Here is a 72,089-nt window from a genome sequence, read left to right as displayed (position 1 = left end):
ACCCGGGTTCGAATCCGGTCTCGGGCAACTGTCTGTGTGGAGTTTGCACATTCTCCCCGTGTTTGCATGGGTTTCCTCCGGGTGCTCCGGTTTCCTCCCACAGTCCAAAGATGTGCGGGTTAGGTTGATTGGCTATGATAAATTGGCCCTTAGTGTTAGGGGGATTAAATACATGGGGTTACGGGGATAGGGTGGGATATGTGTTGGTGTAGGGGTTACGGGGATTGGGTGGGATATGTGTCGGTGCAGGCTCGATGGGCCGAAATGGCCTCTATCTGCACTGTGGGGTTTCTGTGATTCTGTGATTCTGTGAACCAGGGATGGGCAATAAATATGCCTTGCCAATGCTACCCACATCTCAACAACAAATTGTACAAGTAGAGGTGAGCGTTCTGGCCTTCGTGCCTCATTTTCCTGGCTCCTCACCAGTCTAGTCTCAATTTGGAGGGGCTTCCAGAAGAAACAAGCTGGCACCCAGTCCCTTTATGATTGGAAATCAGAAAAGGTTAGGCAGCGGCCTTGCAGGTAAGTCCCTTTTCTGCCTTTTAGGGTTATCGGGCCAAGGATTGGCTGGAGGCCTTTTGGCTGCTGTTCTCCAACAGCTGCCAGATGACCCAACCAATGTTGCCATTGCTACTACTGCAGGCCTCTCAGGCCTGCAGCATCTTCCAGCATTGACCCCGATTTGCATTTATTAATGAGGCCAGATTTCTGGGGGCAGATAAAACTTCTACTTGCCCCCTGAAGAAACTCCTGCGGTCTGCTCTTTGGGATAGAGACGCAGAGTTACTGGCTCCTGCTCCACATCCTGCCCTGCCAGTCTTCATCTGCCAGCGTACAGCCACAGGCCCTGAGGAAATTCGAGGCCCATGTGCTCAGAGAAGGAAGTAGACATTTTGGATAAATCTTGAGATATGCTGCAGATACTTGATATTCAAATAGGCTACTGACATTTACATGGTTTAGAACTGGCATAGAAATGGGAGGTTTAAAACTGCCAGGTCATTAGAGACTAGAAAGAAATTACGTAGCAAAAATGTCGAGAAAATAGAAGCAAGGCTTTGATTTGTATGGATCAGTAACTGGCATACCAGTCAAAACAGACAAAGTGCAGGCCAGTACTTCAATACATTGGATAGGTGAGGAACCAAAAAAGGTTTACTTTAATTTATTTATGCATGCTGCGGAAGAGGATAAATAGAACACAAAGGCATTCATGGACAAATGTGAAGAATACTTCACACCTCAGAAGATTATTACAGATGAAAAACATGTGCTTCAAGCTCAAGAAGAAAACATTGATGGATATGCTATAGATTTCTAAAGAATAGGTCAAGTCTTGTGAGCATCAGCCCTTCATAGACAGTCTCATTAAAGACAGAATTGAAATTGGAATAATAGATAAGTAATTCAAAGCTAGATTAGTAAGGGAAAGCAGTTGATATCTGTTGAGCAGCAGAAGCCAGCAAAACACAATTAGAACACAATTAGAACACTTATGTGATACTCGAAGTGCTGTAAGTAATGTGAGTGAAGCAGTGATGCCACTTCATTTAATGAATAAAATCAGATCTAGCTGGTTAACAACAGATCTTGAATTGTGGTAAATTGCATGAGAGGGATAGTGTATAGACAAACATGTATGTAATGTAAAAAATAGAACTATTTTTCCTAAGTGTGCAAGTCAAAGAAAAGCAATCCTCATCAGGCAAGCAATGAATAAAAAAAATTCATAGTGGAGGAGGACTCAGAATGAGAATGAACCATTTTTTGAATGTGACTCACGCAGGAGATGATGTTAAAGGGACAGTTGACCTCAAGATAAATGCCAGTCAGTTTACAAGAAGCTAAGCACAAAATTAAGCAAATCTAATGCAAAGTTGGTAATATGTTCTGGTCAAAACATCAAGCCAATCAGAAAATGTAACTTGGTGTATGAATATGATATTTATCTTTAAAGTCTAGAATTTCAAGCTCTGAAACAGGGAGGCAGCCATTCCTTGAACTTTAGACATGCCAACAATTGGAATTGATCAAAAGAATTGCTGCCGTCACAATAATAAATGGTTAAAAGTGACAGAGAAGCATGCTGATGTACTTAAAGGCTTGGGTCACATTGCAGGAAAACAGAGAATACAACTAAAGGCAGATGCTCAATCAATAATGCATTCTTCAAGGAAAGTGCCAGACACACTTTATGAAAAGGTTCATGATGGGCTAGATAGAATGGAAAAACTTGGTGCAATAAAGAAAGACAAAGAACCAAGCCAGTGGATCAGAAGTATAGTGACATTAGTCAAGCCACAGTGATTGAGTGAGAATATGCCTCAACTCTAAAGATATAAATAAAGTTGTAGAAAGATAACATTATTCAATACAGACCGTAGAGGACATACAGTCTTGACTATCCAATTCCACAACGCTATGTGAAGCTAAATATGAAAAAGTGCACAAAGTATAAATAGTCAGATCCATAGAAAACACACCAGAAGGAGTTGAAGCAGACAAGAAAAAAAGCTGGAAGTAATAAAATATATGAAAAAAAACAAACAACAAAAAAGACCCGCAACAGTATCTTGGCATGATGAACCATTTCAGCAAATTCCTGCCTAATTTGTTCAATGTCACAAACCACTAAGAAAGCTGCTTACGTTGTATTGATGAGCATGGTGGGAATTTTCAAGGGTTACAACATCTGGCGATGAAAGCCAGTGAGGGTTAGCATCAATGTTTTCAGTTCAAGAATGGACACATTACAGGAGCAACAACCCCATAGTGCATGCCTGATGAGCATTTACATCAATTCAGGTGTGTCCAAATAGAGAAAGAACTTGCAGCTTTAGTATTTGGGTGCAAAAACTGCACTAATTGGTGTATGCTAGAAAGTTTGTGGTGGAGAGAGATCCTAAACCAATTGAGATGATTATGAAAAAATACTTCATGAAACCCCAAGACTACGGAGCATGTTATTAATTTGCAAAAGTGCAGTTTGACAGTAGAATTCTTCTTCTTAGGCAGTCCCTCGGAACCGAGGATGACTTGCTTCCACATTAAAAATGAGTTCGCAGGTGACTGATGAGTCCAATGCGGGACCTACAGTCTCTGCCAAAGGTGGGGTAGACAGTGGTTGAAGGGGCGGGTGGGTGGGGTGTTTGTGTTGACATACGCTCCTTCCGCTGTTTGCGCTTGGCCTCTGCTTGCTCCCGGTGAAGAGACTCGAGGTGTTCGGCGCCTTCCTGGATGCTTCTCCTCCATTTTGGTCTTGGGCCAGGGATTCCCAGGTGTCGGTGGGATGTTACACTTTTCATGGAGTCTTTGAGGGTGTCCTTGAAGCATTTCCTCTGCCCACCTGGGGCTCTCTTGCCGTGCCGGAGCTCCGAGTAGAGCGCTTGTTTTGGGAGTCTCGTATCAGGCATGCGGACAATGTGACCCGTCCATCGGAGCTGATTGAGTGTGGTCAAAGCTTCGATGCTGGGGATGTTGGCCTGAGCAAGAACACTGACGTTGGTGCGCCTATCCTGTATGCCTCAGAGACATGGACCATGTACAGCAGGCACCTCAAAGCACCAACGTTGCCTCCGCAAGATCCTGCAAATCCACAGTAGAATACAAGAAAGCTAGAGCTATACGTGGCTGGTACGTTGACTGGAAAGGCTTGATTTTAACTGGCCTGCCCGGTGGGAATGCTGCAGTGGGCCAGTTAAGATGGCAGGAGGGGGGGCTTTGTATCGTGTCCCATCACCTTCCCGGCCCACATCTTAACATCCCTGCATTCAGGCACAGGAAGGCCACCTGCCCCAGAGGAGCAGGGGCTTAATTTAAATAGCAAAGTTGCATCCCAATGACATCAGAAGGAGAAGTTGCAGATGCAGTTTGCTGATGTCCGACATGCAACACGTACAGAAAGTTTGCAAAGAAGCATTGAAAGCACATGATAGTCTGAGCAGGTTCTGCTAGAAAGTTGAGACTAAAATTATTTGATTTTTATTCAACTCAATAATTAATCATAACAGGTTAATTTTCAAGATTTTTTAAAACTCAAAAAGTTAACTAATACTAAGAGTTCAAATGTGATTGCACATTGCCAGCAGCAACTTGCAAAATACAGTATCCCATAGAAACATAGAAGTTTACAGTACAGAAGAGGAACCAATTGACCTAATGGGGGGAATTTAACCCGAAAAAATGGGCGGGTTGGGGTCGGGTGGGAGGTAAAAGTGTTAAAAGTCTGAATCCCGACCCCAACCCACCTCCAACCCCCCTCCCCACTTCTGGTTTTAACAGAGGCAGGATGAGGGGCGGGCAGCCAACCCACTCCCAGGAGGCAGGTCGTCCATTTAAATATTAGAATGAGGCTGGCCTGCCTCAGACTTAACCTCCATTTTAAATTTAACTGTGACTAAAATAAGGCGAGGACTGCTGGATCCAGGAGGTAAGTGCCTTTACACTTGCCTCCTGGATCCAGCGTCCCCGCCTAACCCACCCAATGTGATCGGAGATCCCCCACCCCCACGAGGCCTCCAATCCCTCCCTGCCAGGCCTCTGATAACTCCCCGGGCCTCCGATCACCCCACGAGGCCTCCCAATCATGCTGCTCCTGGCCCCCCGATCTGCTGCTCCTGCCTCCCAGAATATCACCCGGACCCCCGATCAGCCATTCCCAGTCCTCCTCCTCCGGCTCCCCAATGCTCATCAGGCTCCCCCCCCACCCCCGATCACTCCGTGGCCCCCATCCAATCACTCCATGGCTCCAATGCGATCCCTCCTTCCCTCCTCTCTGCCGCAGGCCTACTCGCCCGCAGCCGGCCAGCCTCTCACTCTGACTGGTTGCGGGCGGGAAACAGAGGTTTCCATTGCAAATCAGGCCCTGCCATTAAATTTGGCAGGGCCTGTGGGAATCCCGGCCTCCCGGGTTTCCTGGCCGCTTCCGAGCTCCCCCACTCCCAGCCCGCCTCCAGATTAAAATTCAGGCCATTGTGTCTGTTTGGCTCTTTGGTAGAACAAGCCAAAACTAATCCCACTGCCCTGCGCTTACCACTTAGCCCTGTATTTTCCTCCGCTTTGAATGATTAGTCACTTTTTCCTTAATAGATGCAATAGTCTCTGACAGAAATACACCCTGTGGCGAAGCACCTCATGCTCTAACCTCTGAGTTAGAAGGTTGTGGGTTCAAGTCCCACTCCAGAGACTTGAGCAGAAAAATCTAGGCTGACACCACAGCGCAATACTGAGGGAGAGCTGCACTGTCAGAGGTGCCATCTTTCAGATGAGATGTTCTGCTCTCTCAGAAAGATGTAAAAGATCCCATGGCAGTATTTCAAAGAAGAGCAGGGGAGTTGTTTCTGGTGTCCTGGCCAATATTTATCCCTCAATCAACAACAACAACAACAACAACAACTTGTATTCATCTAGTGCCTTTAATGTAGTAAAACGTCCCAAGGCGCTTCACATTTGACACCGGGCAACATAAGGAGAAATTAGGGCAGGTGACCAAAAGCTTGGTGAAAGAGGTAGGTTTTAAGGAGTGTCTTAAAGGGGGAAAGAGAGGTAGAGAGGCGGAGAGGTTTAGGCAGAGAATTCCAGACCTTAGGGCCTAGGCAACAGAAAGCATGGCCACCAAAGGTTGAGCGATTATAATCAGGGATGCTGAAGAGGGCAGAATTAGAGGAGCGCAGATATCTCTGGGGGGGTTGTGGGGCTGAAGGAGATTACAGAGATAGGGAGGGGGGAGGCCATAGAGGGATTTGAAAAACAAGGGTGAGAATTTTGAAATTGAGGCGCTGCTTAACCGGGAGCCAATGTAGGTCAGCGAGCACAGGGGTGATGGGTGAACGGGACTTGGCGGGAGTTAACATCACCAACACACATCCCACCCCTTGCTCAAAACAAAAATCATCAAAGGAGTTTCAGACCAGCTCAAACACAAGAAAAATAAGCAAAAGATGTACTATGACTGAGGACCTCTTCCTTGCAACCTCCTGCTGCCAGGAGATATAGTGAGAGCGCATGTACCCGAGCAAAATTAACAGAAACCGAGATAATATATTATAAGAGGATGTGGTCAACACTTGAGAAAGAACCAAAGCAATTCCTTCAAAACATCTTAAAGGTTTGAAATGGTGTGAGAAAAGCTGATCGAATAAACCAAAATAGCAGAACAGTGACAACTCACATTAGTAACAGTTAAACAGAAAGACAAACTAAACCTGAGGTCAGTAAGAGTGAACCAGAACAACAGGCTAACTTCTATTCAGTAAGAGTGAACGGGAACAGAGATACCCAACCTGAAAGCCACCTCACAGATTAGGGAGGTGACAACCACTGTGTTTGCAAGAGTAACACCTTCATTGCTTTCCGAGTGGTAAGAAGGACACATAGCTTTCACATAGGAACATAGGAACAGGAGTAGACCATTCAGCCTTTCGAGCTTGTTCCGCCATTTAATTAGATCACGGTTTGTCAAACAGATAGCAGGGTTGCTTTTGTGCAGAGTCACACATGGTATCAATGTGGCATCAGGGATCTTCATATCAACCCCAGACCTTCATAATGAGAAAGGGTTTGCACTCAATTAACATTCAGGTGGCATTTGACCACAGAAATATTATCCAGGAAGCAGCCATGATGCCTTTATTGTGTGGGGTAGATGCGACCTGTACGTCGGGTTCATCACCAGGTACGTATGGGCGAGGCATGGGGTTGACTTGTTCCTGTGACTCTAGGATCTGGTCAGCATGGCGTCTCACGATGCTCTCCCCAACGTCCACTGTGTACATTAGTGGGCCCTGCCGTGTGCATATCATTCCTGGCTGCCATTTTTCTGTTCGGTAGTCGCGGGCCAAGACTGGTTGCCCTACATTGAAGCTCCTTGTTGGCTTCTCATGGATGTGCTGGAATTGCTTACTCTCAACATCTCTTCATACGTTTGGCCTGAGCAAATCCAGACGAGATCTTAACATTCGGTTAAAGAACATCATGGCTGGGGCCTGGTTGGTGACTGCATGTGTCGCATTCCAGTAGGCGAACAGGAAATTGTCCACCTTGTGCTGCAGTGGAATGTTGTCATTGTACATAGCCTTTATTGCCTTCTTAAAGGTTTGTACGAACCCCTCAGCCAATCCATTTGTGGCTGGATGATACGGGGCGGATGTGTAATGCCTTACCCCATTCTTTTTCAAGAATCTCCGGAACTCTTCGGACACAAACTGTGATCCGTTGTCGGAGCAAATCTGTTCTGGCAAGCCATTCCTGGCAAAAATGGTCCGTAGGACTGCAATAGTTTTCTCCGTGGTGGTGGAGGACATTTTGATGACCTCAGGCCATTTCGAGTGCGCATCCACAGCTATTAAAAACATTGAGTCCATGAATGGACCAGCAAAATCAATATGCACCCGTTGCCATGGAGATGAGGGCCACTCCCATGGGTGTAGAGGGGCCTGTGGTGGTGCATTTTGGACTTTCTGGCATCCTGAACAGCTCTTGGTCAGGTCCTCGATTTGTTTATCGATTCCCGGCCACCACACATAAGCCCTGGCTAGGCTTTTCATTTTTACCCCTCCCAGATGACCCTCATGAAGCTCATTGAGCGCTCTATCTCTTAACTTGGGTGGAATTACCACTCGTGATCCACACATCAAGGTCCCCCGGCACACTGACAGCTGTTCTCTCCTTGTCGAGAGTGCTGGCAACAGTGAGTCGCCATGTGCTGGCCATCCCTTCACCGTCAAATCATATACCCGAGACAGTGTCGGGTCATTTCGGGTTTCCTTTTCGATACCAGCGTTAGTTACCGGTAGGTATTCAACTATAGTCGAATGGAATATTTCGACAGGATCCGCTGCTGGTGCTTCCTCCGCAGTAGGCAGTGGCAGGCGTGATAGCCCATCAGCATTTCCATGCTGTTTCGTGCCCTTATATTCAATCTCATAGTGGTGCGCCCCTAGAAAAAGTGACCATCTTTGTAGTCGTTGCGCAGTCATCACCGGAACGCCCTTCTTCGGATTAAAAATGGAGACAAGAGGCTGGTGATCAGTCAGCAAGGTGAATTTCTGCCCGTGCAGATAGTGATTGAACTTTTTCACTCCCCACACTAGGCTGAGGGCCTCCCTGTCAATCTGGGCGTAGTTACGCTCGGCTGAGGTTAGTGATCGTGACGCGAAGGCTATTGGCCTCTCTGAGCCGTCCGAGAATTTGTGCGACAGCACCGCTCCAATGCCGTAGGGTGACGCATCACTTGCCAACCGAATTGGTAATGCTGGGTTGTAATGGGCCAACACCTCTTTCGATGTGATTAGTGTTTTGCTCTTCTGGAAAGCTCGTCTACATTCGTCACTCCACTTCCATGGCACCCCAGTTTGCAGTAGGGTGTTCAGTGGGTGTAGTATTGTAGACAAATTTGGCAAGAACTTATGGTAGTAGTTTACCAGCCCGAGGAACGACCTCAGTTGTGACACATTTTCCGGTGCTGGAGCCTTGACTACTGCCTCAATCTTCTCTGGGGACTTATGTAACCCCTCTTTATCGATAACGTGGCCACAATACGAGATCTCTTTTCTAAAAAACTCACATTTGGGACGGTTAGCTCGGAGCCCATATTCCTGCAATCTAGTGAGCACCTGCTCCAGGCTGTCATTTTCGCCCGTGACCAGGATGTCGTCCAAATAACACTGGGTCCCTGGGATCCCTTGCAGGACTTGTTCCATTGCCCTCTGCCAAATAGCCGGAGCTGATGCTACCCCGAATACTAGCCGGTTGTATTGGTAGAGACCTTTATGGGTGTTGATTGTGAGTTTTTTTTTTAATGCTTCTTCTACCTCCATTTGCAGATACGCCTGGGCCAGATCAATCTTAGTGAAGCGTTTCCCTCCAGATAGCGAGATGAAAATATCTTCAATCCGCGGAAGTGGATATTGTACGGTGTGAAGGACCGGGTTCACTGTTACCTTAAAGTCCCCACAAATGCGAACCTTCCTTCATTCCCCAGGCGTGATGCTCAACGACTTTTTCATCACAGGGACGATGGGTGTAGCCCACTCGCTCCAGTCTACCTTGGACAGTACACCTGAATGTTCCAGACTCTCCAGCTCTGCTTCGACGGCTGGGCGGATCGCATAAGGTACCGGTCTGGCCTTAAAAAAATTTGGGCTTGCGTTTTCTTCAATTTTAATCGTCGCTGCCATGCCTTTTAGTGTTCCGAGTCCTTGCTGGAACACTTCACAGAAATCACAGAAACCTCACAGTGCAGTCTTCACACACACCTCACACTTCTTTCACGTCAGTTAGGATCTTTGACAGTCGCCCAGGTGTGACGTCGTCATCCTTTTTGTCAGCCACAGTCAGTGCCTGTATGGAATGCCAATCCAGTTGTATTTTCCAGATCCATTCACGTCCCAGTAATGGTGGTCCTCCATCTTGCAATACATAAAGGTCTAGTTTTGGTGTTTCCTTACCGTTATATATAACGGTCACCCTTATTTTTCCTTTGGGGTAGACTTTTTGCCCAGTGTACATCTTCAAAATAATTTTTGTGTCTCTCAAGGGTATGTGTGAGAATAGCCGCTCGTAGTCCCGTCGGTTTATGACTGTTAGGGCTGATCCTGTGTCCAATCCCATCTTTACCTGGACTCCTGCTAACTTGAGAGTGACCCAAATGGTTCGGTGATCCTCCGTTGTGATCACATTATGTAGTTTCAGACAACTCAGTTCCCTGCTTTCGGAGTCGTTATCACTCTTTTGTTCGTCTGAACTATTCTCTGTCATCTTATGTACCTTCTTGTACTTTCCTTTGGTAGGTTTCTTATTGCTGGTTTTCTTTCCCGACCTGCAGACTCGTGCTATGTGTCCAACTTTTCCACACTGTCTGCACACTTTGTCTTTGAACCAGCAATCATTCTGGTCATGTGTTGTTCTGCCGCAGCGATAGCACTTCTCTGTTCCATATGACATTTCGTTTGTGCCATATTCTTGCGGTCTCTGTTTTATCTCTGCAGCGCCCCGTGCTGCTGCTTCATATGATACCGCAATGCTGAAAGCCTTTTCCAGCGTAAGGTCCTTTTCAGATAAAAGCCGTTTCTGGGTTCCTTCACTTTGAAGCCCACACACAAACTTGTCCCTTAAGGTATCTGCCAGTCCCGCTCCAAACTGGCAGTGTTTCGATAGTTTGCGCAGTTCTGTTAAATAATCAGCATTGCTTTCATCCTTATGCTGGTTCCGTTTGTGAAACTTGAATCTTTCTGCTATCAGCAGCGGTGTGGGGTTTAAATGTTCCTGTAGTATCGTTACTATGTCTTCAAAACTCTTTTCCATTGGCTTCGGTGGGGTTACTAGATTTCGTAATAAACCATACGTCTTTGCACCCATTAAATTTAACAATACCGACGCTTTCTTGTCATCTGACACCTCATTTGCCTTGCAGTATACCTCTATTCGTTTGACATATGTAGTCCAATCTTCGACTTCATTGTCAAATGCAGTGATACTGCCACTCTTCGGCATTTTGGGTGTGGTTTAAAATGGCGTCTCCCAATGGCTTAAAATGGCATCTCCCGCGCTTTCCTTCCTCCCCCGCTGCTGCCAATGCCGCTCCCGGCAGTTCTCGTGGCAATGGCGGCGCCCTGTAGGTTTCGCGCGCTTCTCCTGTGCTGCTGCCAACGCCACTCTCGGCGGTCCTCGTGGCAATGGCGGCGCCTCGCGGGTTTCTGCGCGTCTCTCTCTCCCGCTCTCCGACGCTGCTCGGCCCCTGAACACCGGCTGCGCCCTGTGCACTCTGCCCTCTCTCTCTCTCCCCCGTCGACGCTGCTCGGCCCTTTGCTGTGCCGCTCGGTTGGGCTCTAGCCCGCCGCTGTCTGGGAAGGGTCTGCGCACTACCTGTTGCCAGCCCGTTTCGCTGGACCACCTCGACTGGAAAGCCAAGCCTGGCTCTCGACAGCCTCCCCTGCAATTCTCGAGTCTCTGCTGGATGACTGGGCGGTTGCCCATGGTCGACGCCCGAGTCTCTGGCCTTGACCTCCAATCCACTGATCTCCAGGAATGAATCCCCGGGAGGTGATGCAGAGTTGCAGGTAGGTTCGAACCTGCCTCGTCGCCAATGTTGCGTCCGTGTATAATAAGACACAGACTGCGGAGAACGGTACAACAGGTGTTTACTCAACGTGGCTCACACTGCAACTGATCTGTACAGATTACTACTCAGTGCTATATACAGGTGTGGTCACTGCCGGTACTGCAGTATACATGAGCTGTAAAACATAGTTCCCCCCTTAAAGGTATATACATTAGAGGCATGATGAAAGAGTGTGTGAGAAGGGCAGTGGTTGTGCATAGTGCTTCTTGTGTTATCGGACACAGCCGTCTGCGGCCTTCAATGTACCTGATGGGCTCAGCGCAGTCCAGAGGAACCATCCTGCACAAAGGATGCTGGGAGCCTTCATACAAATTCTGTGCAAGGTTGGTTAGGGCTATGAAAATTATTTAAATTAGGAGATCTTCCCCCTAATGTGACTGTGCATGACCTCTAGTCAGACAGCACGGAAGGGGAGTCCCCTGTTAAAAAAATTTCCCCTGGCTGGCCTTTTACCTTCTCCCCTTACTGTTTTTTCCCTCTCTCCTTTTCTCGCGCCCTCCTTATAAAAGCTTGGTACCAAAGAGGCTGCCTGCAGCCCTTCAATGTCTGCTGCTGCTAGAAGGTGAGGCTGTTAACCCTCCAGTGCTCCTGGCTTGTCATGAGCAATGTTCCAGGAGCAGTAGAAAAATAGTCAGATGAGTTGACTCCTGTTATTGGGCAAATTCAATTCATTCGAGAGCAGGTGAATTGTATCGCCCTTCTCTTCTCTCCTCATACATACAGGAAACTCTTTTTTTTCCGGCACCAACGGAACCAGCGTGGTGCCAGTTTATCAAAAAGTCCAGATTACAGAGAGGTATAGTAAAAGGTACGAGAGCTCCGTACACAGCAACAAATCCAGGCTTCCCTGTTGCTTAGCAACAGGTGCAGGAACCCCGACCACAAGATCCAAGCATCCCTGTTGCTTAGCAACAGGTGCAGGAACCCCGGCCACAAGATCCAAGCGTCCCTGTTGCTTAGCAACAGGTGTAGGAACCCCGGTCACAGATCCAGGAACGGCCACTAATATGAAGTAAAACTTACCTGAACCTACTCCTGAATTTTGCCGGTTAACAGAGATTTCCGGTTATTTAGGTGCCGGTAAATCGAGAGTTTCCTGTATTTAAGAGTAGTGAATAGGCCTACTTTGTAATTTCAAAAATTGAAAAGGTGGTTTATATTTTTTGTGTTTTCTATTTCTTCTCTTTCACCAACACTTTTAAGTTCAGGACATTTTGAAATATGAGAAAGATTTTTCTTTAGGTGCTAAATTTTATGTGGGTAGTTCATGAAAGAGTTTGCAAACATTTTTCAATTTGTATTTCAGATATCGATTTAAAACCTGCATAATATTATCTCTTCATCCTCTTCGTTAAAGTTTTGGGAGTGCTCTGTCACATGTGATGATCTTTTATCCTGTGGGTCCTGATGTTATTAATCCTTACTATGCCTATTTGGGTGCAATTGATTTTTGGGAGTCACTGGGGTAGAAATTCGTCTGGTCCCATTTTTCAAGAAGATTCTACAGTTTACATTATGCACTGTATAGCTGGTGAGTAATTTATTTCTCCCTAATCTATATCAATTCCATAAATCACATTTTTATTGCATTAATTTAAAGACAATTCACAGAATAAGAGTTTTTAAAATTTTATTTCTTTACTTTTATTATCCATCTTTCTACTTTTAGTTGTTATTTCATTTTTTTTTATGTTAAAATCCAAAATAAATTTCAAAAGGACCAGTGCAAACGCTAGCAAGCCTATGGAAATTTGCATAACAAATTCTTCTAATGTTTGTGTTAAACTTCTGTTGTCCTTTGTAGCCTTTCTTTGGAAAGTTATTGTTTGATTTCTGGCTTCTTATGGTGGTCCTTTCCAACTTGTTTTCTAATTTCATGTTTCTACTGTCAAACTTTTTTTGTCTTCAGTAGAAATCTGTAGAATATCTTTAGCCTTTGGAGTAATGTTGTAAGTCTTTGTTATAAATCTAATCCAGATTTCTTCTTGCCTCTTCTTCAGTCCTTGATGAACTGACCTCCATCACTTCTGCTTCTGTTTCCTTTCTCGCTCTTAATTTTTCCCCTCAAAGTTTGCTTCCAACAGGAGAAATGACAGACTCCTACTAATTAGTGTTCAGTGTAAGCCAGTTTCCCACTAAGAGTCTGCTCTCTGCAGCAAACCATTTCAGCATTTAACCCCTTCTTCACTGTTTTGTAACAAAAGGCTACAGTAACAGATTTTAAGTTAAAAACATTTAGAAGTGTTTTTTCTAGTTCTTTGTATCTCAGGGGAGTTACACAATGATTCATTTAGAAATGCAAATGGAAAACACATACACAGCTTTCAATTTAAACTATAACAGAACTTACAACCTGAAGAAAATGTTATGAGGGTGAAGACTCAGCCAAATACTGAAGACGTGAGGCGTTGCAAATTCTCTGGCGATTTAGGGGTGGATTTAGGCTTCCAGACGTTTTCGATTACTACAAATTGTTTACTTATTCTCTTTGGTACAAAGTATACCAGTAAACCAAGTAATGAGATAAATTGTGCAGAAATAAAGATCTTCAGTCTTAAAACGAAGGTGAGTTGGAAGATGTACAATAAGAAGAAACTCAATGGTGTGTTCTTACATGAAAATTAAACTCTCTCCCGATTAGGGCAAGTATCAACAGAGTACACATGACAGTCTTTAAGTGAACAACTACATAAGATTATACCAGTTTGAGATGGGAGTAATGAGGTCACAAGTAGTAAACAAGTCATTTAGTATTACTGCCTATTATATGTTCTGCTTGCTCCATGACCTTTTGCTTCTGACATTTTAGATTTGCTTAATTTTTTGAAAAAAAGGTTGCTGCATATTCTGACTGCCAGCATGGTATCTAGCAGTTTTAGTTGATTTGGCTGTGTAGCAGCAGTTCCTAAAGTCATCCCAGTATAATGTGTGTTGTAGGCAAGAATATAGTGTACAATGGCTAATGATAATGACCCAGATAATCCTGGAAACTTGAGGCCTTATAATGGCACATCTATGGCATAGGGACCCTTAAACAACAACAACAACTTGCATTTATATAATGCCTTTAACGTAGTAAAACGTCCAAAGGCACTTCACAGGAGCGTAATCAGAAAAAATTGACACCGAGCCAAAGAAGGAGATATTAGGACCGGTAACTAAAAGCCTGGTCAAAGAGGCAGGTTTTAAGGGGAGTCTTAAAGGAGGAAAGAGAGATGGAGAAGCAGAGATGTTTAGGGAAGGAATTCCAAAGCTTAGGGCCTAGACACCTAAAGACATGGCCTCCAGTGGCGAACGGAAGTGGGGGATGCACAAGAGTCCAGAATTAGAGGAACACAGAGTTCTTGGAGGGTTGTAGTGAAAGGATAATTACTAGTCCTAGCCCCTTTAGGGCTACCCCGGATCAGGCGTAGTCCTCAGATGTTCACTTTCAGCTAAAGTTTGAGGTAGCCGAATCCTAAAGATGCTTAATTGGGTCTAAAGGTCCGGACTATCTCTCCCTAAAGGAAAGGAACAACCTGAAAATGTTACCGTCCTCCAGATAGCACTTTTAATAAGTTTAGCTATACTGTAATGTCCCGGATATTATGAGGGTCTGGAAAACTCCCTCAGAATTCTGCAACTCCTCACCAAAGAGTTTACAGAGATTGAGTTCGCGAGTTTGATACAGAAGTATTATGTGAGACAATTCTAAAATATATAGATTTATTAAAGAACCGACATATAATTTACATAGAAACATAGAAACATAGAAGATAGGAGCAGGAGTAGGCCATTCGGCCCCTCGAGCCTGCTCCACCATTCAATGCGATCATGGCTGATCATCCAAATTCAGTACCCGGTCCTTGCTTTCTCCCCATACCCCTTGATCCCTTTAGCCTTAAGAAATATATCCAACTCCTTCTTGAATATATTTAATGTATTGGCCTCTACTGCCTTCTGTGGTAGAGAATTCCACAGGTTCACCACTCTCTGGGTGAAGAAATTCCTCCTCATTTCTGTCCTAAATGGCCTACCCCTTATCCTTAGACTGTGACCCCTGGTTCTGGAATCCCCGACCATCGGGAACATCCTTCCTGCATCTAGTCTGTCCAGTCCTGTCAGAATTTTATAAGTTTCAATGAGATCCCCTCTCATTCTTCTAAACTCCAGCGAGTACAAGCCCAATCGACCCAATCTCTCCTCATACGTCATTCCTGCCATCCCAGGTATCAGCCTGGTGAATCTTCGCTGAACTCCTTCCATGGCAAGAACATCCTTCCTCAGATAAGGTTATCTGGCCAATTACAATTAATAATCATAATAATAATAATAATAATCAACTTTATTGTCATTGTTAGTGCACAAGTACAGTACAACGAAATGTAGGCTTGCGGCTCCCGAGAGTGTACATTTAGATTAATTGGTGAGTCAATCGCAACATTAATAGTTCCAAAAAGAGAGAGCTTTATAATCTTATCAGAGATCCTTACTCTCAAATCTTAACTTCGCTACAGTTTTACAGTTCTTAAAGTTTATTCAGGATATCCACCAAAATCAAACACAGTACCTTGATCCCTGAGGTACAAAGAGTTGTAGACTTACAGAGCTAGCTCTGAAGCCGAGAATCGCTTTGCCTCTTTAAGCGAGTCTATTATCCCATTTGAGAGTTCAATATTTATACCCTTTTACCAGTAGTATTTCCTTTAAGGTTTTCTGCTGATGTAAGCTAATTATCTCTCGTAATTTTTCTGCTGACCCCTGCAGTTCTTAGTCACCTCAGCTGGTAGCACTACAGAACCATGTCTCCTCTCTAGGTGTTCTAAATTTATCATAAAAAACGGCATAACAGCAGGTGCGCTCCACCCGATATTATTGTTACGAAGGCAGATGTTTGTTACTTTTGTGTGCTCCTTTATGAGGTGTAAATTAGAACACCTTGTAACTATTGTGTTATTCCCAAAGATTCAAATTTCAGGAGCCTTTAACCTTCTGTTTCAATAAGGTTATTGATTCAGTGTCAACAACTTATCTTATCTCTATAGCCAGAATGCTATCACAGCTTTTCCTTAGTTCGGTTTCTAGATTTCCAGACCCAGTTTGTCCTGTTTTAATAAGGCCAGAATTCTTTCATAGAATGGTGTCTTTTTCTGAATCGGTATATGGCTTATTCCTTCACAGTAGGGCTGAAGCAAGTTATAGAGTTAGGGAGGGGTGTGCCCATAGAGGGATTTGAACACGAGGATGAGAAATTTAAAATCAAGGCCAATGCAAGTCAGCGAGCACAGGGGTGATGGGTGAATGAGACTTGGTGCGAGTTAGGAGACGGGCAGCAGAGCTTTGGATGAGCTCAAGTTTATGGAGGGTGGCCAGAAAAGTAATAGAACAGTTGAGTCTGGAGCTAACAAAAGCATGTATGAGGGTTTCAGCAACAGGCTGGGGCAGCCAGTGCTAAAGAAAGTGAAATGATGGAGTAAGTGACTCGCACCATTAATTATGCCATTCCATATTTTCCTGGGGCTTGAGTGCCATCCACCGTTACCCTCACCTAAAACAGTTAGAAGGTAATTATCATAGCTCCGTTCCCCACTAAAATCAATGGCGATCGCAATTGTTCTGTATTTAAGGCAGTTTTTATGCTGCTGCCACTTAGACTGAAAAGAATGGTGCTGGTGGCCTCGCAGGGGCGAGATTTATTGATTTAAAGGAAGCAGCTGTGAAACAACAACAACAATTTGTATTTATATAGCGCAGTTAACGTAGTAAAACATCCCAAGGTGCTTCACAGGAGCGTTATCACAGCAGCCAATGTAGGTCAGCGAGCACAGGGGTGATAAGGGAACGGGACTTGGTGCGAGTTAGGATACGGGCAGCAGAGTTTTGGATGACCTCAAGTTTATGTAGGGTAGAACGTGGAAGGCCAGCCAGGAGTGTGTTGGAATAGTCAAGTCTAGAGGCAACAAAGGCAAGGATGAGGGTTTCAGCAGCAGATGAGCTGAGGCAAGGGCGGAGGTGGAAATAGGAAACAGACAGAAATCTCAAGACTTGAAAAGGGACACTACGACTTAAAATAAATAACTAGCAAACACCCCTGGATCTTAACAGTAACGTGTGTAAAGTGCCATTTAAATTAAATGCATCTATGTCCTGTAAATTTTTTGGAAACAAAATAAAACAATTGCAGGGTCAAGTTTCCACATTTCCCCAAAAGAAAGAAATAAGCGTGGAAATCGTAGGTTTCATCCCGAAATGGCGCCTGTTACATTTCCCAAAGTTCCTTAGCCAAAATCATCACCGGGTCTGTAATCACTTTTGATTTTGTCATTATCATTCTTGGAAAGACGGTTAAAGCTCATGAACTAAAATATAAAGCACACAGCGCTCCTTCAATCAGTGCATACTTGACTTCCCATTATCAACTGGATTTAAAACTGAGATCATGTAGCCTATTAATTGAAGTCCATGATGATAGTCGGTTGCAGTTACTGGAGTCATGCCTGATGCTGGTATGTTAAAAACAAATTAAGGTGGAGAAATTCGGTATCGCCCCATTTGGGGCGCAATTATCGGACAGGTGCAAACTTAGCGCCTGGCGCTAATTATCGCCTCCGAATGCAAACTTGGCTTCTATCACTCCTGGAAGTGATTGGAGCGCTAAATCAGGCGCTACACACCTCTCTTAAGGCGCTAATGTCGAGGAGCGAGGCGCTACCTCAGAGTGCTGGCGAAGCCCATGTGATGTCAGCCAGCAATGGAACACAGACACATTGGTGCCGGCCAGTTCTTAAAGGGGAGGGTCGATCTTGCACTCCATCCACACCCTGCTTATTGCAGCCTTGAATCTCGGCCTGGAGAGACCTGTACATCAAATCTGCTGGAAAGAACAATGGAGAGGCCCAGGGAAAGAGCTCATGGTGCAAACCCCATAGTCTCTTCTAAATCGATGCAAGGAAGATCAAATCAAAATCAACCTGCAAAGTGCTGCTCAGTACCCAAAACTCCTTCACACAGTGTTGAATCTCTCCAGAAGTCTCTCTCTCTCAGAATGCGTGGTGTAAAAATGTCACTGACAAAAAAAGGCAGGAAGCGGTCGCCTTTAAATAGCGCTCCCCTAGTCCCTTTCTGACAGCATAACGCTTCCCTCAACCTGTTGTTGCTAGCGGCAGGCGGTAAGGCAGGGGGCGCCACTCAATTTCTGATCCGGGGCGCTAACAGGGCGTTGTGCACTCGACTGACATCACAATCTGCCGGCGCAGGAGATCGTGGCGGTAGTGTTAAGCGCCGCCGCAAATTGTTTAGTTAATTTCACGAGCGGCGCGAACATCGCTGCGCCCAGGCGCAAACATCGCTGCGCCTGGGCGCTAGTTACTTTGCGCCCCATTAGCACCCTCTTAAGGTGCTAACGGGAGGCGCAAACAACTGAATTTTTCCCCCTATATTTTTTAACCACGAGAAGGTTTAGTTTAGTTATGGAGGTTTTTAAAATTTTGTTCACACAATAGTTTAGTTTCCTTTTTGTATTACTTTGGGGGTGTATTTGAAACTGACAGGAAAGTGACCAAAACATACCTGGCAACCTGTGAACTCTATCATTCTTTGACTGCGCCGCTTCTGATTTGCCGCTATGCTTGTAACGGCGTACTCTAATAGAAAGCCAGTGTTAGATCCGTGTATCTTGGTGTTGCGTCCTTCAATAATTAGACAAGAGACTGCAGGGAACAATCAACAGGTGTTTACTGAATGAGGGTTACCCTAAAACTAACTGTACAGATCCCTACTCGGGGTTTATATACAGGTGTGGTCACTGCCGGTACTACAGTATACAGGAGCTGTAAAAAGTAGTTCTCCCCTTAAAGGTATATACACTACAATTCCTCCCCTTTTAGATTAACAGTACCATATCATTCACTTAACAATTAAATATCAACTAATTACAATTAACACTTTTAACATGCAACATTAACTGAAAATAGTCTATTTATAAATTCAGTCTTTGGGGAGGCTTCCTGATCCTTTCTGGATAGCGCCTTTCCTGAGTGTCTTGCTCTTGGTGTGGAGGCGATTCTGGCCCCCTGTCGTCGGTTGGTTCATCAGCTTCCGATGCTACTGTTTCTGGGGTAGATGCTACCTGTATGTCGGGTTCATCATCAGGTACGCAAGACATGGGGTTGACTCGTTCCTGTGACTCTAGGATCTGGTCAACATGGCGTCTCACAATGTTCTCCCCAACATCCACTGTGTACATTAGTGGCCCCTGCCGTGTGCATATCGTTCCTGGTTGCCATTTCTCTATTCGGCAGTCGTGGGCCAAGACTGGTTGCCCTACATTGAAGCTCCTTGTCGGCTTCTCATTGATGTGCTGGAATTGCTTGTTCTCAACATCTCTTCGTACATTTGGTCTGAGCAAATCCAGACGAGATCTCAACCTTCGGTTAAAGAACATCATCGCCAGGGTCTGGTTGGTGACTGCATGTGTCGCTTTTCTGTAGGCTAACAGGAAATTGTCCACCTTATGCTGCAGTGGAATGTCATCATCGCACATGACCCTTACTGCTTTTTTAAAGGTTTGTACGAACCTCTCAGCCAATCCATTTGTGGCTGGATGATACGGGGCGGACGTGTAATGCCTTACCCCATTCCTTTTCATAAATCTTCGAAACTCTTCGGACACAAACTGTGGTCCGTTATCAGAGCAAATCTGCTCTGGCAAACCGTTCCTGGCAAATATGGTCTGCAGGACTGCAATAGTTTTCTCCGTGGTGGTGGAGGACATTTTGATCACCTCAGGCCATTTCGAGTGCACATCCACGGCTATTAAAAACATTGAGTCCATGAATGGACCAGCAAAATCAATATGCACCCGTTGCCATGGAGATGAGGGCCACTCCCGTGGGTGTAGAGGGGCACGTGGTGGTGCATTTTGGACCTTCTGGCATCCTGAGCAGCTCTTTGTCAGGTCCTCGATTTGCTGATCGATCCCCGGCCACCACACATAAGCCCTAGCAAGGCTTTTCATTTTCACCCCTCCCAGGTGGCCTTCGTGAAGCTCATTGAGCACTCTCTCCCTTGGGTGGAATTACCACTCGGGATCCACACATCAAGGTCCCCTGGCATACTGACAGCTGTTCTCTTCTGGATGAGAATGCTGGCAACAGTGAGTCGCAATGTGTTGGCCATCCCTTCACCGTCAAGTCATATACCCGAGACAGTGTCGGGTCATTTCGGGTCTCCTTCTCTATATCAGCGTTAGTTACTGGCAAGCGTTCAATTATAGTCGAATAAAATATTTTGACAGGGTCCACTGCTGGTGCTTCCTCCGCAGTAGGCAGTGGCAGGCGTGATAGCCCATCAGTGTTTCCATGCTGTTTCGTGCCCTTATACTCGATTTCATATTGGTGCGCCCCTAGAAAAAGGGACCATCTTTGTAGCCGTTGCGCAGTCATCACCGGAACGCCCTTCTTTGGATTAAAGATGGAGACAAGTGGTTGGTGGTCAGTCAGCAAGGTGAACTTCTGCCCGTGCAGATAGTGATTGAACTTTTTCACTCCCCACACTAGGCTGAGGGCCTCCCTGTCAATCTGGGCGTAGTTACGCTCGGCTGAGGTTAGTGACCGAGACGCAAAGGCTACTGGCCTCTCCGAGCCATCTGGGAATTTGTGCGACAGCACCGCTCCAATGCCATAGGGTGATGCATCACACGCCAACCGAATTGGTAGTGCTGGGTTGAAATGAGCCAACACTTCTTTTGATGTGATCAATGCTTTGCTCTTCTGGAAAGCTCGTTTACATTCATCACTCTACTTCCATGGTACCCCCATTTGCAGTAGGGTGTTCAGTGGGTGTATGACTGTAGACAAATTTGGCAAGAACTTATGGTAGTAGTTCACCAGCCCGAGGAACGACCTCAGTTGTGACACAGTTTCCGGTGCTGAAGCCTTGACTACTGCCTCAATCTTTTCAGGGGACTTATGTAACCCCTCTTCATCAATAACGTGGCCACAATACGAGATCTGCTTCTGGAAAAACTCGCATTTGTGGCGATTAGCTCGGAGCCCATATTCCTTCAATCTAGTGAGCACCTGCTCCAGGTTGGCGAGGTGATCACTGTCATTTTCACCCGTGACCAGGATGTCGTCCAAATAACACTGGGTCCCTGGAATGCCTTGCAGGACTTGATCCATTGCCCTTTGCAAATTAGCCGGAGCTGATGCTACCCCGAACACCAGCCGGTTGTATTGGTAGAGACCTTTATGAGTGTTGATCGTGAGGTACTGTTTCGAAGCTTCTTCTACCTCCATTTGCAGGTACACCTGGGCCAGATCAATCTTAGTGAAGCGTTTCCCTCCAGATAGCGAGGCGAAAATATCTTCAATCCGCGGAAGCAGATATTGTACCGTGTGAAGGACTGGGTTCACTGTCACCTTAAAGTCCCCACAGACGCGAACCTTCTTTGGTTCCTCAGGCGTATTACTCAACGACCTCTTCATTACAGGAACGATGTGTGTAGCCCACTCGCTCCAGTCCACTTTGGACAGTACTCCTGAATGTTCCAAACCTTCCAGCTCTGCTTCGACGGCTGGGCGGATCGCATAAGGCACCGGTCTGGCCTTAAAAAACTTTGGGCTTGCATTTTCCTCTATTTTGATCGTTGCTGTTATGCCTTTTAGTGTTCCGAGTCCCTCCTGGAACACTTCTTGTGCGTCAGTTAGCATTTTTGACAGTCGTCCAGGTGTGACGTCGTCATCCTTTTTGGCATCTACAGTCAGTGCTTGTATGGAATGCCAATCTAGCTGTATCTTCCGGATCCATTCACGTCCTAGTAGTGGTGGTCCTCCATCTGGCAATACATATAGGTCCATTTTTGGTGTTTCCTTGCCGTTATATATAACGTTCACCCTTATTTTTCATTTGGGGTAGACTTTTTGCCCCGTGTACGTCTTCAAGACAATCTCTGTATCTCTCAAGGGTATATGTGAGAATAGCCGCTTGTAGTCCCTTCGGTTTATGACTGTTAGGGCTGATCCTGTGTCCAATTCCATTTTCACTTGGACTCCGGCTATCTTGCGCGTGACCCAGATAGTTTGGTGATCCTCCGTTTTGATCACATTATGTAGTTTCAGACAACCCAGCTCCTTGCTTCCGGAGTCTGTATCACTTTTCTGTTCGTCTGAACTACTCTCCGTCACCTTATGTACCTTCTTGTACTTCTCCTGTGGAGATTTCTTGCTGCTGGTTTTCTTTCCCAACCTGCAGACTCTTGCTATGTGTCCTACTTTCCCACACTGTCTGCACACTTTGTCCTTGAACCAGCAATCCTTATGGTCGTGTGTTGTTCTGCCGCAGTGAAAGCACTTCACTGTTCCGTATGACATTTCATTTGTGCCATATTCTTGCGGTCTCCATTGTATCTCTGCCGCACCCCGTGCTGCTGCTTTGTGTGATACTGTCATGCTGAAAGCCTTGTCTAGCGTAAGATCCTTTTCTGATAGAAGCCGTTTCTGGGTTCCTTCACTTTGAAGCCCACACACAAACTTGTCCCTTAAAGTATCTGCTAGTCCCGTTCCAAACTGGCAGTGTTTCGATAGCTTGCGCAGTTCCGTTAAAAACTCAGCATTACTTTCATCTTTATGCTGGTTCCTTTTGTGAAACTTAAATCTTTCTGCTATCAGCAGCGGTGTGGGGTTTAAGTGGTCCTGTAGGATTGACACTATGTTTTCAAAATCCTTTTCCACTGGCTTCTCTGGGGTTACTAGGTTTCACAGTAAGCCATACGTTTTTGCACCCATTGAATTCAACAATACCAGCACTTTCCTGTCATCTGGCACTTCATTCGCCTTGCAGTACACTTCTATGCGTTCGACATATGTCGTCCAATCTTCGACTTCATTGTCGAACGCTGTGACACTGCCACTCTTCGGCATCCCTGGGTGTGGTTAAACTGGCTCAAAATGGCGTCTCCCGCGCTCTCCCTTCTTCTCCGCTGCGGCTCAAAATTGCAGCTCCCACGCTTTCCTTTCTTCCCCGCTGACGTTGCTCGGCCCTTGAACACCGGCTGCGCTCTGCGCGTTTTCCTGTGCGCCTCTCTCTCTCATTGACGCTGCTCAGCCCTTGAACACCGGCTGCGCTCTGCTCTCTCTCGTTGACATAGATACATAGATACATAGAAGATAGGAGCAGGAGGAGGCCATTCGGCCCTTCGAGCCTGCTCCGCCATTCAATGAGATCATGGCTGATCATCCAAATTCAGTACCCTGTCCCTACTTTCTCTCCATATCCCTTGATCCCTTTAGCCTTAAGAAATATATCCAACTCTTTCTTGAATATACTTAATGAACTGGCCTCCACCGCCCTCTGTGGCAGAGAATTCCACAGGTGAAGAAATTCTGGGTGAAGAAATTCCTCCTCATTTCAGTCCTAAATGGCTTACCCCTTATCCTTAGACTATGACCCCTGGTTCTGGACTCCCCGGCCATCAGAAACATCCTTCCTGCATCTAGTCTGTCCAGGCCTGACGCCGCTCGGTCCTGAACACCGGCTGCGCCCTGTGCGCTCTACCCTCTCTCTTCTCCCGTCGACGCCGCTCGGTCCTGAACACCGGCTGCGCCCTGTGCGCTCTACCCTCTCTCTTCTCCCGTCGACGCTGCTCGGCCTTTTTCTGTGCCGTCGGTCGGCTCTAGCTGCCGCTGTCCGGGAAGGGTCTGTGCCGTACCTGTTGCCAGCCCGTTTCACTGGACCACTGTGACTGGAGAACCAAGCCCGGCTCTCGACAGCCTCCGCTGCGATGCTCAAATCTCCACTGGATGACCTGGGGGTTTCCCGTGGTCGACGCCCGTGCTTCTGGACTCGGCCTTCTTCTTTCACTGTTCTCCAGGAGCGAATCCCTGGGAGGTGATGCAGAGTTGCAGGTAGGTTTGAATCTTCTCGTCGCCAATGTTAGATCCGTGTATCTTGATGTTGTGTCCTTCAATAATTAGACAAGAGACTGCAGGGAACAACCAACAGGTGCTTACTGAATGAGGGTTACTCTAAAACTAACTGTACAGATCCCTACTCAGGGTTTATATACAGGTGTGGTCACTGCCGGTACTACAGTATACAGGAGCTGTAAAAAGTAGTTCTCCCCTTAAAGGTACATACACTACAGCCAGCAACATAAAGAGTATGTTATCCATGGCGAGATCGGCTCACCAGACGGCGATATTTATAGTCTCTATCGCCGATCTCGCCATTGGCCATGGTCTCTGAGGATTTTGCTTCAGGGCATATGTTCATCACTTTGATGGACGAGCACAGAGACAACAAAGTATAATGGTGGGCACATATACAAACATACAAAAATGACAGACAGGAAAAGAACCACTGGTCCATCTAGACTGTCCCATATAGTCGTGATGCCTTATCCATTACGATACAGACGCTCCCTACCCACCCGGAGCCATGTAATCTCCTGGGAGAGGGAGAAAAAACAAATAAACCAGTTGGATGTAAAAGATCCCATGGCACTATTTGAAGAACAGCAGCGGAGTTCTCCCCTGTGTCCCTCAACCAACACCTCTAAAAAAACAGATTATCTGGTCATTATCTCATTGCTTTTTGTGGGACCTTGCTGTGCACAAATTGGCTACCATGTTTCTTACATTACAACACTGACTACACTTCAAATGTACTTCATTAGCTGTAAAATGCTTTGGGATGTCCTGAGGTAGTGAAAGGTGCCATAGAAATGTACGTTCTTTCTTTACAAAAACCTAGGACCAATGTTTCCCCTAAGGTACATGGCAGCACAACAATCGCGAGATCTCACACAGGCCGCTCACCAGCTCCTGCCGCTGGAAGAAATACTGCACAGCAAATTTAAAGGGACCGTGCATGAAAAAAATGAGAGGGAACATTGCCTAGGACATCTTGAAAGTTTCTCTTCGACTCCTTTAGGTGATCGCAACTAGTTCAGGTGACCCCATTGACCCTGATTTATATTACATGGTACTTGCCTCTTGTCAGAGGTGATCTCTGCACTCGTCAGAAACAGGTACAGCTCTCTCTCTTTAGAGGAGCACGGTGGCATAGTGGTTAGCACTGTTGCCTCACAGCGCCAGGGACCCGGGTTCGAATCCGGCCTCGGGCGACTGTCTGTGTGGAGTTTGCACATTCTCCCCGTGTTTGCGTGGGTTTCCTCCGGGTGCTCTGGTTTCCTCCCACAGTCCAAAGATGTGCGAGTTAGGTAGTTTGGCTATGATAAATTGACCCTTAGTGTTAGGGGGATTAAATACGTCGGGTTACGGGGATAGGGTGGGATATGTGTTGGTGTAGGGGTTACGGGGATCGGGTGGGATATGTGTCGGTGCAGGCTCGATGGGCCGAAATGGCCTCTATCTGCACTGTGGGGTTTCTGTGATTCTGTGAATACAGTGAACCATGAACCAGCAGCCTATTCTCTGGGAAAAGAAGAGACGCCTAACATACAACCTAGTTCTGTGCTTACATAATTATACGTGTAATTCTCGGTCTTCCCTAACTTATCCAGTTGAAATAATTGGCCCACGTAAGCACAATCGAGACAGCACGGGTGAGATGCCAAGAGGGAAAAAAGGCACAGAAAACGAAATCGAAAAAATGTCAGGCTGCACTAAATCCGGAGACATTGTAGTGGCAGGGAAGTGGCATAAGTGAAATAGCATGAAGGTTCTGAAGCTGCAGGCGTCTGGACCAGCATATATGCGCATAATGCCTTCGTCTCTCTAATCTTCCACACCACCCTGCTGAGTAAGTTTGTGTCCTGCAACCTACCTCCCAGCTAAGAGAGTGTTTGGCCCTCAACACCTCGCCGCCCCCCCCCCCCTCCCCCATGAGGAGGTTTTCGGCTCTTATTCCTCTCCTCCCTGCTCAACAAGAATGGAGCAGTCATGAAACTGTCAGTGATGAAGTCGGTTGAGCAGAAATTAAAAGGTGTGATGCTGTCTAACGGAACCAGCATTGAATAGATCTTGGTTCGGTAGCATAGACACACTTGAAAAACCTGAAAGTGTATCTGTAGCCAGGTAATGAAAGACCTGAAACCAGACTAAATGACAATGTCCAGAGCCCAGTAACGATAGAAAGGATGCTGAGAAAACTAGTGTAAAGGATCTGAAACAGTAAACTTTGACTATCCTTCCCCACCAATTTTCCGCCTTCTCAACCACAATGGGAATGTTTCCCCCCTCCCACCAGTTGAGCACATTTTTCAACTCCCTCTCTAAATGGGCATGTGTTCGGACCCACCCCCTTGCTGACTAAGTTTTCTGCCCCCAGATCCCTTCACGACATGGAAAAAAAATTGGGGCCTCTGGCTCCATTAGTAGTCTTTTGATGCTCCTCCCCCCTCCAAACATCTGAGATGACTTTTCTGCAGCAGCCTCCCTGAGATGATTTTCTAATTCTTGGCTACCCCTCATTTCCCTACCCCTTCTCTTCCCTTGTATCCCTCCTCCTCCCTCGTACCCCTCTACGTTCACCTGTCTCTGACTCCTCTCCTTCTCTCATATCTCCTCTCTAGGTCCCCTTTCCCTGCCCTCTCCATCTCTGTCACCCTCTTCCTCTCCCTCTCAACTCTCCTTATCGCCTCCCTTCCTCTCCTCCTCCTCTAACCCTTCCTCTTTTCCTTCTTTCCTTCTGCTCTCCTTTCCCCGTACCATCCTCTCCCACTGCCTTCTGCTCCCCTTCTCTTTCTTCCCCTCCCCACTCACCTCCCCGTTCCCCTTTCTCTCTCCTCCTTGTCCATCTTTCTTTCCTCCTCCTCCACCTGCAAAGTTTTCTGTCTGTCTACTTAAAGGTCTTCTGCCTAGCTAGCCTGTAATGCATTGGAAAGCATAAGCACACTTACATAATTGGCTCAAATAAACACCATCTGTTAAGCTAATAATGCAATTCATTAGGTACACATAGGTAGGAGAAAAAAACTACCAATCACAAACCAGTTGTCAGGTAGGAAACCTACCAATCATGAATCAGGATCTCACACAAACCAGGCCAATCAAACCACTTACCTTGCCAAGCTACCAGTCAGGAACCAGAAAATGCAACAAAACAAACCAATCAAATCACTCAAACCATTTTTTCAGACATCTTGATATTTTATCTTGGGAATCAGCTTGTCTCAATTTGTATCATTTTTGCCTTTGAGCCAGGAGGGTATGAGTTGAAGTTGCACTTCAGACTTGAGCAGGGCACATAACTAGGCTTACATGCCAATGCAGCACTGACGGAGTTCTGCATTGTTCAAGATGCTGCCCTTTGGATGAAATATTCAATTAAGACCCTGTCTATAGATCTCATGGCACTATGCAAAGAAGAGCAGAACGTTCTCCTAGTATCCTGGCCAACAATCCTTGCCCAACCATCAGTCCCAAAAAACGGATTAAATGCCCGTCCATTTCATTGCTGTTTGTGGGATCTTGCTGTGTGCAAAATGGCTGCTGCACTGCTCCACATAAAAGTTACTGCTTTTCATTCATTGTGTAAAACACTTTTGAGACAGCTCCAAGAGATGTGACAAGATGCTATGATTAAACGCAAATCTTTATTCGTATCTACAAGACCTGCATCTTTAAGTACCAGTAATGTATGTAATATTTTTCATTCATGTCAGTCAGATATATTACTTCAGTAAATTTACTGTATTACAGTAATGATTAATCTGCTGTCATATTTAAGGCTGTTGCGGTGCCATGATAAGAATCAGAAACTGCGTTGCAGATCCCGGAAAACCCATAAGCAACGCTGTGGGAGCACTACTTATACCTATGTATATATGTATTTAACAGCAAAGCAACACTTACTGGATTTAATTGAACAGTTAAAATATTTCATTGGGATGATCCTAGATGTCACAACCTAGAAAGGTGATACCTCTTACAATTTAAAATCAGGCTATTAACTCATTCTGAGGCTTTTGTTATGTGGACTTTGGATCATTCTGGGTGATTTATTGTACAGACTACAGGACTAAAGGTGCAAGGTCACTTTAGATCACTGGGGTGCAGTGGGGCTGAAAAGGTCCGTTGTTTTTAACTGATATAGCTTGCTGCAGATGGGGATGAATTGCTTAAGAAAGTTTTTATGGATCAAACTTACTTTTAAACGCAAATTCTTATTCTCTGATTTGTCCTTAAATGTAGTAAACTGTGTGTGTATCATGTGAGCTGGAGGATTATCCTGTGTCTCAGAATGAGGGTCTGACAGCTGAATAGTTCTGATGTGTAGAAAGACTCCAGGAAATGGGATAATGCAATCTCCAGTATAAGTCTTAAATTATACCTGCGCATTTTGTTTAGAAAATGGGAAAGATTAATTTTAAAAAAGTCCCTTCACTGTGTATATATTGTAAAGGAAAATTAGAAAAATCTAAACTGTTTTCCTTTGAAACTTCATAAGTACTTAGAATCTTCCAGCCAATGTTATACTTCTTCTGGGAGCAGGTGATCTTGGATAATTCCACCATTCTGATTCCATCCAAAGTGCTTCTTACAAATCATGGCAGCTATCCTGCTTGTAAATCTTACATTCATTTGTAGGTCAAAATAATGCTGTAGTGATATTGCTACATGTGAATTTGTTATGTCATTGTGAAGCTCTGTGAAAAGTTATATGAGGTAGAGATTTTTCTTGGGCTGTCGTGTAGAACAGGCCGAAGCCAATTGGCTGTCCATTTTACACTCAGCCCGAATTTCTTTTCCACTGATTCACTATCGCCCGTTTTATTCTACTGCCCAAGTCGAATTTCTGCCCCGTATGTTTATCAATACCATTGAAACTCTGGAAGTTTGTTTTTTAACTTTATCAAAGATTTTCTATTTATTAACACATATATGTAGCTTCTATTTTTTGTGAGTTGCCTTCACTTTTAACTCTTTTCTGCTGAAGACATTGACTAATATAGGGGTACTCATCTACAGGTGCTGACAGTTCTCTGGTACCTTCACCCAAATGGCCATTCTTCATGTAGGAGCCTCAATAGTAAAAGTTGACTAGCTATTTCATCTTGGAGGACACCACAACTGAACCTGATTCTGTTCTCGCTGGCCTCCTGATGTGCACTTTTCTAGAGAGGGCACTGGATTGTAGACTGGAGCGGAAACAGTGATTGCTTTTTCCTTTTCCTAGCTCATGGAAACTGAGGCCAATTGGAGTGTTCTAACTGATGTTTCAGCTGAGTTAGTTAGCTCATCACAAACCAGAGATCAACCGTAGTCCATATGGCTTAGTACAATACCATATAGTACATTTACCCTGCACACCATTGAGGAAGCTGGACCTATCCACATAACAACAGTTACTGTACTTCAAAAAGTAACTCACTGTATGCAATGGGCTTTGGGATGTCCTAAGAGATGTGAAAAGGTGCTGTATGAATGCAAATTCTTTCTTTCATGTCTTTCAGTTTTCCACTTCTCAAGTGGGCACCAAAAAAATGAGATGGCTCAAGGGGGGAGATGAGCAACTCCGTTAGAAATGCAGTAGTAATGGGAGACTTGATAATTAGAGGGGTAGACACTGTTTTTTGCAGTCTAGACCAAGAGTCCCAGATGCTGTGTTGCCTCATAGGTGCTAGGGTAAGGGTTATTTTAGAAGGACCGGGAAAGATTATGGAAGAGGAGGAAGAGCAGCTAGTCATTGTGCTACAGGTGGGAGCCAATAATATAGAAAAGGAAATTTCAAGGGTGGTAATCTCCAGATTACTCCCCCAGCCATGTGCAAGCATAGAAAGGATAGGAAGATTCAGGAGCTCAATATATGGCTAAAGAGGTGATATGCAATTTTAGGTTATCAAATAGCAATGTTTTTCTCCCTAACCCAAAGATGCGGAGACAAATTCTAGTGTACCCACAGTCACCCTGGCTGAGATCAACTTATTCAACACATAACAGGGGTCAATTCTGCGACTTTCCTGTATAGCTCAGTACCACATGATATGCAACATTAGAGTGCTAAATGTCTCGTGTTTTATCAAACTATGTTTAACATCTTGAACATGCCAATACATACCCAGTTCAGGATAGAACTTGTAGCATATAAATGGCAGGAACAAACAACAGGCGAGACATTAATGCCTGGTATAAACATTTTGCCTACATAACAAGCCACTGCACTTCAAAAGTAATTGTGTGAAGCTCTTTGCATGTTTTATCATGAAAAGGCACTATATAAGTATTATTATTACATTTTTATATCCAAAAAGATTTTTTTGAACTTAACCTGTATTTGGCCTTTATACCCTTTGGATGGCTACAGCTACAACAACAAGCGCCTTTAACATAGTAAAACGTCCCAAGGCGCTTCACAGGAGCATTCTTCCTGAATGCCTGAACACAAGGCAGTTGCTCAGTTGGACGCAGTGAGTTTGGCAGCAGCTTTGGACTGCCTTGCTGTGTTTTTAGATGCCAATCATCAATTTTACGAAACAGTGAACATCATTAAGAATATGAACATTAAAAAAACTGCTGCCTCTATAGTTCTCGCCTTGCACAACTGCCCCAAGTAACAATTCTCAGCATGATAGATTTACTAATTAAGCTATAATGAATATAATGTATGAATTCATTTGGTATTACCACTTAAGGTACACTTTTCAGGTCATTATTGTTATTATACCATTAATATAAGTCCAAATTGTAAAAGTCATTATGATTTTTTAGTAGTACTTACAAAATGCTTTACCTGTTGTATTGGAATGTGTCATTTCAATTTTCTAACAAGGTGTTTATTCCACTGATTATCCAGCCTTGCAAGGGGTATTTTTTTCAACATCTAGATTTTACTAATGGTAGCAAGCTTGAATGGTTGCCAGAGAACAAGCACAAGCAGGTGGAAAATAAATGCCTTAGTTTAAACATTGACCGCTTTAAGGACATTAAAATGCTCTTACGTGCTCGCCTCACTTCTCATATGACTTACTAAGTTTAAAAATCTAGTTACCAAATTAAAAAGTCTGCAAAAAACTCCCTAGTATTTATGTCAAAATAAAAACTTTGTTATCTGATGCTTTGATTGAATTGTGATGCATGGAAAACTGAGCAGAGTTCTTTATCATGAAAGTTTATCTTTGCTAAACCAGATGGTATCCTAATTTATTCCTGATGTAAAAATGTAGACAATGCAGTGATATTAGGGAATACAAGCTGTTTTTCAGCCTTATGGATACCTCCACATGAGGTATCAATCAGGACAGAGAAGATTAGACAAACACATCATTTACAAAAACATCATTAGGCAGTTTTACAAACTACTAAATAATGCTCTGTACTTTTCTTCTCAACAAGTGTGCAAAAGCAACGGAGATATAGCCAATATGGTTTGTACTGCAGAGCAATAACATTCCCTTAATGTCCCTTATGTAGCAGTATCAATTATTTTTTAAATCATCTGAATTGCAGATAAACATTTGTTATAACAAAGATCATGATGAGAACTATCGAAAAACGACTGTACATTTACTTTTTGGGGTGTTGGTTTCAGCATTATCATTGTGCAGTATTACTGTACAGTACAAATCCCTTTTGAATAAAATGGAATTTCAGTGCAGACTAGAAAACACAGTTAAAAAAGGAGATGGTATTAGCAGATTAAGAGCACTGATCCAATATTTGCCTCAGTGACTCTTACACACTACCCCATGGAGCCATAAGAAGTGTAGCCTAATGGTTCATGCGCCAGGTCTCTTTGTGAGATAGCGGTGAGATGATTTCTCTGAGGAAAAGAAGAAAAATCAGAAAATGATTAAAGCCGCAACTTGTGTACCAACTGGTGCAGAGTGATATCAATAAAGACCCAGTCAGGAGGGGTAACCACCTGCCCTCTTAACAGAGCATGACCCCTCTCACGGGAAACCTTAGATGGGGGGGAAATAATACTGGTTCTTTCATGCTGCATAAGAAATGTTTGTTTAAAGTTAAAGTTATAAAAAGGGGAATTCAACTTTATGTTAGGAGCAAAAGTGACTTTTTAAACATTGACAGCATAACATTTTAAAGCTTTTTAACTCTTTCATTCTTCCAAGCACTTACGGGCATGACTTGCAATCTTTAGCTGAATTTAAAGAGAAGAGTTAACATGGATCTTCTGCCTGGCTACTCAGTAAAAAAAAAGTGAACCTTTGTGTACTTCAACTGTTTAGAAGCCTATTACTGTATTCATCTTTTCAACATTTGAGAGGTGGAAGTAGTAGTTGAGCTTTTAGTTTTAATTATAAGGAATTCCAGATGTAGAAGAGTATATAAATTAAAAACAGAAATACTCATATGTCTTTTCAAAGTAAGCTAACTTAGAGTCATCTGCTTTTCATTTACTAATGTTATTAAAGCCATTAGTAAGAAATTCATAGCCTGAGCCTGTTCCAATAATTGACACCATTAAATATGACTAAACAGATTTAGAGTGTGCGGGAAAGTGAATTTGTTTGAGAGAATAGCTGTAATAATCCATTTATATACTCACTAGGCAAATACAATGAATGTTCAAGCTCAACAACACAGTTAAAAGGCTAAAGAGTTCAAGACCTACTTTCATTTCAATGAACTAAACAAAGCTCATATCACATATTGAATTTTGAACTCATTTGTAGTTCTTGCTTTGGACCTAACCCAAGATAGATTCTAGTTACTTTATTTTCTTGGAACGGTTTCAATACTCACTCTTAATTTAGCTGTGTTTTGTGTAACATTAGAATTTTAATGGTTTTCCTAAAAATGGTTCCAGACTTTTGCTAAGCACGAAAGTCATTATATTATTATGCCTAAATAATGCAGGTAACAAAGTAAGTATTAATGAGCTGTAAAGTTTGGATTGATTGAGTGAAGCCAAGGCTAGTTATAATCTATAAAAGTGGAGTAACGTCTTCCTTAATGTAAACTGAGCTTATTTCAGAAGCATAAATTTCAGGCGTCTACCCTCTGGAGTGTGATTGAAAAGGTGAGAAGTTAATTTGGCAGCTTCACTTCTCTGGGTTCTTAATGTTTTTCCTCTCACAGCTTTGGCATAATACTGTGATTTCTTTACTCTGTGCTTGCCCTCATACAAGACAAGAGCGTGACCCGAATCGAAGCCTCTCTCCCCAGGGCACATCCTGAACTGCAACAGCTTGGCTCAAGTGTTTCTTATGAACAGCCGTCCTGAACACTTGATCTAAATCATGCCATTTCCTTCACAGTATGGCATAGTTAACAAGTTAGTACATCAGCACACTTGCAGATGGCAGTTCAAAAGGTGCACGTACCCCAGCAAGATAAAGGGCAATGAGTTCCATGGCCACTCATTACTTGAATTCAGCTGGGGGCTTAGAGGGGGCGTTGGGGAGGAAAAGGGCAGGCAAACTTTGAAATGCATGTCCTTGCAAATAAAATGAATTTCAAGAGCTCTGTTATTGAAGTAAAATGCTAACAGCTTGCAGAGTAAGGTCTGGCTTAGAGAGTTGGATGCCTTGTCATCTTAAGTAAAAAGAGCAAAATTGGTGACAATGTACAGCACCCACTCTGCTTAATTTATCTGAAAGCATTGGCAAATAGAATGCAATTTCCTGAGCAGAGGCCATAAGATCAAAAGAGGTTAGAGAAGCTATCAGCAAATGTAACAATCACTGTGCCTGCATGCCAGTAGTTAAGGGCATAGATTTCTGGAGTGTGTGTATGCAATACACACTTACACAAATTGCACTTTATCTGATCAAGCCCAGCGAGAATCCATGACACATACATAACTTGCCAGGACTCAGAACACTTCAAATTAGAACCAGGTTCCTTGAAAGATATTTTGCTGGCCTTTATGTTACTTAAGTTTCCATGTCCAGGCTTGATTCTCAGCCCTGCAGGAGTATACATATATTAGGAAATAGGTGGGGGCCTGCACTTCTGGCCTCATTTTATATCAACATAAAGTTGTTCTCTCTTACAAGAAGGGAAATGAATAAAATAATTTATTTGTCTAAAAAAAACCTAACTAGACCTCTGGTTTCCAAAGGCTGAAAAGGGCAGCCACCTGTATTCTGGTATTAAATCTTGCCTTCAGGGATAGTTTAGATTGTTCAGTAATAAGAAGACTGCTGCAAACTGTCTCAGGTATCAGGGAAGATAATTATACACATATATAGTTGGGAAAAGCAGAGGTCTCATTGGTGAACACCAAGATGACATATATCTCAGGAGACTAAACAAGTCTCCCTAGTACTAGGCTTTGTAAATGTATCTCTTTGGGAACCATCCTGATGGTGTGTTACCACGTATTTCAGTGCAATGTTAAAAGTAGGCCCCTCTTACAGTTCATTTCAGTGTGACATATGACTTCAATTGGCTGTTGCCTCTGCCTTTTTTCATATATCTGTTTAGTTCTGCACAAGCATACAAGGTATTAGAGCAAAGAGATTATCAAAAGCTAAGTTAATGAAGCTGGTCTATTCTTGCGTATTGTTCATTTGCAATTAGATCTTGAAAGTCATTCTTTAAGTATGTGTAAACCTGTATCCTAGCACAGGGAAAATCTTAATGATTAACAATGTATCAAGGATAAAATTACATTGACAAAACCATCTGCTTTTATTCAGAAACAAATACATATTTTTTTAACAAACTTATAAATATTTTAAAAATATAATTCGTATTGTTTTACTATCAGGATGAAGCCAGTATTTTTCTTGTATTTCTTCCTTTTGTCTGCCTAAATGAAAAATGCTGCATAATATTTTGACATTAAATAAGATATACTGGATGTTGTGATCCCCACTGTTATTTCACTTCAAAATTCTATCTTCCAAGCAAATTATATTTAAAATATATACACAGGACATTCCTTTAATACTTCAATGCCTTCAATATTTCTATGTTTGGACATGCCTTCTAGATTCCAAATATTCAGACAACTGGATTTTTTCAGGTTTGTGCGTTAGTTGACATATCAACAAGGACAGATGTTTCCCCAACTTAACCCTATTTATCAGTGGGAGCACAGAAGGAGGTGGGAAAATCAGTTCTCAGTGTATCAGTTGTTAACTCACTTATCTTCCATTCATTCTCTAATAACCTTCATTTAACAAATGCTGGTTACCTTTGCTTTTAAAGTTCTGGGCAAAACAAATATAGTTGAGATACTGGGATTAATTCCACTGGAGCAGAAAATGTTTTAACATTGTAAAAGGTTTTGATAGAATGAATAGAGAAAGACTATTCCCTCTGGTTGGAGAATCAGTGATGAGGGGTCACCAGTTTAGAATTGTCACTAAGAGAGTACGTAGAGAAGTTAGGATAAATGTCCTTACGCTGAGGATTGAGGCAAGATGGAATGCTTTGCCACAGGAAGTGATTGAAAACAGAGACCATTGCATCATTTAAGGGAAAATTGGATAAATATTTGAAGCAGAGGAAAGTACCAGGATATGGGGATAGTGTGGGGCAATAAGATTAGTTTTGGATTGTTCTAGCAAAGAACTGGCACAGTTCTAATGGGCCAAATGGCTTCCTTCTGTGCTGTAAACATCTTTGGTTCTATGCTTCCGGTGCTCGCAGTGTCAGTGCTGGTATTTTGTTTAACTTTTTAAAGTTCATACAACATGTTGGGGTGCAGCTGAAGCAGCCCTTGTGTTTCTGGCATAAACACAAAGGTCGGACTTGCGTGTTAGCAACTTTTGTTGTGCATGTTCTGTCATAATCTTGTCAAAGAGTACTTCTTTAATAGAGCATGACATGAAGCAGGCAATCTTCATCAAATCCATACTCTCAATGGTGCACCAAGCTTATCCACTAAGTGTTTGCATCATGCAGACCAAAAAGTCCTAGGTTTGATATTCGATCTGTGTTACAAAATTGGGGCATGCCTGGGTATAGTGGTGCTGGTCACGTCCCTAAGGGGTCTGATTGTCTTAGGTTTAGGAGTGTGACTGTACTGCCCAATTTCTAATTATATGATAGCGTAACCCAGAGGTGTAACAATGAGAAATAACAACAGAAAACGCTGGAGAAACTCAGCAGGCCAGGCAACATCCGTGGAGAGGGAAACAGAGTCAACGTTTCAGCTCGAAGACCCTTCGTCAGGACTGAGAAATAAAACAGGAAATGAAACAGATTAAGAATCAAGTTAGGGGGCTGGGAAATGGGGGAGGGGATGAAAGAACAAAAGGGAAGGTCTGGGAGGGGTAGGAGACATTGAGATATTCAAGGCAAGAGACGAGATGGTAATAGGACAGGTAAATAGACAAAGGATGGTTCTAGATGAAGTGTGAAATGCGCTGGCAGAATGAGAGACAGCTGCCATGTGGGAGAGGGAGAGAAAAAAGGAAAAGGCACAAACCAAAAGTGTGGATAAAAAATATATAAAAATATGATAGGGGCCGAGGTTATGATCTGAAGTTGTTGAACTCGATATTGAGTCTGGAAGGCTGTAAAGTGCCTAATCGGAAGATGAGGTGCTGTTCCTCGACCTGAAACGTTAACTCTGTTTCTCTCTCCATGGATGCTGCCCTGGCCTGCTGAGTTTCTCCAGCGTTTTCTGTTGTTATTTCGGATTTCCAGCATCCGCAGTATTTTGCTATCGTGTAACAATGAGACCCTCCCCTGTGATCTGAACTGGGTATCATGTCTTTCACACATATCCCAATTTTCCTGAAGACGCACTGGAACACTGAGGGGGTGAAATTGCTTCAGGCCTGTTTTTAGGCCTGAAATAGGTGCGTGCTCCAGCCTGGAGGCCCAAGGCCGGCTTGAAATTAGCCGTCTGGCCTCATGAATATTATTTGAGTGAGCTGCCTGTACCTGTCGTACCTCCACAGGTAACTCGCCTATTTAAAATAGATAAATTTCAAGCCCCTTACCTCGATGAAAGTGTCAGAAAGGTATGTCATGGAGGGGTAGTGGAGAGAACAACTTGGGGGGACGCGATCAGGATACTGTGGAGTTGCAGAAGCATTCCTGATCACCCTGGCTCCACAGGAACGTTTTTAAAATTGACCTCATGGTGGTGGCCACTGCTTAGGCCGCCTGGGTCGCTCCGCGCTGCCCAATTTGGCAGAGGAGTCCGAAGCCAGACATTAGGGCCCTTATTTACATATGTAAGGAGCCTAATGCCTGTTTTTGGTGGCTTCCAGGAGTGCCTGAAAAATCATGCGACCCAATTTCGGATCAGATGTAAAACAGGTGCAATGAGGTCCAATTTCTGGCCCATGATGTCCCGGAAACATAAACATAAAGTCACTAAATATAATACACCATCTGGCTGCCCACTGTCCAATACTATCCAAAAGAAATTAACAGTTTTTTTGTATTCAATGTTGCTTGTGGGACCTTGCTGTAGCAGAACGGCTGCAGTATTTGCCTATGTAACAATAATCATTGCACTTCAAGGAGATTTATTATGCAATGGGGGAAAAATTGAGTTGCGCCCCCTTTGGGGCGCTAACTTCGCTGAGGCGCTACTTTTAGCGCCCTGAAAAAATTAGCCCCCCTGCAGCTGAAATTGAATGGTAACGCCCAAGAGGGAAGCGGGGCGCTTCCAGTAGCGCCCCGCCTCCCTCTTGGGGCGCTGCAAGGGAATATCGCACGCTACGTGCCACAGCGTCATGCCTTCTTAAAGGGGAGGGTCCTGGCGCAGCGCGCCCTGGTGCCCAGCTGGGCCACCAGGGATCGGGAGTGCCGGCAAACGAGCCCAGCACTCAAGAGGAGTGCCAGGCTCATGGAGAGCAGCCGGCACCCCGCGGGGGGGCTTCACGGGGGCCGGGGATGACAACGGGGGCAGGTGCTGACAGGCGGCCAGCAACAAAAATGGCCGCCCGCCACCTCCCCTTTAACTAGTGCCGCCCCAGCCACAGGTAGGCCCTCCTGACCTCGTCGGACATAGCGACCGGCCTTAATTCGGGGGGCGCCACCGAAGATCGCGGCCGGGGCGCGAGCAGCGCGCTGCGCACGGTGATGACGTCATTGCCGACGCTAACCTGCTAAATTTCGTGGGAGGCGCTGGTGGAGCCGCGCCCGGGTGCTAGTTGCTTTGCACCCCGTTAGCGCCCTCTGAGGTGCAAAGCAACCGAATTTTCCCCCCAATGTGTTTTAAGACATTTCAAAGTGGTAAGACGCCATATAAATTCAAGAATTATTATTATTCTGCTGCTGTTCACTACAGTGATTTGGGTGCCAGTTTTCTTTCAGATGAATATTCAACAACTTTGTAAATAGTGGTGTCAGCAGCAAAGGGAACAGCTTTAGCTTTGATTGCATCCATCATAAAGAAGATGAATATTCATTTATCATGTTTTCTTTTTTGCACCTTCTGAGAAAGTTATATAGCTAGCTCAGCAGCTCACCCACCAGATGTGGCTCAAGAGGCCGGCGTCTCAATAAACCCGTGATTCTGTACCTTATCAAAGGCTTCAGAAATATTGAGAGGTACTGCTCTGATGTTGTGGTGGGGATTGAGAGGATCATGCCCACTGCTGGGCTATGAGATTGAAAGCATTACAGATCAATCAAATTGCTCTGAACGTAAATTGGTGACCAGATAGGAGGTTGCTGTGATTGTTTTGAATGAAATGTTGCAACAGCTTCTCAATTCACTATAGTTTCCATGAGCTTTGACTGAAGGGAAATTAAGATGAATCTCTGTGATTTTCTTATCAGAATCTGACTCTGGGGATGGGCAGGAAGTTTGCTACCTTCCACTCCAATGAAGACCAACTAATAGGGAAAGTTGATACAGATGACCCAGGGATGCAGGCAGTTGCTTAGATAGGGCATCTATACTATTAGGTGAATTAACTGTTTTCGGATTGAATTTTTGCAAATGTTTAACATTCTTGTGACTGAATCTTGATTTGACTGATTGAGTTGCTATACTTTGATGGACTTTGATACCTGACCTTGAATTTCAAATGACCTTTCAACAAATATGGTGCTCAAGAAGATATTCACAGAACTGTAGCCTATGACTCTGTTCTCAAGAGAATGAAAGAACTTGTATTTATATTCTGCCTTCCAAGTCTTTAGGATGTCCCAAAGTGTTTCGCAATTAAGTACTTTTGAAGTGTAGTCACTATTGTATGTGGGCAAACACGGCAGCCAGTTTGCTTAGAGGAGTCATAGTGGGATTAGGTTAGATATTAAAAGTAGATTTAACTGTGTGTCACCAGTTCTTGGAGCCTTTTTTGAGAATTGTGATTTAGAGCTGATATTGCACTTGTAATCATGGCAACCTGATGGTAGAGTTTTCTATTTTGAAATTTCAAGTCTGATTTTTTTTATCTGTTCAAGTATTTCTGCTTTTTCACTAATGCTGCAACACATCTTTTAGTTAGCCTGTTGACCATTTAATTGGTAAATTTAGACTTTCAGATCTAATCCAATGACCAGATTTTCATACTGCCAGATTAAGTTATCAAATTAGAATGATGTAAGTAGTGTGAAATGATTTATAAGTAATAAATTGATGAGTTAAAAAAAGTTGCATGACATTGCCAGGCTTGTATACAAGATGATTAAATACATCAGGACTATGTAAGGAGCAAAAATAGGACTTGGTAACAATTTGGATTAATCACGAGATTGCTAAGAATTTGCTAATAGGATTGCATATGCCTGAATTTGATTATATTTCAATCGACTTCTGATGTCTTTACAAAGCGCGAATGGAAAAATTATTACATCTATATTCAAAAATAGTATGTAGAAACAGTCAGCTCAATGCAGCTACCTGGCTTATGGTTTGGGTCCTTTCATTATTTACAGAATGGTGCAGCTGCTACACTGACTTGTTTGTATTTTGATAAGAACTTGGGTACTTTCTGGTTTGTGTCTTTCAATGGCAATTACAATTGGTGTAGTTTAAAAAGGTTAACTCAGCCAGTAGAAGTTTATCAAATAATTAAAGATGCTTTGTTTGTATTGAACCTTAGTAAACAGCCTGCATGTGCACAAAATTGCATGTAGGAAACTTGCAGTTTTTGGTTGGGTTCCCCATGGTATCTGCTGGATGCTAAAGCTTACTCTAGTGCTGAAGATAAGCAAGAAGATCAAAGGCAAACCCACAGCAGCGTTACTTCAGGCTTGCATTTACACTGCAACTGTACTGGACTCACACCAGTATGAGATACAGGAGTGGGGTTTCTCCACTTTTATGGCTGCAGCTTATAAGAGAAGCTTTGCTATGTATTGCACATCTGGTGTGATACTGAGACAGGCAGACCAGTAGGGACCTTGAGGGTAAATTTTGTGAGGCTCTGCTCCCAGCTCAGTGTTTCACTCAATGGCAGAATGGATTGAGAATGGGTACAGAGTTCAGGGCTCCCAATTTGCAGTGGTGATTAATTTAACTCATCAGAAAATCAGGAGTGGCATGAATTGATTGCACTGGCCTCTGTGCACAATTCCCCAATCCATTAAGTAAGGGTCCATGCCAGAGAGGTGACTTGGGTTTGTTCCTTGGTATATGTTGATTGAGCTGATCACAGCCAGTGTAGCACTGGGAACACTATAATTCAGGGAAATGTCAGTCAGGATTCTGCTTCTAATTGCTATCCATGTGTGTGGATATCAGATGAAGGCAGGATTGAGCTCTGTAGCAGTGCCAGCATGGATGAATAACCCATCAGCTCCTACTGTCATTGCTCAAGTGAGGCTTCACCGGTTGGCTGAGGCAGATAAGGGCTGCTCGTGGCCATGGAACCACATTCCAGCAGGAGTCATCCTCACTTTCAGGACAGGAGCAGAGGGTATTGAAGAAGAAAAGGTTTACTGTAAATATTTGAAAGAGAAAAATTGCAGTGGTATGGGGAAAGAGCAGGGGAGTGGTACTAACGCGATTGTTCTTCGAAAGAGCTGACTCAGACTCGATGGGCCGAATGGCCTCCTTCTGTGCTGTGCTATTCTATGATTCTATATAACTGGATTAATATTGGATTCACCATGGAAATATTCTTGCAATGTAATTAGGGCATTTTAGATAACCATGGAGAACATATGCACAGAATTAGTTATCTGAGTAGCTTGAGAAAAGAGGGGAGTTCAGTTTTTTTGTCCGCAAGCTCATGAAAAACAGGCAATTGTTATTAGTTAAGTCCTTATGGCCTCCTGAATGCAGCTCTTTTTTGTTGCAATATTCTGACTTTCAAAGTAAGAGCACACAGCAGGTGTATTCTTCCTTTTGTTGAAGGGGGCTGTGAGTCCATAAATACACAATTATTATTGAATTAGGATATGATTCAGTCTCGGGTACGTTGCATATTCAAGTTAAGTCCAATATTTGGTTTAACAATGTGTGGATTTGTTTTTTTAAGTGAACCTTCCTCAGAGTTGATTTGCTTGTGGTAAATGCAACCCATGACTAAAAGAATTAATGTAAGGCAGCTTTGTATTTGTGTTTCACAAAAACCCTAGATTGTTGTATATGTACCATGGAGATGGGCAATATAACATTAATTACAGGAAATCACAGTATTCCAGACAGACGTAAATTTTATTGACTGTAAAGTTAAAAGGACAGTACTCATTTCTGTTAGCCTATCTGTGATCCATCTATAAAAACAAAATCGGCATGACGTCCTTGCTCACATGCATTTCTTTCATATAAAATTCCATATATTTTCAACTAAATTGAAAAGGTAATCTCTGTAGTAAAACACTGCTTTAATAATGGGCATCTGTATTTGATGGTTAACCTACAACATTTAGACAAATAATTTTTTGAACGGCCAGTGGAAGGATTTATAGACTCTTTTGAACCGTAGTGTATGCAACTATGTAAAAGTACTGTTTCGGATTCCTGCACTATCCATTATTGCAACTAGTTTACATCTCTTTCATTATTAATGAAAGTATAGGCTTACCTTTTAAAACCTAATAAAAATGGTCACCTAAGATAACAATAAAAAAACTAATTCTGTCACAAAAGTTGGCTAATAAAATTTAACAGTGTTTATTGCTATGTTTAAAATCTGTGATTAAGTACACCAAAAGGTCTGAACTAGAAAGGGCTTCAGTCTGTAATTTCCCAACAGTCCTGGCCTGTAGTTCTTGAAAGCTAGCTCAGTGGTTCTTTTTTTCCATGTCCATCATCAGCTTGTAATTATTGCTATTCTCTGCCTGTGCCAGATGGGCTCTTTAGGAGCAGGCCTGCAGCCTGTCTGAGAGAGCTGTAATATTACACTATACTGAGATCCTTCTGGTCCTAGTCAAAGGAACAGCATTTGCAGTTCTGGTAGACAGGCCTCTCAGTTTCAGACCGCTTTCCCTACTGAATGGTTCTATCACACTGGGATAATGATACTGTTTCCTAGGACAGGAGGGAGATCTCCATCTCATTCTATTCACTTTACTAAAGAAAGAAGGAAGGGAAAGGAAAACCCAGGGGATGATGCCTGCAATTGATAGCTTAACATTTTTCTGCAAAGCTTTTATTGATCTCTTACACTCTGATGATGACCAGCTTTTGGCAGGTCTTCTGAGGGGCACATCTATCATTCCTTTAGCTGGTTAATAGCATGGATATTATGTAAAAAGGTTGAGGTCAAGAAGGTGTTTAAAGCTAAGCTTGAATGTGGACCTGCAAGTTGAAATAACCCAGAGTTCATCTTGTTACAGACTTTGGGTGTTAGGTATCCCAGAAGGCTAAGCTGGTACCTCTATCAGCAGTTAATGAGGCAAGACGGGCAACAGAGGGCCACTTTTAACTTACAAAAGCTTTTAGATGTCTCTGTTTACTTTGATCCATTTCAGCTTGCTTGAGTTCTGACAGTACGCCTTTTCGTTTTCCTTTTTCAGATAAACTGGCTGTTTTGCTCAGACAGTAGTATCATTTACTGACCTTAAACTTAACAAGGTTGAAGGTCTCCCGTTAAATTCTGTCATACTATGAAGAAAATGTTCCACCATATACGGGAGCCTTGAAAATTGGTTCACCCTAAGATAGCATGGGATAGGGTTTGCACAGGTACATGAAATACAGAAGTTCAATAGCAATGAGAAAGGTTATGGGCCTAGAAATTGGACCTCGTTTTGCCTGCTTTTCAGGTCAAAAATGCTCAATTGCAACACCATATTGGCCTCGGATGATATTCCAGCATCTCAGGGAGCCGTCTTAAATGGGCGTTTGGCCGCTTGCATATGAAAATGAGTGGCTTAATGCCTATTTAAGGATCTCGCGTCAGGCATGCTCTACTCTAGTTTTCCAGCAAACGCTGTGACCTAACCAGCGGCCACTGACAAAAAGGATTTTATTTTAATTTTACCTTTGTGGTGATTATTCCTTGTTTAGTAAAAGTATTGTGATTGGTTGTTTGTTAACTGCCTTGGGATATATATTGGAATCTCATTGGTAGTTGATGTCACATGATGTGTGGTGGCCACCTTAAATTCAGTTCTTTTCCAGCTTTGGTTGGGACTGGATGTGGAAAGATGTGCTGCAGATTTTAAAGTTAATAAAGCCTAGCTTTGGAAGGCAAATCTATTCTTTATTTCAATTTATTAACTTTATGTTAGAATGGAGCGATATCTTCAACCAGAACGATTCAAGGCTGACCCCAATTCTGCTGGAGTGGATGATAAATGGAAACATTGGTATTGTACATTTAAAAACTTTTTGGGCGTGTTGGATCAAGAGTCTCTAAATAAGCTGAATATGCTGATCAACTACATTGCTCCGGATGTATATAAATATATTTTGGACTGTAAAACTTATGAAGTGGCTATTTCTACATTGGAAAAGATTTTTGTTAAACCAAAGAATGAGGTATTTGCACGTCACCTTCTATCTGCCCGTAGGCAGCAGGTGGGAGAATCTTTGGATACTTATTTACAAGCACTTCGGTGCCTTAGTGTTAACTGTAATTATAAGGCCGTGACGGCTGAAGAATATAAGGAAGAATCGGTACGGGATGCTTTTATTAATGGATTACTGTCTAGATCAATTCGTCAGCGGTTGTTAGAAAATAAGACTTTGGATCTTAAAAGTGCTTTTGAGCAAGCTTCTACATTGGATGTGGCTCAGAGAAGTTCGGATTCTTATGCTCTTTTTAATCGGCCTGCGACTATGGTTTCGGCAGTTTCGGATGAAAAGGAATTATGTGGACTTAATGGGAGTGGTTTACTAGATTCTGAAACAGTTTCTACTTCGGCGGCTGTTGCCTCTAGGATTCAGAAGTGTTATTTTTGTGGGAATATCCGGCACCCTCGTCTGAAGTGTCCTGCTCGGGAGGCTGTGTGTAGTAAATGCGGCAAGAGAGGTCATTATGCACGTGTGTGCAAATCATCAGGTTCAATTACCTCCTCCTCTCCTGGTGTGGGAGGGCCCTCCTCTACCACCTCCTCCTCTGTGACTATTCAGCCTTTAGATAGGGCGTTTATTGCATCAATTTCTGCTGCATTTGCTCATGGCCTAAACAAAGCTATAGTTACGGCTCAAGTTAATGGGTTGGAAGTGAAGGCCCTTATAGATACGGGCAGTACTGAGAGTTTTATAAGTCTTCAGTTTGCGAAGGAGAAGCATTTGAAAATTTCGCCTGTTACGTATCAGGTGTGTATGGCTCAGACAACCCTTACTTCACAAATAGCTGGTTGTTGCTTTGTGAAAATGATTCTTCTAGGTAATACGTATACTGATATACGCCTATCTGTTTTGCCTAATCTCTGTGCCGATATTTTGATTGGACATGATGTGCTTCAGTTACACGAGCCTCTTAGTCTTTCATTTGGAGGGACTAAGCCACCTTTATCTATTTGTGGATTAACCTCTTTATCCATTTCTCCATTATCACTTTTTTCCAATTTGATGCCGGATTGTAAGCCAATTGCTACCAAGTCAAGAAGATATAGTAGTCAGGATAGAGAATTTATTAATTCTGAAGTTCAACGTCTCTTATTGGAAGGAATCATTGAACCTAGTTGTTCACCTTGGCGAGCACAGGTAGTTGTCACGACTAACAAGAGACACAAGAAACGAATGGTGATAGACTATTCTCAAACTATTAATAGGTATACTCAATTAGATGCGTACCCTTTGCCTAAGATTGATGAGCTTATCAATAAAGTATCTCAGTATAAGGTTTTTAGCACTATTGACTTAAAGAGTGCTTATCATCAGATTCCTATTGTTAAGAAGGATCAACCATATACGGCCTTTGAGGCTGGTGGAAAGCTGTATCAGTTTTGCCGAATACCATTTGGTGTTACTAATGGTGTTGCTTGTTTTCAACGGGCAATGGATGCTTTTATAAGTGATAACTCCCTCTCTGACACCTTTTCATACTTAGATGACATCACAGTGTGTGGCAAATCAAGGGTGGAGCATGATTCTAATTTAAAAAGATTCCTTCAAGCTGCGGAAAAAGTTGGTTTAACTTTTAATAAAGAGAAATGTATCTTTTCGACTACTGAGGTAAATCTATTGGGGTATATTATCTCGGGAAACAAGATTAAACCAGATCCAGAACGTCTGCGACCATTGATTGATTTACCTTGTCCTACTAATTCTAAGGCTTTGCAACGAGTTGTTGGACTGTTTTCTTATTATTCTAATTGGATTGCAAATTTTTCACGGAAGATCCGGCCTCTTATTCGGGTTACAACATATCCTCTATCATGGGAGGCCAGGACATGTTTTGAGAATTTTAAAAAGGATATTTTAGGAGCAGTTGTGCATTCTATTGATGAGCAGGTTCCTTTTGTGATCGAGATGGATGCTTCTGATTTTGCAATTGGGGCTACTCTGAACCAAAATGGAAGACCTGTGGCCTTTTTCTCACGTACTTTGAACAATAGTGAAAAAAGACATTCTTCAATAGAGAAAGAGGCATACGCAATAGTAGAAGCATTGCGAAAATGGAGACATTATATATCGGGGCGACATTTCACGTTGGTAACTGATCAAAAATCTGTGTCCTTTATGTTTGATGTTAAACATTTTGGAAAGATCAAAAATGATAAAATAATGAGATGGAGGATTGAGTTGGCATGTTACCATTTTGACATAGTTTATCGTCCGGGGAAGGATAATGTTGCTGCTGATGCACTGTCGAGGGCTTATTGTTCTGTGATTCACGGAGATACGCTTATTAATCTTCACAATGCCTTATGTCATCCTGGGGTTACGAGGATGATACACTTCGTACGCAGTCAGAATTTGCCCTTTTCAGTTGAAGACGTCAAGCGGATGACTTCATCATGTTCTATCTGTGCTCGGTGTAAACTGAATTTCTTTAAGCCTCAACGAGCTCATCTTATAAATGCTACTTCTCCTTTTGAACGTTTGAGCGTCGATTTTAAGGGGCCTCTTCCTTCAACTACTCAAAACCGATATATTTTTACTGTTGTGGATGAGTTTTCAAGGTCCCCTTTTGCTTTTCCTTGTGCAGATGTAACAGCTGCTACAGTTATCAAATGTCTGACTCAACTTTTTGTCATCTTTGGGATGCCTGCGTATATCCATTCGGATCAGGGAAGTTCTTTTATGTCTTCCCAGTTGAAGGAATACCTTCAGAGTCGGGGAATTTCTACTAGTAGAACTACCCCGTATAATCCCCAGGGTAATGGACAGTGTGAACGATACAATGGGGTGATCTGGAAGGCAGTTATGTTGGCTTTGACATCCCGGAACCTTAAGAATACACAGTGGGAAATGGTACTGCCTGATGCCCTGCATTCCATTAGATCATTGCTTTCAACGGCTACTAATGTGACCCCCCATGAAAGGCTCTTTAACTATCCGCGGAGATCTACTATGGGATATTCGGTACCTTCATGGCTTACTATGCAGGGACCTGTGCTGCTTCGACGCCATGTTAGATTGTCAAAATATGATCCTTTAGTGGAGGAGGTGGAGCTGTTGGAGGCAAATTCCCAATATGCTCATATTCGATTCCAAGATGGGAAAGAAAGTACCGTTTCAATTAAAGACTTGGCTCCTTGTGGTGGCCAGCCCTCTTCTGAGGATATTAACAATAGTCATGATTTAGATAATGTGGATGCTGTTACAGATACTACGAATGTCTCCAATCCGATTGCAGATAATTATACTTCTATTAGTCAGCCCTTGATGGATGTTTATGACCGTCCCAGTTTACCTTCTGATGGGATTTCTAATCCGGAAACCGTTGAAAATTGGGATATGGATAGCCTTCCTGCTGAAGATACTTCTGTGCCTGTTGGTGTGGGAGGGCAAGGAATTTCACCAAGGTTAAGAAGGTCGACACGAACAAGATATCCGGTCGACCGATTGAAAATGGACTTTTAAATTGATAGTAATGTTTTAAAATTGTTGAAATATTATATTATATTGTTTTAGTTGAGAGATACTTAATACTTATGTGCAATGTTATTATTTGTTGTTGTTAACTTGGTATTGTGTCATGTAAACAGTTTTACTCTTGTGCATAGTTTTAGTTGTAAATAATTAATTATAAATTGTAAAGGTTATTTAGGTTGGAGTATATTTTAAAAGGAGGGGTGAATGTGGTGATTATTCCTTGTTTAGTAAAAGTATTGTGATTGGTTGTTTGTTAACTGCCTTGGGATATATTTTGGAATCTCATTGGTAGTTGATGTCACATGATGTGTGGTGGCCACCTTAAATTCAGTTCTTTTCCAGCTTTGGTTGGGACTGGATGTGGAAAGATGTGCTGCAGATTTTAAAGTTAATAAAGCCTAGCTTTGGAAGGCAAATCTATTCTTTATTTCAACCTTTATGTGGAGTCAGGATGCCTACTTATGAGGGCCGCTGCCGGCCCATGATCGCCCCAGCTTCCTACTCTCCTCCCACCAAACCCCCCCCCACACAACTTGCCTGAGGGCCACTGTCGACGGGACAGCCAACCCAAATTGGTCCTGGCCTCTGGACACTCGATTGGTGTCTACAGCTCACTGAAAATATGCTGATGAGCACTGAGGCCCAGTTTTGGGTGCATTTCGTGCCTCTGGCCCTGGTGTGCGCTGTCAATTCTGCGCTTGAAAACGGGCCGAGACAAATTTCTAGCCTTGGAGTTTTGTTGAATTAATTGCAGGAAGATTGTGAGTAATTGCCGTATGCTGTTACACTAAGATTTTATTTTTTAATTTTTGTGTGTAGCAATAGATTTGCAACCTCAGAGATCCACAGAATTTATCCTGAGGAAATCATGCAAATTTTTGAAACTCCGAGGGGTAACTCTGCAATTTCCTAGGTATCACTGACAGTATTAAAGGATTAAGGAGAGATAAAAAACACAAATAAAATTAAAAGGATGCAATAAAAAATGAGAAAGCAAGTGTAAATTAGATGTATAGAATATATTAAAATTTATATTGTAATACAAGTTCCCTTTTTAAGAGCTTGGACATAAAGCATGTAATCAATACTCAGCAGGTCCACCTCTGCTTTGCTGTTTTGCCTTTTTCATTCAGTGCAGGTGTTGCTTGTAGAACTTGAATTCTGGCCTCTTTTTTTCATTCTGAAAAAAGGTAGAGTAAATTATCCCAAATGTGAAATAATCCAGAAACTGAACCTTAAGATTTAAATAACTGATGTTCACTGAATGAAAAGAACAATTTCTGGCTTTCCCTGGTTTGCAGTCCCTTGGGGGTGGAGCTGGAATTTAAAGCTTTTGGAAGAGAGTCATGGTGGTAATGGATTAACATGGAGTTTGGCATGCTAATGGAAATTGTCTCATGTAATGAGCTTTTAATTAGGTCTGCTTGGTGCTTGACCCTCTTGTAATAGGGGCCACTCCTGAGATGACAGCATTCTGGCACACAGGTGTGAATAAATAGAGTTCCTAAACAGGCTCGACATTCCAAGCATTCTCAAGCCATGCCTTCTTGCTGGCTATTTCTTTGTAGCTCATGCACACCTTCGCATGAAAATGTTTCCAAATTATATCATTCTGACATTTTAACATGGAGATTCAAAAAAAAGTACTTAAGCTCTTGTAATTGTCGACTTATATATGCAATATATTCCTTTCTTGTAACTCTTTTTGAAAGGCTTATGTTTCTTCTTAGGCAGTCCCTCGGAACCAAGGATGACTTGCTTCCACATTAAAAATGAGTTTGCAGGTAACTGATGAGTCAAATGCAGGACCTACAGTCTCTGTCACAGGCGAGGCAGACGGTGGTTGAAGGGGCAGGTGGGTGGGGTGCTTGGGTTGACGTGCGCTCCTTGCGTTGCCTGCGCTTGGCTTCCACTTGCTCCCGGCGAAGAGACTCGAGGTGTTCGGCACGTTCCCGGATGCTTCTCCTCCACTTTGTGCGGTCTTGGGCCAGGGATTCCCAGGTGTCGGTGGGGATGTTACACTTTTTCAAGGAGGCTTTGAGGGTCTCCTTGAGGCATTTCCTCTGCCCACCTGGGGCTCTCTTTCCATCCTGGAGCTCCGAGTAGAGCGCTTGTTTTGGGAGTCTCGTATCGGGCATGCAGACAATGTGACCCGTCCATCAGAGCTGATTGAGCATGGTCAAAGCTTCAATGCTGGGGATGTTGGCCTGAGCAAGAACACTGACGTTGGTGCGCCTATCCTGCCAATGGATCTGCAGGATCTTGCAGAGGCAGCATTGGTGGTACCTCTCCAGTGCTTTGAGGTGCCTGCTGTACATGGTCCATGTCTCTGAGGCATACAGTAGGGCGGGTATCACTGCTGCTCTGTAGACCATGAGCTTAGTGCCGGGTTTGAGGTCCTGGTCTTCAAACACTCTCTTTCTCAGGCGACCGAAGGCTGCACTGGCACACTGAAGGCGATGTTGGACTTCGTCATCGCCCTTGTTGACAGTAGGCTCCCAAGGTATGGAAAGTGGTCCACGTTGTCCAAGGCCTTGTCATGGATTTTGATAATCGGGGGGCAGTACTGTGTGGCGGGGGCAGGTTGATAGAGGACCTTTGTCTTACGGATGTTTAGCATAAGGCCCATGCCCATGGAAGGAGGAGAGCATGCCGTAATTGTGACCATCTTCAAGAAAGGTGACAAGTCCGATTGCGGTAATTACAGAAGAGTTTCCCTGCTGTCTGCCACAGGGAAAGTCATTGCAAGAATCCTCCTCAATTGCCTTCTCCCAGTGGCTGAAGAGCTCCTCACAGAGTCGCAATGCGGATTCCGCCCACTAAGGGGCACAATGAACAGGATCTTCACTGCACGTCAATTACAAGAGAAATGCAGGGAACAGCACCAACCGCTGTACATGGCCATCTTTGATCTCACAAAGGCCTTTGACACTGTAAACCGTGAGGGATTATGAAGTGTCCTCCTCAAATTCGGCTGCCCTCAAAATGTTGTCATCATTCTCTGCCTGCTTCACAACGACATGCTTATTTTTATGCTCATGAAGGGGAGGAATGCCTGTACTGGGCACAGAACACTTTCCATTTTACACATTCAACATCGGTGTTCACAACTCACTGGCCAGATTTGCCCTGGTTAACTCGAGGGCAAAGCACCACGACTCTAACAATGCATCTTAACTCAGACCTCAAAAGAACATCCTCAAGAGGTTCAGTGTGACTTTTCCATTTCCCGCACCAAGCATTCTTACGGGCTATCCAAAATGAGATTTCTACTTAAGTGTCAGTGATGATTTTTGGCCAATTTGAGGTTGTTTATTCACATCCAGCAGGAAATGACTTGAGACAGCACAAACCCATTTCATATTAAACTTTACAGGTGGCAGAGAGAATAATTTTTTGATCTGTCAATCTGGATAGGAATTAATTCCAAACCTGGAGGTCGTCAACAATGACAATGGCAACAACAACAACTTGCATTTGGATAGCGCCTTTAATGTAGAAAAATAATTCCAAGAAGCTTTACATAGGCATAAGGAAAAATAGATGCTGAGCCTAAAAAGGGAAATGTTAAAAAGGGGCTGACCAAAAGTTTGGTCAAAGAGGTCTGCTTTACAGAGGATCTTAAAGAAGGTGAGATAGGTGGAGAGGCAGAGGGGCATAGGGAGGGAATCCCATAGCATGCGGCCTAGACAGCTGAATGCATGGCTGCCAATGCTGGTGCAAAGGAAGGGAGGAGATGCGTAAGGTCAGAATCCGAGAAATGGTGAGAGCGGTGGGAGGTTGTAAGGTTAGAGGAGGTTACGGAGATAGGGAGGTGTGAAGTTATGGAGGGAATTAAGCACATGGAAAAAATGTTAAATTTAAGATGTTGGGGGATTAGGAACCAATGTAGGTCAGCGAGGACAGGGATGGTGGGTGAATGGGACTTTGTGCGGGATAGGATACGGGCAGCAGAGTTTTGAATGAGCTGAAGCTTATGGAGGGTGGAAGATGGTAAGCTAGCCAGGAGAGCATTTTAGCAAATGAGTCTGGAGGTGCCAAAGGCATGAATGAGGGTTTCGGTGGCAGATGGGCTGAGTTAGGGTGAAAGTGGGCGATGTTACGGAAGTGGAAGTAGAAGGCCTTTGTAATGCATGAGGGTGTGGGGTTGGAAGCTCAGCTTAGGGTCAAGTATGACACTGACATAGTGAATATGCTGGTACAGTCTGAGACAGTGGGGTGGGGTGATGGAATCAGTCACAAGGTTATGAAGTTTGTTAGGGGCGGGGGTTGGGCGGGGTGGTGGGGGTTTAAAGACGATAGCTTCGGTGTTCCCAATGTTTAGTTGGAGGAAATTATGGCTGACCAAGACTAAATGTCGGAGAACCAGTCTGACAGCACAGAGACAGTGGAGAGGTCAAGAAAGGTGTGGAGTGTTGGAGTTGGATGTCATCATTGTACATGTGAAAGCTGACCCCATGTCTGTAGATGATACCACCAAGGTGCAACATGGAGATGAGGAAGAGAAGGGCACCAATGGATGGGAAGAGAAGCCATCGATATGAACTGACGTTTACGGAGAGTGGAGGATCGGAGGCAGGTCAGAAGAGCAATGGAATAGTTGAGTCTGGAGGTAATATGATCGGATATGTAAAAGTGGAAACAAGTGAGGCCAGTCCCACCAAGCTGGACAACAGAAGACAGGTGTTCACAGAATCACAGAATCCCCACAATGCAGATAGAGGCCATTTCGGCCCATCGAGCCTGCACTGACACATATCCCACCCTATCCCCGTAACCCCATGTATTTAATCCCCTAACACTAAGGGTCAATTTATCATAGCCAAATCAACCTAACCTGCACATCTTTGGACTGTGGGAGGAAACCGGAGCACCCGGAGGAAACCCACGCAGACACAGGGAGAATGTGCAAACTCCACACAGACAGTCGCCCGAGGCCAGATTTGAACCCGGGTCCCTGGCGCTGTGAGGCAACAGTGCTAACCACTATGCCACCGTGCTGCGTAATAGAAAGCGTTGAAGGCTACAGAGAGGTCAAGGAAGATGAGGGGGGGGTAATACATCACAATCAGAGTCTCAGAGAATGCTGCTTGTGACTTTGGTCAGGCCCAATACAGTGCTGTGAGAGGGGTGGAAAATCTGATTGGAGGTGTTCAAACAGAGAGTTGTGGGAGAGATGGGCATGTATCTGGGAGGTGACAACACATTCAAGGACCTTGGAGAGGAAAGGAAAGTTGGAGATGGGGCAATGATTAGTGAGAACAGAGGGGTCAAGGATAGATTTTTTTGAGAATGGTGTTGTGGACGGTGGTTTTGAAAGGGAGAGGGATAGTGCCTGAAGAGGTCAGTTAGTGTGGGGACCAGGAAGGGAAGTTGGTTGGTCAGGAGTTTAATGGGAAAGGTGACAAGGGAGCAAGAGCACGTCCTCATGGGTGAGATGAGCTTGGAGAGGGCATGGGAGAGAGAGGGTGAACTGAAGTGTACTCATGCTGCAAGTATTTTGAAAATAAACTCTAATGATTCAGTGTTTTTCCTTCCTGATAATGAAACATTTACGCTGTGGAGCACGTTCACCAATATGGGAAATATAAATATCTGTGACGGCCAAATAAAGTCCCCGCCTCCGGTCAAACTATGTTAACTGTCATAATGTGGTTGCAGGCTCTGGATAATAGGTGCCTCTGTGGAGTGAGTTTCGGAAGCCTTTCTTTCACCTCTGTCACTATCTTATATACAGGAATCCCTCCCCAACCGCGGGGGATACGTCCCTGAAAACCCCCTCAGTTAGTAAAACCGCGGTTGGCAAATTCACTATAAACACATATAAAAAGCATATAAATAGCATAAAAATCAAGTTTTTTACGAATTTCACGGCCACGGTTGACAAAAATTGTCGCAGAGTGGAAACCGCGTATACGTGAAATCCGCGTATGGCAAACCCGCGGTTGGGGAGAGATCCCTGTATTTTTAAAAGAATTCTCAACTGATTGGATAATGCCACAGGCAATTTGCTAGTTAACTATAAAAACATAAGTCATGTAATGAGAAAAGACCAGCCATTCCACGGGAGCTGATCTTTTCAAAGGTTCATACAGAATGGGCTCTTCCTCAAATTCAGCAGCAGCAAAGCTGGAAGCTAACTGTCTCTGGAGGCAACAAGATGCCCCTCAAGCTATTGTTCATGTCTGTGTCTCTAGAAGCAGTAGCACTGAAGCAATAATGCAACTGTGAGTTCTGGATGCCTCGTATTTCTGTCTGCGGGCAGCCAGCGGGCTCATGCCATTCGTTCAGGCTAATAACGGAGTTCTCCTATCGCTGGTCTCTAAGGACCGTCTCATCCAGGGGACAGAAATGAAAGTGGTTTTCTTGTTGCTGCTGGTGGTGTTGAATCTGCCCCATAATATAAATGGGTTACATTGCACAGCACCAGCAGCCAAAATTATTACAGAACTGTTTTGTAATGTAACCTCAACATTAATCTCCTAAGGGAGGAAATAATTAGAATTAAACCTCCAAAATATATTTTGCATCCTTCAAAGAGACATTAAAATACTTCATTTTGATGCTACATTCATGTCAAAATTATTTTTTATAGCTACTAGATACATAGAATCAGTAACATTGATTTAGGAAGCAATCCATCTTTATTGCAGTCAGTTCTCAGTGGTGGTCATGGCAACAATCTTTTTATTGCTTCTGTGTTCAGATGGTCTTTGACATGATAAAAGTCAGTTGCAGTTCAATGAGTGCACTATTTGTGCAACTTAATTGCTTGCTTCCTTCAATATGCACTCGCTCTGCTTTGATGAGGCCAGCTGTTGGAAAATGTGAGATAGTGGTATGGTTCTCCACTTTTAATTAACCATCTTTTGCAAACATGTAAATAGAATCCATCCTACAAGCCTTGCGTGTAATATGTGACTTGGTGGTCAAAATGCATTCTGTTGAAATGTGAGAATTTTGTTTGTTTTGTTATTACTTGTATATCAATTTGTCGAGCAGGTAATGTTAATGAGATAAATTATGTGTAAAAAAAGTTTTGAACGACTGCATTTACTTATAAAAATCAGAATATATTGTGAGGTCTTTCATAATTCAGGGAGATAATTAAGTGTTGGATATGGGAGCAGTTTAATTAATGTTGTTGTAGTGTACAGATGAAGGAAAACACTTACCAAAGTGGGGTTTAAAAGACTGGCATCACTGCATTGACGTGATGCAGTTTCTGATGTGCATTGATTTGAAAGTGGTAATGTAATGCAGGAGTCAGGTGCTAATCTGGCTCTTGAGCACAATGAAGTCAAGAGGTGTGAGATAACCTGTAGTAGGTGAGCTCACAGCAATTGGGCTTTGCTCCAGGTGCAGTATATCTACAGCCCAGTGTGAAAGCACCTTTAAAACATCCCAGATGATCGAATGGATCTCTTACTCACTTTATAGACTCCATATGGAATCTTTTTAACTTTAGAGAGAATCTATACTCCTGCTCACTCTCATAACATGAGCTGTCCAGGGAGTAGAGGTCTGTGTATGTGTCTTTGGTCTTGTGCAGGGCCCCTTTGCCATTGAGCACAGTGCAAGGTGCAGTAAGGCATAGCCAACAGTATAGCTCAGGTTTATGAATTGTGCACTGTAATAGCATAAAATAGTGACACCTCTGTTGAATAGGAAACATTTTGTTGAAACTTTTAACTTCTGTTGTTGAATTATAAACAGTTTGATAATTGTAAGTGCTGCTATTTTGGTGCATCCCTATTGTGATACAGGTTATTAATCCCTTATCCGAAACCCTTGGGGCCAGATGTGTTTCGGAATTCGGATTTTTTTGGATTTCAGAATGGTAGGGGTATCTGCAGCTCTTTTTGACATTTTCACAGTGAAATTAAACTCAAAATCACAAAATAACAAAAAATATCAGAGAGCAGCAGACGCACGTGTGACTGGTAGCAGCGCTGAGACACAACTGACGCCTCACACCTGTGTGGGTCAAGCATCGGCCGCGTCAGGTCATGTTTGGCGCCACTCGGGTCATGTCGTGCACACGAGTGACGCTCCACGAAAAAACTTTCGGTTTTCAGAGCTTTTTGAATTTCGGAAATGCGGATGAGGGATTGTGCACCTGTACTGAAAATAGACCTGCATTTTACTCCTGTTAAACAGCGAGACTCTGGAGTTTTAGTTCATTCACTCAGGCTTTTTGATATATTAGTGTCATTTAAAGATTTGGATACTCTCCAGTGATTAACATAATGTGTCATTAAAAACACATTTCTGTGAAAAAGTATGCTAAGGATGCAATCTGTAACATCTAAATGTGCAGATATTAATGTATTCGATGTCATAAATCTGCAGTGAAGATGTTTGAATTTAGCTAACACCTCATAGCAACAAATTTACCAAGTTTAGAATTATTTATTTCTAACTACAGAATTTATAGGTAAAGAAAATTTAGATTTGTATCTATCTGTCCACTGAAAATATGAACAGGGAAAATATTTTAAATTTATGTAACTAAAATGCACTTTATAGCAGACTGTGGTGATAGATCTTTCATGTTTTTATAGTTAGTGGTTTGCAAATTAACAAGTAATATTTATAATACAGGTATTGTATTGTAATTCTGTTACTGGAATTTTTTTAAATGATAGTTCAAATTCATGTTGGTATTTTGTGGGACTAATTTTGTTTTTATTGTGCCATCTGGGATATGAAAGCCCAGGATTATGCCATGATAGCATATTGTGTCTATAGTACCCATTTAAATTATGGCAGTATACAGTTATTTCACTTTACCTTTCAATTTTTGTAACTTTATCCTCAATTTTCCTTTTAGCTTTTAATGCTTGTGCTGTTTGCATATCTGCTTCATGGTTTTTCTTACTAGTATTGTTCAAATTAGTTTTACAACTGCCCTTATTAGTCCTGAGCTGTAATAGTACTGTCGAATCAAACTACAAATCTATTTTCTGTAGCTAGTGCCAGCACAGCTGGATACAAAAAAGAACTTGGAGTCTACCTGAATTTTGTGATTTTTCACCAAGTTGCACTGAAGCAGAACTACTTAGTGTTATAAAACAACCCACTTGTGAAGAAACACTTAGACTTAGAGCCTAAATAGTTTCCACATCATCTACAAAATTGTAGTGAAAGCACTTCTCAGTCTTTTCTTAGTACTGATCAGGGTCATGAATTGGATTTTGACAATAAAAATGACAGGATGTGGACAGTTTATGACCCAAGTGCTGGTATTCACAGGAGACCTTAGGCAAGAAACAGACGGAACCCGTGGGACAGTCAAGTGCCCACAGGAGGTGCATCCAGATGCTTAATATTTTACCCAAAGTGGATTTCCCCAGGGCCCAGCATAGATTTTGTTTATTGGATTTCCCCCAATAAAAGTATTCCTGAGGTGATGAAATGAAGAGTACTGGCTCATGGGTTCAATATGAGCACCAACTCCAACATCACCAAGATCCTGGCATTTGACTAAGAATATCATTTTGGCTTTTCATTTTAGCTTTTAATCTATTAGATTCAGTAGAATATGGGCCTGATTTCCCTCTTCGAGGCAGTTTTGTGGCGGGGCGAAACTTCCAAGGTAGGGATGGGAGGTGGCAATAGGCCTTTTGCCCAATTTTCCACTGTTTCCGTTGTGACCCTGCCGAATTTGGGGCAGGATCACTGAGGAAATGTCACTATGTATCTTTTGGTTTGATATGATTAGAAGAGAAAGTTTTAGAACTGTTCCATTTGGATTCCCTCTGTTTGAAAACAGGAAACATTTATCTGGTGCTTTATGTTTTATTTTATTCGTTCATGGGATGTGGGTGTCGCTGGCAAGGCCAGCATTTATTGCCCATCCCTAGTTGCCCTTGAGAAAGTGGTGGTGAGCCGCCTTCTTGAACCACTGCAGTCCGTGTGGTGAAGGTACTCCCACTGTGCTGTCAGGTAGGGAGTTCCAGGATTTTGACCCAGCGATGATGAAGGATCGGCGATATACTTCCAAGTGAGGATGGTGTGTGACTTGGAGGGGAACTTGGAGGTGGTGGTGTTCCCATGCGCCTGCTACCCATGTCCTTCTAGGTGGTAGAGGTTGTGTGTTTTGGAGGTGCTGCCAAAGAAGCCTTGGCGAGTTGCTGCAGTGCATCTTGTAGATGGTACACACTGCAGCCATGGTACGCTGCTGGTGGAGAGAGTGAATGTTTAAGTTGGTGGATGGTGTGCCAATCAAGCGGGCTGCTTTGCCCAGGCAAGTGGAGAGTATTCCATCACACTCCTGACTTGTGCCTTGTAGATGGTGGAAAGGCTTTGGTAGGTAAAATCTGTGGTAGGTAAAATATTGGAGTCCATTATTAAGGAGACAATAACAGGACATTTGGATAATCATAATTTAATAGGACAAAGTCAGCATGGTTTTATGAAGGGGAAGTCATGTTTGACAAATTTGCTGGAGTTCTTTGAGGAAGTAACATATAGGGTGGATAAAGGGGAACCAGTGGACGTAGTGTATTTAGACTTCCAAAAGGCATTTGACAAGGTGCCACACAAAAGATTATTGCTTAAGATAAAAAATCACGGGATTGGGGTAATATTCTGGCATGGATAGAGGATTGGCTATCTAACAGAAGGCAGAGAGTTGGGATAAATGGTTCATTCTCAGACTGGCAATCAGTAACTAGTGGTGTTCCGCAGGGGTCAGTGCTGGGTCCCCAACTCTTTACAATCTATATTAACGATTTGGAGGAGGGGACCGAGTGTAACATATCAAAGTTTGCAGATGATACTAAGATGGGAGGGAAAGTAGTGAGTGAGGAGGACATAAAAAACCTGCAAGGGGACATAGACAGGCTAAGTAAGTGGGCAGAGATTTGGCAGATGGAATACAATACTGGAAAGGGTGAGGTTATGCACTTTGGCAGGAAAAATCGTAGAGCAAGTTATTATCTTAATGGCAAGAAACTGGAAAGTACTGAAGTACAAAGGGATCTGGGGGTCCTGGTGCACGAAACTCAAAAGGTTAGTATGCAGGTGCAGCAAGTGATTAAGAAGGCCAATGGAATGTTGGCTTTCATTGGTAGGGGGATAGAATATAAAAATAGGGAGGTATTGCTTCAGTTGTACAAGGTATTGGTGAGACCGCACCTGGAATACTGCATACAGTTTTGGTGTCCATACTTAAGAAAAGACATACTTGCTCTCGAGTCAGTACAAAGAAGGTTCACTCGGTTAATCCCGGGGATGAGGGGATGGACATATGAGGAGAGGTTGAGTAGATTGGGACTCTACTCATTGGAGTTCAGAAGAATGAGAGGCGATCTTATTGAAACATATAAGATTGTGAAGGGGTTGGACCGGGTGGATGCGGGGAAGATGTTCCCGATGATGGGTGAAACTAGAACTAGGGGGCATAGTCTTAGAATAAGGGGCTGCTCTTTCAAAACTGAGATGAGGAGGAACTACTTCACTCAGAGGGTGGTAGGTCCATGGAATATGCTGCCCCAAAAAGCTGTAGAAGCTACATCATTACATAAATTTAAAACAGAAATAGACAGTTTCCTAGAAGTAAAGGGAATTAAGGGTTACGGGGAGCGGGCAGGAATTTGGACATGAGTCTAGGTTCAGATCGGTCATGGCCCTGTGGGTAGCGGAGCAGGCCCAGGGGCCGTGTAGCCCGATCCTGCTCCTATTTCGTGTGTCTAATTCTGTTAGATTCAGGAGATGGTTCTGTGATAGTAGATTGGCGGTTAGGATCAGATCAGCCATGATCTTATTGAATGGCAGAGCAGGCTCGAGGGGCCGATTGGCCTACTCCTGCTCCTATTTCTTAAGTTCTTATGTTCTTATGAGTCAGGAGGTGAGACACTCGCTGCAGAATATCTAGCCTCTGGCCTGCTCTTGTTGCCACAGTATTTATGTAGCTGGTCCAGTTAAGTTTCTGGTCAATGGTGACCCCCAGGATATTGATGGTGGGGGATTTGGCGATGGTAATGCCGTTGAATGCCAAGGGGTGGTGGGTAGACCCTCGATTTTTGGAGATAGTCATTGCCCGCCACTTGTGTGGCGCGAATGTTACCTGCCACTTATCAGCCCAAGCCTGAATGTCGTCCAGGTCTTGCTGCATGCGGGCATGGACTGCCTCATTATCTGAGGAGTTGCGAATGGCACTGAACATTGTGCAGTCAACAGCGAACATTCCCCACCTCTGACCTGCTCTTGTTGGCACAGTATTTATGTGGCTGGTCCAGTTAAGTTTCTGGTCAATGGTGACCCCCCAGGATGTTGATGGTGGGGGATTCAGCGATGGTAGTGCCGTTGAATGTCAAGGGGAGGTGATTAGACTCTCGCTTGTTGGAGATAGTCATTGCCTGGCACTTGTGTGGCACTTAACTGCCACTTATCAGCCCAAGCCTGAACATCATCCAGGTCTTGTTGCAAGCGGGCATGGACTGCTTCATTATCTGAGGAGTTGTGAATGACACTGAACACTGCGTAATCATCAGCGAACACCCCCATTTCTGACCTTATGTTGGAGGGAAGGTCATTGATGAAGCAGCTGAAGATGGTTGGGCCTAGGACACTGCCCTGAGGAACCCCTGCAGCGATGTCCTTGGGCTGTGATGATTGACCTCCAGCCACCACAACCATCTTTCTTTGTGCTAGGTATGACTCCAGCCGGTGGAGCGTTTTCCCCCTGATTCCCATTGACTTTAGTTTTACTAGGGCTCCTTGATGCCACACTCGGTCAAATGCTGCTTTGATGTCAAGGGCAATCACTCTCACCTCATCTCTGGAATTCAGCTCTGTTGTCCATGTTTGGACCAAGGCTGTAATGAGGTCTGGAGCCGACTGGTCTTGGCAGAACCCAAACTGGGCATCAGTGAGCAGGTTATTGCTGAGTAAGTGCAGCTTGATAGTACTGTCAACGACACCTTCCATCACTTTGCTGATGATTGAGAGTAGACTGATGGGGCGGTAAATGGCCAGATCTGATTTGTCCTGCTTTTTGTGGACAGGACATACCTGGGCAGTTTTCCACATTGTCGGATAGATGCCAGTGTTGTAGCTGTACTGGAACAGCTTGGCCAGATGCGCAGCTAGTTCTGGAGCACAAGTCTTCAGCACGACAGCCGGGATGTTGTCGGGGCCCATAGCCTTTGCTGTATCCAATGCGCTCAGCCATTTCTTGCTATCACGTGGAGTGAATGGAATTGGCTGAAGACTGGCTTCTGTGGCAGTGGGGACCTCAGGAGCAGGCCGATATGGATCATCCACTCGGCACTTCTGGCTGAAGATGTTTGCAAACGCTTCAGCTTTGTCTTTTGCACTCACGTGCTGGGCACCACCATCATCATTGAGGATGGGGATATTCATGGAGCCTCCTCCTCTCGTTAGATGTTTAATGGTCCACCACCATTCACGACTGGATGTGGCAGAACTGCAGAGCTTTGATTTGAGCTGTTGATTGTGGGATCGCTTAGCTCTGTCTATAGCATGCTGATTCTGTTGTTTAGCATGCATGTAGTCCTGTGTTGCAGCTTCCCACCGCATTTTTAGGTGCGCCTGGTGCTGCTCCTGGCATGCTCTTCTACACTCCTTATTGAACCAGGGTTGATCCCCTGGCTTGGTGGTAATTGTTGAGTGAGGGATATGCCGGGCCATGAGGTTACAGATTGTGGTGGAATACAATTCTGCTGCTGCTGATGGCCCACAGCACCTCAATGATGCCTAGTTTTGAGCTGTTAGATCTGTTCTGGATCTATCCCATTTAGCATGGTGGTAGTGCCACACAACACGAAGGAGGGTGTCCTCAGTGTGAAGACGGGATTTCATCTCCACAATAACTGTGCGGTGGTCACTGCTACCAATGCTGTCATGGACAGATGCATCTGCAACAGAGATCAAGTAGGTTTTTCCCTCGTGTTGGTTCTCTCTCCACCTGTCGCAGGCCCAGACTTGCAGTTATGTCCTTCAGGACTCGGCCAGCTGTGGTGCTACCGAGCCACTCTTGGTGATGGACATTGAAGTCCCCCACCCAGATTACATTCTGTGCCCTTGCTACTCAGTGCTTCTTCCAAGTGGTGTTCAACATAGAGGAGTATTGATTCATCAACTGAGGGAGGGTGGTAGGTGGTAATCAGCAGGATGTTTCCTTGCCCATACTTGACCTGAAGCCATGAGACTTCATGGGGTCCGGAGTCAATGTTGAGGACTCCCAGGGCCACTGCTTCATGACTGTATCGCCATCCCTGGTGAGTCTGTCCTGCCGGTGGGATGGAGGAGTTTGGGACATTAGCTGAAAGGTATGTTTTTGTGAGTATGACTATGTCAGGCTAGTCTGTGGGACATCTCTCCGAATTTTGGCACAAGTCCCCAGATGTTGGTGAGGAGGACTTTGCAGGGTTGACTGGGCTGGGTGTGCCATTGTCGTGTCTGTAGCCGGTGCTGAGGTCAATGTCGGGTGGTCTGTCCAGTTTTATTCTTATTGTTTGTCATAGCAGTTTTTTACAACTGAGTGGCTTGCTAGGCCATTTCAGAGGGCAGTTAAGAGTCAACCACATTGCTGTGGGTCTGGTGTCACATACAGGCCAGACCAGGTAAGGTCGGCAGATTTCCTTCCCTAAAGGACATTAGTGAACCAGATGGGTTCTTACAACAATCCGATAGTTTCATGGTCACCACTACTGATACTTGCTTTTTGTTCCAGATTTATTTAATCAACTGAATTTAAATTCCCCAGCTGCTCTGGTGGGATTTGAACTCACGTTTCCTGGATCATTAGTCCAGGCCTCTGGATTACTAGCCCAGTGACATTACCACTATGCCACCATTCCCATTTGCACTGCTGGTTAGTTTGAAATAGATTCTACTGGGCTTATCTGCTCTGGTCTTCAGAATTTATGGCCTGGATACTAACAGGGGTGGGTTACGTAGGTGGGGAGATGGAGTTTCGGATGGGAAACCCTGAAGTCCAGGTTCCCCTGTACGCTGTGGAGTTTTAAAAGCACCCGGAAGTCAGCCTGATTGACAGGCTTGACTTTCAGCCGGGCAGGAGCACTTCGCAGCAGGCCGCAGGACCAGGTAGGTCTGATCCTCGACCCCAGGGGGGCTGTCTGACCCCCGGTGGAGCTCCGATCTCCGACCCTGGGGGGTGGGGTCCGATCCCAAGGTGGGGTCTGATCCTCGGTCCCGGGTCGGGGTGGGGGATCGGATTTCTGGGGAGTCCGATCCTGGGTGGGTCTGATTCCAGGGGGTGGTCCAATCCGGAGGGGGGGAGGCAGTGGTCTGATCCGAACAGAAATAAAACAAAGCCCATGCCTGCACCCGAATTCTAGTAGAACAAACAATTAGCATGAAGCAGAGATTCTGTTTTCTGGACCTTGAGTGACAGGATTTCTACTTAAATGTGGCCCTTAATAAACAATTTTATGGTCTTCCATATATTATACTAGCCCCAATTTCTACCACTATACCTGCCTATAACCCACGCCTGCTTTGTTAATATGACCTGGGGTTGTTCTCCTTAGAGCAGAGAAGATTGAGGAGAGGGGATAAGGGAATGGAGTTCCTACAATGTCTACAGGACTCCTTTCTTACCCAATATGTAAAAAGCCCAACAAGGGAGGATTCACTATTGGATCTAGTTATGGGGAATGAGCCAGAGCAGTTAAGAGAAGTAAAAGTAGGGGAAAATATAGGCAATAGTGACCATAATACAATACGCTTTTAGATGATAATCGAGAAGGACATAAACATGACAAAAACCAGGTTAATAGATTGGATAAAAGCTGATTTTGAGGGGCTGAGAATAGAACTTGGGAAGATAAAATGGGCAACAATATTGGCAAACAACGATGTAGAACGACAATGGGAAGCATTTAAAACGGTGTTCAACAGAGTGCAGGAAAAATATATTCCGCTAAAAGGAAAGAACAAACTAAACACTAATGAGATTCCATGGATGAATAAAGACATAAGGGAACAATTGAGGGTAAGGAAATAGGCATACATTGAGTACATAGACAGCAGAGGAGTGCATGATAAGAGAGAATGTGAAGGGATTAGGAGAGAAGTCAAAAAACAATTAGGAAGGCAAGGCGGAACTATGAAATTAAATTATCAAGGAACATAAAACAAAATAGTAAAATATTTTACTGGCACATCAATAAAAAAAAAGATGGTTGGGATTGGAATAGGGCCATTAAGGGATAGACAGGATAATACCACAGGTAACGATAGGGAGATGGCAGAAATATTAAATTATTATTTTGCTTTGGTATTTACCAGAGAGATAGAACGGGTGGACATATAATGCAAACATAGAAACATAGAAGATAGGAGCAGGAGTAGGCCATTCGGCCCCTCGAGCCTGCTCCGCCATTTAATGAGATCATGGCTGATCATCCAAATTCAGTACCCTGTCCCTGTTTTCTCCCCATATCCCTTGATCCCTTTAGCCTTAAGAAATATATCTAACTCCTTCTTGAATATATTTAATGAATTGGCCTCCACTGCCTTTTGTGGTAGAGAATTCCACAGGTTCACCACTCTCTGGGTGAAGAAATTCCTCCTCATCTCTGTCCTAAATGGCTTCCCCTTATCCTTAGACTGTGACCCCTGGTTCTGGATCCCCCGCCATCGGGAACATCCTTCCTGCATCTAGTCTGTCTAGTCCTGTTAAGTTTCAATGACATTGGATGATGAGATGAGTAAAGAGATAAGTGCATTTAAAATTGAGGGGGATAGTCAATACTGAGGAGGACTGCAACAAATTACAGGAGGACATTAATAAACTTGCAGAATGGGCAAATAATTGGTAGAGGAACAAAGGGATCTCAGAGTACAAATATACAAATCACTAAAAGTTGTGACACAGGTTAGCAAGGCCATAAAAAATGTAAACCAAGCACTAGGGTTTATTTCTAGAGGGATAGAATTGAAAAGTAGTGAAGTTATGTTAAACCTGCATCGAACCTTGGTTAGACCACACTTACAGTGCTGCATACAGTTCTGGTCGTCATAGTATAGAAAGGATATAGAGGCACTGGAGAGGGTGCAGAGAAGATTTACAAGGATGATACCAGAAATGCGAGGGTGTAGGAGTCTACGTACTCCTAGCAAAAAATTACTGAACTCGGAGAGGTTCAACAGAAAAGGTTTAATTCTTGAGACTGCATGTTGAACACAAAATGGCGTCAGAGCCTACACCAAGCATGACTGCCTTTCATCAGTCCACAGCTTCGACTGCTCCTCCCCCGCTCTGGGCTTAACTATGTTGCAGATCGAGTTTCTTAAAGGTGTGATCCTTCTTAAAGGCATGACGCCTGATTTATAGTCTACGGACCGAAAAGCGGATTGTGTCCTTTCTGTGGTCGGTACGCCACAAGGGTATACATATCAGGAAAGGATGAACAGGCTGGGTCTCTTCTCTTGAAAAAGGAAGGCTGAGGGGTGACCTAATAGATGTCTTTAAAATTATTAAAGGTTTTGATAGAGTGGATACAGAGAGAATGTTTCCACTTGTGGGGAAGAGCATAGCTAGAGGCCATCAATACAAGATAGTCACTAAGAAATCCAATAAGGAATTCAGAAGAAACTTCTTTGCCCAAAGAGTGGTGAGAATATGGAACTCGCTACCACAGAGAGTGGTTGAAGCGAATAGTACAGATGCATTTAAGGGGAGGCTAGACAAGCATATGAGGGAGAAGGGAATAGAGGGTTACGCTGATAGATTTAGATGAGGAAAGACGGGAGGAGGCTCGAGTGGAGCATAAATGCCGGCATGGACTGGTTGGGCCGAATGGCCTGTTTCTGTGCAGTATATCCTGTGCAATCCTATGTAATTTGATAGAGGTGTTCAAAATGGTCGAGACAGAGTAGAGAGAGAGAAACTGTTCCCATTGGCCGAAGGGTCGAGAACCAGAGGACACAGATTTAAGGTGATTGGCAAAAGAACCAAAGGCGACATAAGAAAAAAACTTTTTTACGCAGCGGGTGATTATGATCTGGAATGCACTGCCTGAAAGGGTGGTGGAGGCAGATTCAATCACGGCTTTCAAAAGGGAATTGGATAAGTACCTGAAAGAAAGACATTTGCAGGGCTACAGGGAAAGGGCAGGGGAGTGGGACTAGCTGAAGTGCTCTTGCAGGGAGCCGGTACGGGCTCCACAGGCCTTCTTCTGTGCCGTAACCATTCTTTGATTCTATTCTATGACCTTTCTGGCATTGAGGCTAGATTTTCTACTTCGGCAGAAAGTCAGTGGAACTTCTTTGCCACTGACCCTGGTGAATTTTTCGGGGTCAGTCTATTAATATAATGTGGGTGGGCTACTGGAAGAGTTCCTGCCTGTACCAGGGAGTTTGCCTTTGGGGAGAGGGAAGGAAAATGGCTGCTGCAGGCCTTGGGCATCTGAAGCAGCAGAGTGCAGCCAGATGAGGAGGAAGGGCAATTGTTTCAAAAGGTAAAAAGTTGCAGGGTTGTGGAGCCTTTTTAAATTTGAATCCCCTTCCACATGCTTTAGCAATGCTGGTTGCCCCTGAACATGCTGTTGTTCCTTGTGTCCAGTGTTGCTATTGCAGTAATGATGGAAAATGTGATGAAAGACAACACTCTGTCATTACCGAGTAATTTGAATATGCCTGTGCATATTTGGGTGGATGCATTCAATGCTCACTGTCTTGGTAGACAATCCTGGAAGTGAAGCTGGTCGGTAGGAAGTCACTCCCCAACTGATATTCTATCCCTGCCCATCCTGGACCTGCCGGAAATTGAGCATAATCCAAATGAAAAATCCCAGTTTAAATATACACACTGCAGAGTAACTTTTCATTTTCTGTACTCCTGGGACAGACAGAAGCACAGAATGGATGGAAAAATCACGGGCTGGATGTACCAGCTTAACAAGGCAAATGTTCTCTTAAACATATTTGTCTTGCTTCCCCTTCACACTCACTCACTCAGCAAGATGCAGACCTATCTGCCCAGTGGCAGCATGGCACTTAATGTACTGACAATGATACTGTGTGCAGAACCATTTCAAGCATGCACCATGATAAGACATTTTTTTCTCACTTTGTGAAGGGGCCTCCCAGCAAGGCAAGCAGGTCACTCTCCCCTTTCACAAGCACTTGCCAAGCAACAAATACTTGCATTTATATCGTGCATTTAATGTGGCAAAACGTCCTAAGACGCTTCACAGGAGCGTTATCAAACAAAATTTGACACTGAGTCACCTAAGGAGTTATTGGGACAGGTGAGTAAAAGCTTGGTCAAAGTGGTAGGTTTTAAGGAGCGCCTTTAAAGGAGGAGCAAGAGGTAGAGAGGCGGAGAGGTTCAGGGAGGGAATTCCAGAGTTTAAGTTCTAGGCAGCGGAAAGCATGACCACCAATGGTGAAGCGAAGAAAATCGGGGGTGCGCTAGAGGCCAGAATTGGAGGAGCACAGATATCTTGGAGAATTTGTAGGGCTGGAGGAGGTTACAGAAATAGGGAGGGGCGAGACCATGGAGGGATTTGAAAACCAGGATGTGAATTTTAAAATCAAGGCATTGCTGGACTGGTAGCCAATGTAGGCCAGTGAGCACAGGGGTGATGGGTGAATGGGGCCTAGTGCCAGTTAGGATACAGGCAGCAGAGTTTTGGATCAGTTCAAGCAATAAAGCACTGCATAGTGCAATAATCTATTATTAACACTGGAATTAGTCAATGACACATCTTTTATTTCAGCTTGGTGATGGGGATGGTAGTGGGTTATTTGTGACCATTAGATTTTCCAATCTCATTTCTGGAGTTCTCTGGTGCTTGACAATAATGTCAGATGATTTGAGAGTGTTAGAAATTGAATCCTGCCCTTCTCAATGTCAGTACTGTAGACAGTGTTGACTTCACTTCCCAAGTACACAGGCCAAAATGCTTTATTCCCAGTCTATGCACAGTTTTCTGATCTTGTCTAGTAAAATGAATAGGATGCTTCAGTGTCGATGAGCAAGGGAGGAACAATACAGACTTACTTGCTATCCAGTGATTTCCGTTGGCAATGCTTGTGTGGATGTCCGGAAATGGCTTGCTTTAATTCATTCTCGGGATGTGGCAAGATCTGCATTTATTGTCCATCCCTAGTTAACCTGCACTGAGTGGCTTGCTAGGCCATTTCAGAGGGTAGTTAAGAATCAACTGCATTGGTGTGGGACTGGAGTCACATATAGACCGGCCAGGTAAGGCGGGCAGGTTTCCAACTCTAAAGGAGGTTAGAGAACCAGTTGTGTTTTTATGACAATCCATCAGCTTTGTGGTCACTTTTACTGATACCAGCTTTTTATTTTTAGTTTTAAAAACTTAATTCAAATTCTCAAAATGCCGCAGTGGCATTTGAACTCACGTTCTCTGGATTAGTCCAAGCCTGTAGATTACTATTCCAGTAACATAACCATTACGCTGCCTGCCTGTTTTACACTCCACACTCAAGTAGTCTGCTGATACTCAGGACGATTTTCAACTGTCGGCCGCCCATTTCATGCCTGAAAAACAAGTGGCCAGGAATTGAATATCGGGGGAGGGGGCACTTGGGCCGCTCCATTAATACACAAGGCCCGTCTGGTGCAATTTTCTGGGCCATTATGGCTGGACGGCTACATTCAAATTTATTATAAAAAAGGTAACGAAGGATCACCATTTGGAAATTCTTTATAGTGGAGAATGATTTGTGTACATGTACTGCAATCTTGAAGTTCCATTAAACTAGAGTTAGAACTTTAAGGAGCGGAAGAAAAAGCCAAGGCCAGCTGTCTGAATATGCGAACTAGACGTTCCTCATCTCCACTGCCAGCATTTCAGTATCTCCAAAATAAATAACACTAGGTCTTCTTTAAAGAAAACAGGTGGAATTTTTTTTTTACTGCCACCTATTTATTGGAACATATTTTATTTTGGAGCAGCCCGAGATGGACCTGTTACATGACTGCAAAATACATTAGAAATCCTGATCAGTTTTCCATAAGAATTGCAAATTAGAACAGCATATGGTGCATTGCTAAGAGAACAAATGCTGATATGTTTCTGCAAAACAACTTGCTCTCTCAAAAATTTAATGAGCTGAATCACAGGCTGGAAACTTGTGAGTAATTGTTGTACCATTTACTGTCACTTGTTTTGGATACTTGTAGGAAAACCAGCAAACACGATACCGATTTTCAAAGAAGGTGACAGAGCAGATCAATCAGCGAACATTCATTCTCACATCAATATCAGATAAAATAATGGAATGAATTATTAGGAATATACTTGAAGATTAGCTATATGACAATAACCTAATACAACATTCAGAAGGAGGAGATCCTGTCTGGCCAACCTCACTGAATTTGTGAGGAAGTAACATCCCATGTTGACAGTGAAAAGCTCTACATCATGATTTAGAAAGGAAAGACTTACATTTATATGGCCTTTCACAATCTCTGGATGTCCCGAAGTGCCAGAACATGGGAGAACTCTGCTACACTTCTTCGAAATAGTGCCATGGGATCTTTCATGTTCACCTGAGACGGCAGATGGGGCCTCAGTTTAATGTCTCATCCAAAAGACGGCACCTTGACAGTGCAGCACTCCCTCGGTACTGCATTGGAGTGTTAGCCTAGATTTTATCTTCAAGTCTCTGGAGTGGAACTGGAACCTACAACCACCTGACTCATAGGTTAGAGTGCTACCACTGAGCCACAGCTGACACCCAACACTTCCTAAAAGACTTCCTAGACTTCTAAGAAGGCTTTGACAAAGTTCCACACAAATGGTTGCTCCTTAAGGTTAAAGTGGTTGGAATGCAAGGTGAAACCTGGAAATGGATATGGATAATGGATAAGATATTCCAGCCTTCATGCATCATAGATGCAATGCGCTCCTGCCACCCTTATGAAATGAGTGTTGTGGCAGAGGCAGGGGTTCTCGCCTCTCATGATTCTGTTCTTTCAGAGTTTCTGCTGACTGAAGTGGTTGGATGGGTAGGCCTGTGGCACCAGGCCACAGCCGGGGCGCGGAGAGGAGGGAGGGAGAGATCAGGGGTGGAGGGGGACATCGATTGGGGGAGGCCCGGAAAGATCGTGCGTCAGGTGGACATCGGTTGGTGGGGGGGAGGCGGAAAATCGTGTGTCAGGGGGACATCGGTTGCGGGGGCCTTGGTGAAGATCACTGGGCGGGGCAATGGAGAAGATTGGGGGTGGGGTGCTGAAGTGGAGATGATTGTGATGGGGGGGCAGTGAATAAGCTCTCGGGGGGGGGGGTGCCGTGGAAAAGATCGCAGGCCGGGGAGGAGGGGGCATGGGAAGGAGATCACAGGTGGGGAGGAGATTGGGAAGGCACGGGTCGCTAGGGGAGGGGGAAGGGGGGTGCGGCCCGATCGCTGGGGAGGTTAACAAGGTAGCTTGGTGGGCCAGGGGGAAGCATCTGCCTTTAGTTGTTTTCCTGCAATTGCAACCCAAGCCTTTAAGTACATCAGCATGCTTCTCTGTCACTTTTAAGCGTTTATTATTAGTGACTGCATCAATTCTTTTGATCAATTCTAATTGTTGGCATGCTCGAAGTTCAAGGACTAGCTGTCCTCCCTGTTTCAGAACTTGAAATTCTAGACTTTAAAGATAACTAGCATGTTCATACACCAGGTTACATTTTCCTAATAGCTTGTGGTTTGGGCCAGTGTAGATACACACCTTGTTTAAATAAATGGAGCTTTTGAAGGCTTTTGATAGACTGAATAGGTAAAGTCTGTAAGTCAGTGATGGGGGCTCATCAATTTAAAATTGTCAGTGATAGATTAAGAGAGTGGGCAAAACTGTGACAGATGGAGTTCAATATGGGAAAGTGTGAGGTCATCTACTTTGGACCTAAGAAAGATAGATCAGAGTATTTTCTAAATGGTGAGAAGCTATGGCGGAGGAAAGAGAATTAAGGGTCCAAGTACAGAAATCGCTAAAAGCTCGTGGGCCGGTACATTCCATTGAGAAACAAACTCCACGGGAAAAGTGGTCCATCCGCAGGTAACTAAAGAAGTTAAGGATAGTATTAGATTAAAAGAAGAGGCTTATAATGTTGTGAAGAATAGTAGTAAGCCTAAGGATTGGGAGAGCTTTAGAAACCAGCAAAGGATCTCCAAAAAATTGATTAAAAGGGAGAAAATAGAATATGAAAGTAAACTAGCAAGAAATATAAAAACAGATTGTAGGAGCTTCTATACGTATGTAAAAAGGAAGAGAGCAGCAAAAATAAGCATTGGTCCCTTAGAGGCTGAGGCAGGTGAAATTATAATGGGGAATAAGGAAATGGCAGAGACTTTAAACAAATATTTTGTATCTGTCTTCACAGTAGAAGACACAAAAAGCATACCAAAAATAGTGGGGAACCAAGGGGCTAATAAGAGTGAGGAACTTAAAATAATTAATATCAGTAGATAAAAATTACTTGGGGAAAATAATGGGACTAAAAGCCGACAAATCCCCTGGACCTGATGGCCTACACCCTAGGGTTCTAAAAGTGGTGGCTGCAAAGACATTGGATGCATTGGTTGTGATCTTCCAAAATTCCCTAGATTCTAGAACAGCCCCAGTGGATTGGAAGGTAGCAAATGTAACCCTGCTATTCAAGAAAGGAGGGAGAGAGAAAACAGGGAACTACAGGCCAGTTAGTCTGACATCAGTCATCAGGAAAATGCTGGAATCCATTATTAAGGAAGTGGTGAAAGGGCACTTAGAAAATCATAACATGATTAGGCAGAGTCAACATGGTTTTATGAAAGGGAAATCGTGTTTAACACATTTATTAGAGTTTTTTGAGGATGTAACTAGCAGGGTAGATAAAGGAAAACCAGTGGATGTAGTATATTTGGATTTCCAAAAGGCATTCGATAAGGTGCCACATGAAAAATTACTACACAAGATAAGGGCTCATGGGGTTGACGGTAATATATTAGCATGGATAGAGGATTGGTTAATGGACAGAAAACAGAGAGTAGGGATAAACGGGTCATTTTCCGGTTGGCAGGCTGTAATTGGTGGGGTACCACAAGCATCAGTGCTTGGGCCTCAGCTAATTACAATTTATATTAATGACTTAGATGACGAGTGCAATGTACCAAGTTTGCTGACTGTTGGTGAAAAATAGATTCACTTGAGTCTGTCTTAAAGTAAAAGTACACAGTTTATTAACAGAATGTTCTGGGAGAAGAGCCTTAGACCCTGCAGTCTAGTGGTCACCTTCTCACCGTTACAGTGATATCAAACTTCTTTTATATAGGCAAAACACTACACACAAATGTGTTCATCCAATTATGTTCCCCCAGCAACAATTCTCTTGTCCTCATCCAATCACGTTCCCCCAGCAACAAGGTATTAAAACTTCTTTTATACATTATGGCAAAATATTACACACAGGTGTCTTCAACCAATCACGCTCCCTCAGCAACAACTCCCCTGTCCTCACAGGAATGATATGGAACCTTCTATAATGTTGGGTGGTTAATTACAAAATGGGCAGTTTTGCAGCTACCAATTACTGTAACTCATCAATACATCCAAAGGGCTTCCAGCAAATAGTTTGCAGAAGGCTGCACCACTGAATAATTGTGAAATATTTAGTGTTTCCCACATTCAATAACTGTTCAACAATAATGTCAAGCACAATGGTTTTAATGGGAGCAGCCACAAACAGTTAATTCCTGTCCCGTCTTAAGCTGAGTTTGTTTTGTCTTGTGCCATTGTTTCTTATTTACAAGTTCATTC

The sequence above is a fragment of the Somniosus microcephalus genome, chromosome 12 (assembly GCF_052327205.1).
Source record: "Somniosus microcephalus isolate GS21.2 chromosome 12, FLI_Smic_1.0, whole genome shotgun sequence".
NCBI classification, from domain to species: Eukaryota; Metazoa; Chordata; class Chondrichthyes; order Squaliformes; family Somniosidae; genus Somniosus; species Somniosus microcephalus.
Note: the sequence above shows the minus strand (reverse complement) of the source record.